Source organism: Mustelus asterias, chromosome 9 (genome assembly GCF_964213995.1).
Source record: "Mustelus asterias chromosome 9, sMusAst1.hap1.1, whole genome shotgun sequence".
NCBI classification, from domain to species: domain Eukaryota; kingdom Metazoa; phylum Chordata; class Chondrichthyes; order Carcharhiniformes; family Triakidae; genus Mustelus; species Mustelus asterias.
The window spans coordinates 70,706,734-70,778,421 of record NC_135809.1 but is presented as its reverse complement, the minus strand read 5'-3'; the positions used below and the strand labels follow the sequence as shown (position 1 = coordinate 70,778,421).

The 71,688-nt window shown below is 46.8% G+C and overlaps 1 protein-coding gene and 1 long non-coding RNA gene across 2 annotated transcripts in view; one reads left to right on the top strand and one right to left on the bottom strand.

Annotated features, from left to right (window-relative positions):
* The window catches only part of LOC144498743 (uncharacterized), a 689,113-nt gene extending 686,884 nt beyond the window's left edge, over window positions 1-2,229 (bottom strand). The window contains exon 1 of the long non-coding RNA XR_013498752.1: window positions 1-2,229. This exon is cut by the window's left edge and continues 3,831 nt beyond it. This is a non-coding gene — a long non-coding RNA (uncharacterized LOC144498743).
* Window positions 2,230-23,810: 21,581 nt separating this feature from the next.
* Window positions 23,811-69,661, top strand: LOC144498745 (carnitine O-palmitoyltransferase 1, liver isoform-like). Its single transcript, XM_078220362.1, has 12 exons — window positions 23,811-23,980; window positions 29,409-29,569; window positions 35,548-35,687; window positions 35,777-35,948; window positions 49,090-49,191; window positions 50,860-50,997; window positions 55,503-55,580; window positions 58,553-58,660; window positions 62,605-62,689; window positions 64,112-64,307; window positions 68,746-68,934; window positions 69,354-69,661. The coding sequence occupies exons 2-12, from the start codon at window positions 29,429-29,431 to the stop codon at window positions 69,466-69,468; spliced, it is 1,464 nt and encodes a 487-aa protein (XP_078076488.1). The 5' UTR covers window positions 23,811-23,980; window positions 29,409-29,428; the 3' UTR covers window positions 69,469-69,661.
* Window positions 69,662-71,688: the final 2,027 nt, after the last annotated feature.

Here is a 71,688-nt window from a genome sequence, read left to right as displayed (position 1 = left end):
CCAGATTCTCTATTTCATTCCTGTACTCTGTCTCGTCATTGTTTGAGATCCGACCCACTACGGTGGTGTCATCAGCAAACCTGAAAATCGAATTGGAGGGGAATTTGGCCACACAGTCATAGGTGTATAAGGAGTATAGCAGGGGGCTGAGAACACAGCCTTGTGGGGCACCGGTGTTGAGGATGATCGTGGAGGAGGTGTTGTTGCCTATCCTTACTGATTGTGGTCTGTGAGTTAGGAAGTTCAGGATCCAGTCGCAGAGGGAGGTGCCGAGGCCCAGGCCACGGAGTTTGGAGTTGAGTTTTGTGGGAATAATAGTGTTGAAGGCTGAGCTATAGTCAATAAATAGGAGTCTGACAGAGGTGTCCTTGTTATCTAGGTGTTCCAGAGTTGAGTGCAGGGCCAGGGAGATGGCGTCTGCTGTGGACCAATTGCAGTGGTAGACAAACTGTCGTGGATCCAAGTAGTCCGGATGGTCTGATTTACCAAAGTGTGGGCGAGGGATAGAGCGGTAGGCATTTTTGATATTTGTTTAGCAGTGGTCTCGATGTTTGGGCCTCTGGTGGAACAGGAGATGAGTTGGTGGTACCTTGGTAGAACGCTCTTGAGCTTGGTCTGATGGATGTTCCCAGCCATGATGAACAAGGCCTCGGGATGTTATGTTTCAAGACTATTTGTGGTGGTGTATATTTTGTCCAGTACGGTCTTCACATCCGCGTGGGATGGGATGTAAACTGCTGTCAGGATAACAGAGGTGAACTCCCGCGGAAGGTAGTAGGGGCAGCATTTTAGCAACAGGTATTCTAGGTCCGGGGAGCAGAAACTCACCAGTTCAGCTATGTCTAGGCACCATGAGGTGTTGATTAGAAGGCAGAACCCACCTCCCCAAGCCTTGCCTGAGGCAGCTGTGTGGTCCATTAGGTGGATTGAGAAGCCCTCTGTTGTAGGGCACAGTCTGATGAAGCAGGAGTGAGCCAGGTCTCTGTGAAACAGAGCACACAGCAGTCCCTCAGTTCTCTTTGGAAAGTGAGTCTGGCTTTAAGTTAATCGAGCTTGTTTTCCAGAGTTTGGACATTTGCAAGCAGTAAGCTGATAAGGGGGACCTTGGGACTGCATTGATTCACTCTCACCTGCAGGCCTGCACGTTTTCCACGCTTCCTGGAGTGACTGCTTCTTTTCGGGCTTGGGAGACGGTGAAAGTAGTTTGCGGTATTAAGGGTCCAACAAGGTTTTCGCTCTGGTCGGTTTGTGGTTAGAGAATCTGTTGCCTTGCTTGCGGCTCCTGCATCGGTAGATGGGTCTGTATGTCGGGCGTTCCAAATTGCTGTCGGGCTGCAGATGTCCAGACTGGGTGGATGGGTCGAGAGCCGTTAAGTCGATGACGTCTCTGGGGTTGCGGTCGCAGATATGCCAATGTCCGGGACCACATGTTGGGTCTTCAGGGTCACTGCCAGATTGGGGTCTTCCTTCGGAGATCGGAGGATCTCTCGACCAGCACGTAAATTTAAAAGAGCAGTATTAGTGATTTTTAGGCAGTGGGAGTTGATTTTTAGGTGTGTGGGTGACTGTAGAAGGGGGGAGTGGGGGGAGTGCTTGGAGCCTGCAGAAGGTCATAGCTCTCCGGATCAGAGAGGTTGGGGGCTGGTGGGGTAAAGACTCTGGCTCCAGACTTGATGGTCTGGCCATCGGGTTCAGTGAGAGTTGGTGGGGGGAAAAGAGCCTAGCCCCAGGGATGCAGGTCTGGCCAGTGGAGACCGGCAGAATGAAGGCCTTGGCTTCCGCAGTGATTTCCTGAGCTGTGGGGGGCTGAGGGAGTGCCAGCTGATGTCTGGAGAGTTATGGCTGCAGCTCTGGTGGCATTTTCCTGGTCACTGGGACTGGCAGATTGAAGGCCCTGGCTTCAAAGGCGTTTTCCTGGTCGCTGGGAGTCTTCAGAGTGAAGGCCCTGGCTTCTAGGGCGTTTTCCTGTGAAGAGGGAGCCGGTGTAGGGAAAGCAATCCCTGGGACTGCAACACCGGCTGCAGGGCTCACGTGGCCGGCTGGTCCAGGTCAGCTTCAGGTCAGGTGTTTCCAGGGTCCTAAGGATCGCCAAAGCTGCAGGAGATTCAATTCAAGCATTGTTAGAGAGTTTAAAAGCGTTAGAATAAAGTTTTAGAAGCGTACAACGAGAGTAAAAGATAGAATTAGAAGGAATGCTGGGCAAAGCTTACAAGAAGCTGCCTCACTCCGGCGCCATCTTGTGTCATGAGTGATGCAAACATCTCACTTTGTTTGAATCAGGAATACCCAAATGGTCTGTGGCCATTTCATTTGTTTAGCTACTTTCTCAAATGAAATGAAAAAGGCTTCTACATCCTTCTCATCTAACCTTGGCAACGCTTGGGCATATTTAAATGGATCCCCACCAGGCCTTTGACTATGATGCTGTTCTTCTTTATCACTGTCCTCATCGCTATTCTCAAATTGTACTCTTCCCTTTACCTCCGCCAATTTAAACTGATGCTCACTTTTTATTTCCAATTTCCAAAGTTCAAATTCTATCTCTTTTTCTTTTTTCCTTACCTGCAATTCCAGCAGTTTCATTACTTGTGCTTTCTGCTCCTCCCTTTCTCTGGCTTTCGCTACTCTCTCTTTCTTTTATTTCAAATTCAAGCTGCTTTAATTCTTTTTCATGTTCAAGCTGTTTCATTTGTAATTGAACTCTGGCCATTTCCAATGATTCTGACAGCTGTTTCTGGCTATTTTAAATGCTGAGCTATCACCACAATTATCTTCCCTTCCTTACACAGGTATTGCCAACTGTAATGTTTTTGTCTATTCCAAAAGCTTTGTTTTAGTCACCTTTTCTAAACCACCCTGCATGACTTCTTCGACCCCCAGGAACTTCTTAGCCTTTGAAAGAGCCATTATTCCACAAGGCATTCTCTATTTAAAACTGAATACAACACCTGAAAAGAAAACACAAATATGCTCACTATTCACTGTCCTCGAGTCCAATAATAATCCCAAATCAATCAAGGAATGGAGATTTTTATCCCACAAAGAGTCCCCAATTGTTAGAAACCAGGTCAGAAACTCCAAAGTGTTTTATGAAGTCCGCCTGGATCATAAGTTTTGCGCTTTGAATTTGGTTAGGATAAGCATGAGATGTTTCACTTCAGATATGATTCAAATGACCCACTAAGGAACTTTTATCAAACAAAGTTTATTTAAGAATACAATTAACAATAGAAAGTAAATTAGCAATAGTTTTTACCAATTACAAAGAAGGAAAAAAAACACCATCATATTATATAAGCTTTATCAACTAAATTTCCTGTTCCAATACAACAAATCTCCTTATAAAGATACACCTGCCACAGGTTTAGCACAGAAAATAAGAATGCTCATGTGATGCTGAAACTTAGTCCTTAGGTTGGAGAATTGATAGTCTGATTTCCCAGCCTTGTAACTTCCAGCAGACCTCGAGGTAGAGATAATGCCACTGCTGGCCTCTAGCTTTTAGCCAGCAAACCACTGCAAGAGACAGAGGCAATCCTTGCCTCCAGTTACTAGCTAGTAAACCACCAGCAGCAGGATTTTCACTCCAGAGAGAGAGGGAAGAAACACGCTTGTCAATCTGGATTCCACACAGCTTCTAACCAGCCAGCATCAAAAGCTGTAAGTGAAAGAACTCTTGGGAGAGAAAATAACTGTCCCACTTGAACTACCAATCATTCTTCCCCCTAACGATTCAAAATGTTATAAACTCCTAGAAAGTGCATTAGGCCCAGATTTAAAATAAACACAACCCCATTTAAGCCATCTAAGCAGCAATAAAAGGACATCTAATCAGGCAGCTAATGCCACAACAAAAACAAAAGGCTTGCTTACAAACTGCCGAGAACATGATTTAAAAATATATTTCTTAAAAGGCACAATACCGTCACACTTGAATGCCTGCCATTGCCTGTCCCCACTGTCCTTCCTTTCAGTAATGTTTCCTAGTCCATCATAGCCAACTTGTATATCATCATAGTTACCTTCATTGAGATTCAGGAGCCTGGTCTCAGAATCAACGACCTGACTATCCACCCTGACAAAGAATTCTATCGTATTATGGTCAGTCATCCCCAAGGGTCCTTTCACAACTAATATGCCAACTAATCCTTTCTCATTGCGCAATACCTAGTCCAAGATATTCCCTTGTTGTTTCCTCAACATGTTGGTCCAGAAAACCATCCTGTATACACTCCAGAAATTCCTCCTCTATTGTACTGTGACTAATTTGACTGACCCAATTTATATGCAGATTAAAGCCAACCATAGTCACAGATATTCCTTTATCACATGCATCTCTGATTTCCTGTCAAATGCTATTCCCAACATTACCACTACAGTTTGGTGGTCAGTATATCACCCCAGGAATGTTTTTTGCTCCTTGATGTTTCTTAACTCGATCCATTCAGATTCCACATTGTCTGTGCTAATATGTTTCCTCAATATTATATCAATATCTTATTTAATCAACAATGCAACTCCACCACCTTTTCCTTTCTGTCTATCCTTCCTAAACACTGAATAGCCCTCAATGTTTAGTTCCTGTCTTTAGTCATCTTGGAGCCGTGTCTCCACAATTCCAACTATATCACACCCCTTTACATCTATCTGTGCAACTAATTCACCCATTTTATTTTGAATGCTCCGAGCATTCAGTTACAAAACTTTAAGGCTAGTCCTTTTAATGTTCTTTGTCCTGTTCCTACTTTTTAAAAATCTTATCTGATTCTGGCCTTTGATTTCCCTGCCTATCCCTTTCCTTATCTCCTTACTGTCTTTTTCTATCGTTTTTGATTTCCTCCTGCTCTGAATCCTGACATAGATTCCCATTCCCCTCTCACATTAGTTTAAACTCTCCCCAACTATTCTAGCAAATACCCCCACAGGGACATCAGTCCCGGTCCTGCCCAGGTGCAACCTGTAATGACTTTAACCAGGCCCACGAGGTGGACCTTTTAGAATACAAACTCCCAGATTAAGGCAGTAATGGCTTGTCCAATCAGGGAGCCCGGCCTGTGTGCATAATATGGAGTGTCAGGGTTACTGGCATTCTGGGCTTATACTCTGTATGAGGAAGTACCTGTCTGAGTGTTGCTTACTATGTAAGTAAATCTAAATTTGGTGAAGGGACACCAGCCTCGGAGGAGTTATTTTATAACCTGTCCAGTTTGTACTGGTCCCACCTCCCCCAGAACCAGTCCCAATGCTCCAGGAATCTGAAACCCTCCCCCTCATACCAACCTTTCAGCCACATATTTATCCTATATATCTTGCTGTTTCGACTCTGACTAGCATGTGGCACTGGTAGTAATCCTGAGATAACTACCTTTGAGGTCCTACTTTTCAACTTGCTTCTTAAATTCTCCTTTTAGGATCTCGTCCCTTTTTTAAACCTATGTTGTTTATACAAAGGTGTACCACGACAACTGGATGTTCACACTAACCCTTCAGAAAGTTCTATATCCACTCTGAGACTCTAGCATCACAAGGCAACATACCATCCTGGGGTCTCTGTTGCAGCCACAGAAAAGTTTAAAGTTTATTTATTAGTGTCACAAGTAGGCTTACATTAACACTGCAATGAAGCTACTGTGAAAATCGCCTAGTCGCCACACTCCGGTGCCTGTTCGGGTAAACTGAGGGAGAATTTAGCATGGCCAATGCACCTAACCAGCACATCTTTCGGACTGTGGGAGGAAACCCACGCAGACACAGGGAGAACGTGCACACAGACAGTGACCCAAGCCGGGAATTGAACCCGATTCCTGGTGCCGTGCGGCAGCAGTGTTAACCACTGTGCCACCTTGCTGTCCCATGTCTATCTATTCCTCTCACAATTGAATCCCTTATGACTATTGCATTTCTACTCCTTTTGCTCCTCCCCTGTGCAGCTGAGCCAACCGTGGTGTTACGAATTGGCTGCTGCTGTTATTCACCGAGAGGCCATTCCCCTCAACAGTATCCAAAACGGTATAACTGTTTTGCAGGGGAAATGCCTCAGGAGATTCCTGCACTGCCTCTGAGCTCTCTTGCTCTGCCTGGTGGTCACCCAGTCCCTTTGTGACTGTGCAGTCTGAGCCTGAGGTGTGACCACCTCTCTATATGTGCTTTCACAATACTCTGCATCTCACAGATGCTTCAATGTCCCCAGATGATACTCCAGCTGCGAAACTCAGGCTTCCAGAAGCTGCAGTTGGAGACACTTCCTGCACACATGCTGGTCCTGGGATGTGCGGGTTAGGTGAATTGGCAATGCTAAATTGCCTCTTAAGGTCAGAAGGATTAGCAAGGTAAATATGTGGGGTTATGGAGATAGGGCCTGGGTGGGATTGTGGTCAGCGCAGGCTTGATAGGCTGAATGGCCTCCTTCTGCACTTAAGGATTCTATGAACTAGAAAAGTTCCTGGTCTCCCACATAGAGCAGGAAGAGCAGACAACTGCTTGGAGCTTTCCTGCCATCTCATACCCCTTTAAGTTAAATCAATCCTTTTAATTTCAAACAATATCAACTCAGGCCCTTCTACTCTGCTCTTTGTTATTATAGAATATATTTCTTACAATGAACCACAGAATGATATCTTAACCATTAGAACCAAGTAAGTACCCAACTGTACTCACCCAAAGACCTGTGTAGATTTCCTTTGGAGATGTAAATATACACATGAAACAAGCCCAGTCAGTGTGAGACCAGCAGAAACCACCCATAATAGTGTGAAAACAGCAGAAACAAGCCTGGAAAGTGTGAGACCAGCTCAGAGGGTGTGAGACCAGCAGACATAAGCCCAGAGAGTGTGAGACCAGCACAAAGGTGCCCAAAAAGTGTGAAACTAGCCCGAAAAGTGTGAGACCAGCAGACACAAGCCCAGAGAGTGTGAGACCAGCAGAAACCAGCCCAGAGAGTGTAAGACCAGCAGAAACCAGCCCAGAGTGTAAAATCAGCAGAAACCAGCCCAGAAAGTGTGAGACCAGCTCAGAGCATAAGACCAGCAGAAACCAGCCCAGAGATCGTGAGACCAGCAGAAACCAGTCCAGAGAGAGTGAAACTAGCAGAATAAAGCCCAGAGAATGTGAGACCACAGAAACCAGCCCAGAGAGTGTGAGACCAGCAGAAACCAGCCCAGAGATTGTGAGACCAACAGAAACCAGCCCAGAGATTGTGAGACCAACAGAAACCAGCCCAGAGATTGTGAGACCAGCAGAACCAAGCCCAGAGAATGTGAGACAACAGAAACCAACCCAGAGAATGTGAGACCAGCAGAAATCAGCCCAGCGAATGTGAGACCAGCAGGACCAAGCCCAATGAATGTGAGACCAGAGGAAACTAGCCCAGAGAGCTTGAGATCAGCAGAGTGGCACAGTGGTCCGCACTGCTGCCTCACAGCAGCAGGGACCAGCGGAAACCTGGGTTTTATTCTGACCTTGAGTGACTGTGTGGAGTTTGCATGCTCTCCACGTGTCTGCATGAGTTTCCTCTGGGTGCTCTGGGTTCCCCCCACAGTCTAAAGATGTGCAGGTTGGTGGATTGGCCATGCTGAATTGCCCCTTGGTGTGCCAAGAAGTATAGGTTAGATGGATTAGCCATGGGAAATGTGTGGAGTTACGGGTCTGGCTAAGGTACTCTGTCAGAGCGAATCGGTGAATACTCGGTGGGCTGAATGGCCTCCTCAAGCACTGTAGGGATTCAATGATTCATTGATTCTTCAATGAAACCAACACAGAGTTCGAGACCAAAGGGAACCAACCCAGAGAGCGTGAGACCAGCAGAAACTATCCCTGAGAATCTGAGACCAGCAGAAACAACCCAGTGAATGTGAGTCCAGCAGAGACTATCCCTGAGAGTCTGAGACCAGCAGAAACTATTCCTGAAAGTCTAAGACCAGCAGAAGCTATCTCTGACAGTCTGAGACCAGCAGAAACCGTCCCTGAGAGTCTGAGACCAGCAGAAACTATCCTTGAGATTCTGAGACCAGCAGAAACAACCCAGTGAATGTGAGACCAGCAGAAACCAGCCCAGAGGGTGTGAGACCAGCAGAAACCATGCCCACTCACACCTGCACACACCTCCATGCCTATTCACACCTGGACACCCCCCCATGTCCAATCACACCTGCAAACATCCCCATGCCCATTCATACCTGCACACACCTCCAAGCCAATTCACACCTGCACACAGCCCTATTGGTTTACACAGTGAGATTACACCCAGTGTAAGTGGGATTGGTTTACACAGTGAGATTGCACACGGTGTAACCGGGATTGGTTTACATGGTGAGATTACACATGATGTAACTGGGAATCATTTACACGGTGAAGTTTCCCTCAATGCAGGTGGGGGTGGGGTGTAGGGGGCAGTGAGATACCAAGTGTGGTAAAGTGGGGAGGTATGGGCATGGGGACATATATCCAGTGTTGTAGAGGCTCCTTCATGGCTGTTGGGGATGGGGTGGAAGGTTGGTGAGGGGGATGGGGTGGAAGGTTGGTGAGTGCACAGGGCAGTCCTGGTCACTGCTCATCTTGCTCATTACCAGTGTCAGAATTGGATATTTGATTTGAGCCTAAGGGCTACCAGTAGTGATCTCTAGCATATCCTCAAGACAGAATCTGTGATGAAGCCTGTGCAAAAGATACTCAGTGTGCACGATGGAACTCGGGCACTTCACCAGATGTGCTCTCAAGCATATTGTCCCCACCCACACTACCGCACAGACACAGGGTGCAGGTGGTATCTTTTGAAACAGTACTGAACTTTGTATATTTCTCAAGCTTGATCCAGCTCCCTTTGATCCTGTGTCACCTCAACACAGTCTGGTGAACTTCAGTTCCTTCTGGAGACCTCCCTCACCCCGTGACCTTCCCCTCACCCCGTGACCTTACACCCCCTCCCCCTCCTCCAGGCCAGCCCTCTATCCATCCATTTACTCTGCTAGCTACCCATTTGAAATGTACTTCTTCCCAATAAAGAACTGCTAGAACATACAAACTGTTTTTTAAATTGTCAGCTGGTCATGAGCTTTCTGTTTCATCTTCCACTTTCTTTCTTATAGACAATATCCTTTCAGTTGAGCTCATAAAGGGGGCGGAGCAGAAATGTGAGAAAATGCTGGAATGGGAGCGTGCAGCCAGCCGGATGTGTGAAAAGGCAGCTTGATGGGCAGGTGGAAGCGGTCAGCTGAAGCATTCTGCTAACCTGACTGCGCGTGTGTGTCACTGCTGTGAACAGGGAGAGGAGGCAGGTAAGTGCGATCCATGATTACTGTGTGTGACTGACAGCAGCCGACCCAGCAATTAACACTGATTCACAAATACTCCTGTCTCTGGGACTCTATTGCTTTCTGTGTCTGTCTGTCTTCCTCCTCCTGGCTTCTCACTCTCCCTGCCATCTCTTCCCCCTTTTTCTGGCCCTCGTTTCTCTTCACCCGCCACCCCACCGGCAATTCTCTGCCTGCCCCCTCTCTTTCCCACCTCTCTCTATTCCCTCCCTCTGCACCCCACCCCACCCTTCCTTCTGTCCCCCTGCCAAACCTTCCCTTTGCTCCCCACGCTCCTTCTGTTCCTCTCTCTGCTCCCCTCACTGCCAACCCCTCCTTTTTTCCCCTCTGTTTCTGCCCCACCCTCTCTCTCCGAGCACCCCCTCACCGTTGCTCCCAATGTGACTGGCTGGGTTATTTTCTGTGTGTCTTACTCTCTCTTTCTTTATTTCCACCGTATTTCAGTTGCTGTCATCTTTCTGAATTTGTCTGACTACGTTCAAGGCTGTGATGATTCAGTGAGAGCTGGAACTGGGCTCAGATGAAGCAAACCAATTCTGGTTGCCATGACATTCTTGTTCTCTTGGCAGGTCTCTGTATATTTTGAAGAAGCTGTGTGTTTTGGAATTTCCTGTTCTAGCTGCTGTGGAGCATTCTGTTGGTGAGCTCTCAGCTGACTCTCAACTGATTTCATTGCCAGGCCGAGAGCTGCGCATTCTTTGTTTCTTTGTTCTTAAATTCTGCATATGAAAGGAATGTTCTGTGTTCTTGAATTGCAGGAAGATCCGTCCAATTGTTTCCGAGAGAGAGGGAGAGAAAGAGGAAAAGAAAGCAGTGTGACAACGCGGTTCCTGTGTCCTAGTTCTCAGTAAATGTTCCAAGAAAGGTTCTGCAGAGTCTGACTTCCAAGCCCTTGGTAAGTGTGTGTGTATTCGCTGTCTGCTGTAACCACGGGCTTCACTCTGCTCGCCTGACTTTTCACCTACTTCTTCAAGCAATGATTAAACCATTGACAGGGAGGAGGGGCGAGAGATTGTTGTGTTCTGGGCCGAGTGTGGCAGAAAAGCAACAATGTCAAATTCACCCTCCACCTTCTGTATAAAAACTGGCCGACAGTGAAATGGAGTCTGCTTCTCCAGCTCCTGCTGCCTGCTTTCAATATGGCATTTATAACTGGCATAAAACCCAGAGGGGAAAATTATTTCATACAGCCAATTGCAATGATCTGGAATGCAGTGTCTTGAAGGGTGGAAGTAACAAATTCCTTGTAAATTTGAAAAATATATTGGATAAATACCCAAAAGACAAGGATTTCAGGTTTTTTGGACAGAGCAGAAGAGGGTATTGCTAAACTCTGACATAGCCACAATACAGTAAGAGTTTTAACAACACCAGGTTAAAGTCCAACAGGTTTATTTGGTAGCAAACGCCACTAGCTTTCGGAGCGCTGCTCCTTCGTCAGGTGAGTGGGAGATCTGTTCATAAACAGCAAACAGGGCATATAAAGAAACAAACTCAATCTTTTGTGTCTTTATATGCCCTGTTTGCTGTTTATGAGCAGATCTCCCACTCACCTGACGAAGGAGCAGCGCTCCGAAAGCTAGTGGCATTTGCTACCAAATAAACCTGTTGGACTTTAATCTGGTGTTGTTAGACTCCTTACTGTGTTTACCCCAGTCCAACGCCGGCATCTCCACATCATAGCCACAATAGGCAGGATGGTCTCTTTCTGTGCTCTATCCTACAATGACTCGAGAATGACACCAGGCTCCAAGTTCACTCAACCAGTTTGTGTGTAGTGAAACAAGAGGGCTGTTGCTTAAAGCTAGTGAAGCTACTCGAACGTACAGAGGCTCCCGAGCAGGTCGTTCTCAAAATAGATTATAGTTTAGGTCCAAATACTGAAGTTTCAGTGTGGAGCTACTGAATGATATTGTTTTTTTTTTACTGTCTTCATCATGCACGAAGCTACAGAATGAAGCTAAACCCGCTACACTGTCCCCATTAAACACAATGTGGAGATGCTGGCGTTGGACTGGGGTAAGCACAGTAAGAAGTCTCGCAACACCAGGTTAAAGTCCAACAGGTTTATTTGGCAGCACTAGCTTTCGGAGATTCGAGCTCCTTCATCAGGTGAGTGAGGACTTGTAAGGACAAGTGACTTGTCCATAAAAGTCCAGGTTGGACTTTAACCTGGTGTTGTGAGACTTCTTGCTGCCATTAAACACTCCCAGGATAGGTACAGCACGGGGTTGGGTACAGAGTAAAGCTCCCTCTACACTGTCCCCATCAAACACTTCCAGGACAGGTACAGCACGGGGTTAGATACAGAGTAAAACTCCCTCTACACTGTCCCGATCAGGCACTCCCAGTGTAATATATGTATATAATGTATCTTGGGGTTTGAGGTGCATACTGCCCCTTTTTAAGAGTGCAGGTCAGATGGTCCCTGGGGATTAGCACCTCCTCTGTCAAACCCATGACCAAAATATCATCTCGGTAACACTGGACTGCTGTCAATCCACTCAAGATTTGGTCCATGGCCCTCTGGAACAAAGCTGGAGCTGACATAATGCATAAAGCCACTTACAGCGGAATAGGCCCCTGTGTGTGACTATCATTAGCGGTGGTTGTAAATCCTGACTGAATTTTTTTCCCCCCTGCCAGGCCACTGAATAAGTCCTCTGAGAGGAAGCGGGTATTGGCCCGCACACAGGGCTGGGTTTACTGTCACTTCAAAATCCCCACAAATTCTCACCAATCCATCTGATTTCAAGACCGGAACAATTGGGGAGGCCCATTCACTGGGGATCACTGGTTCCAATGCTCCCAGATCCACCAGCTGTTCCAATTCAGCCTCCACCTTAGGCCTAATAGTGTACGGTACCAGACATGCCTTTAAACGTTTAAGACAAACATCCAGTTTTAACCGTAACTTTACCTTGATACTCTTCATCTTTCCAAGGGTTCCTTGAAAGACATCCTTAAATTTTTCCAAAATGTCTTGACACCTTGTGTTCAAGTCCGCCAGCCTATTTATCACGTCCAGTTCAATTTCAATTCTGTAACCAGGAGCGTCAAGGGAAGTTTTGGATTAAAAGGGGAGGGGTGTAATATATGTACATAATGTATGTTGGGGTTTAGAGTGCATATTGCCCCTTTAAGAGTGTAGGTAGATGACCCCTGGAGGATAAGGTCCTCCGACTGTGGGACCCGGTTGTGTAGTTTTAGATCTGACTGGAACAGTGAACACCTACAATAAAGAGCTCTCATTATTCAAGTTAGCAAGCCTACCTTGTGGTTCTTCAGGCACCAGAATTCGAGAGGGGCATACATAACACCCAGGCCGGGTACAGCACAGGGTTAGATACAGAGTAATGCTCCATCTACACTGTCCCCATCAAACACAGTAAGAAGTCTCACAACACTAGGTTAAAGTCCAGCAGGTTTATTTGGTCGCAAAAGCCACTAGCTTTCGGAGCGCTGCCCCTTCAAACACTCCCAGGGCAGGTGCACCACGGGATTAGATGCAGAGTAAAGATCACTCTGCACCATGAGACATTGGTCTGATGCATTTTGTGTCCAAGTATAAACATCAAAATATATTTTGAATCTGATTTGACTATTTTCATTGCTCTCTGTTTTGTATTGAGGTGGCCGAGCTCCTTTTTAATGATTTTGTTTTGGTGAGCTTTAGATTATTCCCGATCCTCCTCCTTTACTTAAAGGATGGGAATGATCTTTGATCGGGAGGGTGTTGCTCTGTTGTTTACCAGCTCTGAGCTGCAGTTTGTTGAACCTGGAGTTGTTTGAATCTGGATTAAGCTTTTAGCTCCATTCATTGGTGTTGTTTTTTTTTGTGCACGGTCTGTTTAAACCAGTTAACATGTTGAAGTGGAGGCTGGGAAATGTCATCCTGAAATTGTTGAGCATTAAAAACACCAAGACCTGAATCTACTGGGCAGTGGCAATGCTGGACAAATTGATTTTTTTCACTCATTCTTGGGACATGGGTGTCGCTGGCTGGTCAGCATATATTGCCCATCTCTAGTTGCCTTTGAGAAGATGGTGGTGAACTGTCTTCTTGAATCATTGCAGTCTACGTGGATTGACCGACAATGCCATTAGGGAGGGAATTTCAGGATTTTGACCCAGTGACAGTGAAGGAACCGTGATATATTTCCAAGTCAGGATGGTGATTGACTTGGAGGGGAATTAGCAGGTGATGGCTTTCCCATATACCTGCTACCCTTGTCCTTCTAGTTGGAAGTGTTTGTGGGTTTGAAAGGTGCTGTCCAAGGATCTTTAGTGAATTGCTGCAGTGCATCTTGTAGATAGTAGCAGCAGTGTGTACTGAGTGTCAGTGGTGGAGGGAGTGAATGCTTGTGGATGTGGTGCCAATCAAGCGGGCTGCTTTGTCCTGGATGGTGTCGAGCTTAAGTGTTGTTGGAGCTGTACCCATCCACGTAACTGGGGAGTATTCTATCACACTCCTGATTTGTGCCTTTATAGATGGTAGATAGACTTTGGGAAATCAGGAAGTGAGTTACTCTCTGCGGTATTCCTAGTCTTTGACCTGCTCTTGTGTTTGTGTGGTGAGTCCAGTTGAGTTTCTGGTCAATGGTAAGCCCAAGAATGTTGACAGTGGGTGATTCAGTGATGGTCACACCATTGAATGTCAAGGAGTGGTGGTTAGGATGTCACTTATTGGTGATAGTCATTGCCTGGCATTTGTGTGGCGCGAATGATACTTGTCAGCCCAGGTCTAGATATTATCCACATCTGGGCACAGTGATCTTCCTGATGAACTTCCACCCCAAATCTGCTGTAAATTACTTTCAGGGTCTTCTGATCCTGACTGTCGGGGATCTGCACCCTCTTCTCCCCAGGAATTCCCTCAGAGCAGAGTAGAGTTGGGGGAAGACAGGACAGGCCCTTTTTTTTATTAAAATAACTGCTGTATGATAAGCTTAAAGGTCCAATCTTTGGGTTTGTGAATAGATGGTTGAGGTGGGCTGTCGGATGGTCCTGAGGTTCGGAGGTAGTTGTGGGGAGCTTCAGGTTGTAGCTGGGGCCTCTGCGGGGTGAGTTAGCTCGGGTTGGGGGAAGGGTAATTGGGTGGTCTCAGGGATAGTCTGACCCATTCCAAGGAACTACAGGGCTGGTTGGATTTAGTCACGTGATCAGTTGTGTAGACATGTCAGGCGGGATTTTACAACCTGAATCGTGCGAGACAGGAAATTCCCGCCCGAAGTCGATGGACGTTTCCGTTGTTCATCCCTCGCCTGCTCCAATTCCGTGGCGGGCGGTAGAATTCATCATCATGTCATTCGCGAGCTTCACATCTAATCGTCCCAGCTCACCTACGTTTACAACCTCCTTTGCCGCAGCCGAATGGCACCTCTATTAAAGTCGGATTCTGGCGCTTAATCAGTTGGGGTGAGCAAGAAGGTAAGTATTTATGTTCAAACCCTCTGTGCTGCTCAGAGGGGGTTGTTTCATGGCGGACATGTTGCATTTCGGGACAGGAGGGGCCTGCGAGTGTGTGTGGGGCTTTTGTTGATCACTGAGTTCAACATCGGACTCTCAGCAAAGACCTGCGTCTGAGCACTGACCTCGGGTCTCAGGGATGCTTCTGGGTCCTAGTGCAGGCAGCAGCAAGCACAGTTGCAGGTAGGGGATGTGCTGGAACCTCTTTGAAGTGGTAGTGCTGCAGCCTCAGGACTTGTCAAGCAGCAGTGTCTGTGGTCACTCAAGTCATAGAGGTTTACAGCATGGAAACAGGCCCTTCAGCCCAACTTGTCCATGCCGCCCTTTTTTTTTAAACCCCTAAGCTAATCCCAATTGCCTGCATTTGGCCCATATCCCTCTTTACCCATCTTATCCATGTAACTATCTAAATGCTTTTTAAAAGACAAAATTGTACCCACCTCTACTACTGCCTCTGGCAGTTTGTTCCAGACACTCACCACCCTGTGTATGAAAAAATTGCCCCTTTGGCCACTTTTGTATCTCTCCCCTCTCACCTTAACCCTATGCCCTCTCGTTTTAGACTCCCCTACCTTTGGGAAAATATATTGACTATCTACCTTATCTATGCCCCTCATTATTTTATAGACCTCTAAGGTCACCCCTCCGCCTCCTACGCGCCAGAGAAAAAAGTCCCAGTCTATCCAGCCTCTCCTTATAACTCAAACCATCAAGTCCCGGTAGCATCCGAGTAAATCTCTTCTGCACTCTTTCTAGTTTAATAATATCCTTTCTATAATAGGATGACCAGAACTGCACACAGTATTCCAAGTGTGGCCTTACCAATGTCTTGTACAACTTCAAGACATTCCAACTCCCGTATTCGATGTTCTGACCAATGAAACCAAGCATGCTGAATGCCTTCTTCACCACCTATTCACCTGTGACTCCACTTTCAAGGAGCTATGAACATGTACCCCTAGATTTCATTGTTCTGTAACTCCCCCCAATGCCCTACCATTAACTGAGTAAGTCCTGCCCTGGTTCAATCTACCAAAATGCATCACCTCGCATTTGTCTAAATTAAACTCCATCTGCCATTCGTCAGCTCATTGGCCCAATTGATCAAGATCCCGTTGCAATCGGAGACAACTTTCTTCACTGTCCACTATGCCACCAATCTTGGTGTCATCTGCAAACTTACTAACCATGCCTCCTATATTCTCACCCAAATCATTAATATAAATGACAAATAACAGTGGACCCAGCACTGATCCCTGAGGCACACCGCTGGTCACAGGCCTACAGTTTGTCAGGGTAACTATGTTCCTGTTACAGGCAAATCTGAGACAAATTAGTCACAGGTGGGTGGTGAAATAACATTTATTGGTGCCAATAAAAGTGCCTTAATGCTCAGTGATAACATAAAAACATGAACAGGAGACATTAAAGTGCCTAACTATTCTTTCTACCTAGTGCTGCCTTTCACCCGTGCTATCTTACTGTCACTACAACTTCTTAACTTTACGTGGCCTCCCACGACGTCTGTGTCTCCCCAGGATGTACATCGGTGGTGGAGGTGACCAGCTGCCTGCCACGCCTCGTGGCCTGTGATGCCCTTGCTGATCGACCTTTGGAGGGCCTGGACCTTGAGAGCCCTGGCCAGCTTCCAGGTGTCTGGGATGTATCCATGACACCCTCTTCATCCTGCTGCTCCTGAGATGCCCCAGTGTCAGGAAAGGGGGGGGGAGTGAGAAGGTGTAGCTACCACTCCTGGGTGGAAGGCCCCAGCACGGGCTTGAGCCCCTCCTCCTCCTCTCGAGGTTCCTGTGGGCCCCTGGGCCACTCCATGGGACAGCGATGTTTCTGCAGTGAGCTCCAGAAGCTCCGGCGTCACCTTGCCCTGCCAATCCTGGAGGACCACCTGCGTTCTACCCATGGTGGTCAAGCCCTCTGCGATGGCTACCTGAGTCAGGGGCCACCTGCCAATGGCATCTGCAAGTGCCCTCTGAGATTCGGCCACACTCTGCAGCCTCTCGGCTATGACCCTCTGTGACTGGGCCACATTCTCAAGGGCTGCTGTCATAGCCCGCTCTGTCTCAGCGCTGTCCCGCTCTGTCTCCTGCAAGCTCTCGAGCCTCTCAGCCATGGGCTGCAGAATCTCAAGAAGCCTGTTGAGGCCCTCCGCTATGGCCTGTCGTGACTCAGCCACGGCCTCTGGGACTCTGCTATGGCCTGCTGTGACTTGGCCATCACTTGGAGCCTGCCAGTCATGGTGAGGATCTCCTGCCCCAGGCTTTCCACTGCGGATGCCATCCTTGGAGTATTGGTCTGGGAACCACACAAGACAGGCAATAGCTGATCCTCCTGAAAGTTTTGGGACTCCTCCCAACAGTCTCTCAGACGGTCCAGTGTGGCCGTCAACCCTTCCTGCATTCCCTGGTTCTGTTGCTGCATCTCCAGCAACCTGAGGGAGAAGTGATCGCAGAGGTCCAGCATGTAGCCTGGGGCCAGGTTAGTCTTCGCCTCCGACAGGCCCTCACGTGCCAGAGGCCTCAGATGTTCCCTCTCCACCTGATGTACATCAGCAGATGCGTTGTGCGCACCAGAGAGTGACCCAGATGGCAGCCTGCTGCGGGAGGGGGGGTGGGGGGGGGGGTGGTTTGGAACTGCGGGTGGGGAGGTGAGGGGAATCGGGGGTGGGGCAAGAGATTGAGGCAGGCCACCGGGGTGGGGGGGGGGGGGCGGCGCCATGGCTGGCCGAGACACCAGTAAGAGTTTTAACAACACCAGGTTGAAGTCCAACAGGTTTATTTGATAGCAAATGCCATTAGCTTTCGGAGCACTGCTCCTTCGTCAGATGGAGTGGATATCTGCTCTCAAACAGGGCACAGAGACACAAAATCAAGTTACGGAATACTGATTAGAATGCGAATCTCTACAGCCGACCTGGTGAAGATTTCACTCCAGGTGTGATTCTACTGACATACTGGGAAGCTTTTATCAAAATAAATTTTATTTAACAATACAGTTTAACTATAACAAATGTATTAGGTGAACTTTTAAGAATTGAAGAATACGTAAACAAGATAAGACAGAATTCTTAACTGTTAACCTCTCATTATTAGTTCCAATTCAAGCAATATTCCTCTTATAGACTTGAACCCCTGTTTAAAATTAGTCAGCAAAATGTAGTCTTACTTGCTTATACTTAACAGCTCTAGATCTTTCAGAACACTTCTGGACAGAGAAAGAGAGAGAGAGATACGCCTTGTTTCTTTCAGAACCAGGCAGTAACTGCTTATATTTTTTAAATGAAACAAACAGTATTTTTCCCTGCAAGATTAGCTCCCCCCATTAAGTACGCAATTCTGTCCTTGTCAATCAACCTAATCAAAACTCTGCTCTAAACCACAAGGGAACCCTAAGTAAACACAAATGCATTAGTTTAACTTAAAACAAACACTCTAAGTCTAAAATGAGTACTCATCCTGTGCTCCCAGCTATTTAATTTACAAGATTTCTTCGACAAATCAGCACCTTGCAAAACAGATCTGAATTCTAAACATGCCCCTTACAAGAAACATGGCATACATGTATTTCTTAAAGGCACAGTATTATCACAGTACTTTGCTTCTGTCACCACAAAGGAATACATGAATAATGTATTGGAAGTTTTGAGAAACATAAATTTTAGCAAGCAGCTGAAGAAAATCAGTCTTAGTAGAAAAATGTTTTGGGGAAATTAATGGGATTGAAGGTGGATAAGTCTCCAAGGTCTGAGAATCTTCATCCCAGAGTACTTAAGGAAGTGGCCCTGGAAATAGTAGATCCATTGGTGGTCATTTTCCAAAATTCTTTGCTAATGTAAGCGGCTATTCAAAAAAGGAGATGGAGAGAAAACAGGGAACTATAAACCAGTGTGCCTAATGCCGGTAGTAGGGAAGTTGCTACAGTCCCTTATCAAGAATTTCATAACTCAGCATTTGGAAAGCAGTGGTATAATCAGACTAAGTCAGCATGGATTTACGAAAGGGAAATCATGTTTGACAAATCAATTGGAATTCTTTGAAGATATAACTAGTTGACTAAGGAGAATAAGTGGATGAGGTTTATTTAGACTTTCCGAAGGCTTTCGACAAGGTCTCACAGAGCAGATTACTATGTAAAGTTCAAGCACACAGGATTGCGTGTAGTGTCTTGAGATGGATAGAAAACTGGTTATCAGACAGAAAACAAAGTGTTGGAATAAATGGGTCCTTTACCGATTGGCAGGCTGTGATTAGTGGGGTACCGCAGGGATCTGTGGTAGGACCCCAACTGTTCACATTATATATTAATGATTTGGACTACAGAACCAAATGTATTATCTCCAAATTTTCCAATGATACAAAGTTGGGTGGAAGGGTGAGTTGTGAGGAGGATGCAGAGATGCTGCAGTATGATTTTGACAGGCTAAGTGAGTGGGCATTTTTATGGCAGGTGCAGTATAATGTGGATATATGTGAGAATATCCACTCCGGTAGCACAAATAGGAAGGCAGATTATTATTTGAATGGGTGTAAATTGAGAGAGGTGGATACTCGGCGAGACCTTGGTGTCCTCATGCATCAGTCATTGTAAGTACGTGCGCAATTACAGCAGGCAGTAAAGGCAAATGGCATGTTGGCCTTCATAGCAAAAGGATTTGAGTATAGGAATAGTAATGTTTTACTGCAATACGGTCTTATGGTCTGGAATCATTCCCTCAAATATCCCTCTGTCTGGAATCATTCCCCCAAATAACCCTCTGTCTGAAATCACTCCTTCAAACCCACACCCCTGTGCAAGGCCCCTCGGGTATGTCCCAGACTGCGATTAGTTTGTTGAAAGTCCTCTCCCTCTGTCTGTGACAGGACCCTTGGATTAACTCCAGGTGGTGAATAGCCATCTCTTGTTGGTCTTCCCCTGCATCTAATAGGTCCTTTTGAAGACGTCACTATCATGACAGGCTCCTTAAAGATTGATAGCACCCCCCTCCTATTCTGTGATAGGTCTCTCAAAGGGACCCTCTGTATTGTGTCTGCCTATCTCAGGTTTTCTCGTTAAGATAGCTATGGAGAATGATAGATCTGGCCCAAAAGTTAAAATTCTAAATTGGGGCAAGGCCAATTTTGATGGTCAGGAACTTTCAAAAGTTAATTGGGGGAGTCTGTGGGAAGGCAAAGGGACGTCTGGTAAGTGGCATGCTTTCAAAAGTGTGTTAACCAGGGTTCAGGGTAAACACATTCCTCTTGGAATGAAGGGCAAGGCTGGCAGAAGTAGGGAACTCTGGATGACTTGGGATATTGAGGCCCTGGTCAAGAAGAAGAAAGAGGCACATGACATGCATAGGTAGCTGGGATCAAGTGAATCCCTTGAAGAGTATAGGGGATGTAAGAGTAAAGTTGAGAGAAATCGGGATGGCAAAAAGGGGACATGAGATTGCTTTGGCAGGTAAGGCAAAGGAGAACCCAAAGAGTTTCTACAAATGCATAAAGGGCAAAAGAGTAACTAGGGAGAGAGTAGGGCCTCTTAAGGATCAACAAGGTTACCCACAAGAGATGGGTGAGATCAGTATTTACTGTTGAGAAAAGCATGGATGTCAGGGAACTTAGGGAAATAAATAGGGATGTCTTGAGGAGTGTACATATAACAGAGAAGGAGGTGCTGGAAGTCTTAAAGCGCATCAAGGTAGATAAATCCCCAGGACCTGATGAAGTGTATCCCAGGACATTGTGGGAGGCGAGGGTGGAAATTGCGGGTCCCCTAGCCGAGATATTTGAATCATTGATAGTCACGGGTGAGGTGCCTGAAGATTGGAGAGTGGCAAATGTTGTGCCTTTGTTTAAAAAGGGCTGCAGGGAAAAGCCTGGGAACTACAGGCCAGTGAGCCTCACATCTGTGGTGGGTAAATTGTTGGAAGGTATTTTGAGAGACAGGATCTACAGGTATTTAGAGATGCAAGTACTGATTAGGGACAGTCAGCATGGCTTTGAGTGGAAAATCATGTCTCACAAAGTTAATTGAGTTTTTTGAAGGGGTAACCAAGAAGGTAGATGAGGGCAGTGCAGTTGATGTTGTCTACATGGACTTTAGCAAGGCCTTTGACAAGGTACCGCATGGTAGGTTGTTGCATAAGGTTAAATCTCACGGGATCCAGGGTGAGGTATCTAAATGGATACAAAATTGGCTTCTTGACAGAAGCCAGGGGGTGGTTGCGGAGAGTTGTTTTTCAAACTGGAGGCCTGTGACCAGAGGTGTGCCATGATGTGGAGATGCCGGCGTTGGACTAGGGTGAACACAGTAAGAAGTCTCACAACACCAGGTTAAAGCCCAACAGGTTTATTTGGTAGCAAATACCATAAGCTTTCGGAGCACTGCTCCTTCGTCAGATGGAGTGGAAATGTGCTCTCAAACAGTGCACAGAGACACAAAATCAAGTTACAGAATACTGATTAGAATGCGAATCCCTAAAGCCAGCCAGGTCTTAAAGGTACAGACAATGTGGGTGGAGGGAGCATTAAACACAGGTTAAAGAGATGTGTATTGTCTCCAGACAGAACAGCCAGTGAGATTCTGCAAGCCCAGGAGGCAAGCTGTGGGGGTTACTGATAATGTGACATAAATCCAACATCCCTGTTTAGGCCATCCTCATGTGTGCGGAACTTGGCTATCAGTTTCTGCTCAGCGACTCTGCGCTGTCATGTGTCGTGAAGGCCGCCTTGGAGAACGCTTACCTGAAGATCCAAGGCTGAATGCCCGTGACTGCTGAAGTGCTCCCCCACAGGAAGAGAACAGTCTTGCCTGGTGATTGTCGAGCGGTGTTCATTCATCCGTTGTCGTAGCGTCTGCATGGTTTCCCCAATGTACCATGCCTCGGGACATCCTTTCCTGCAGCGTATCAGGTAGACAATGTTGGCCGAGTTGCAAGAGTAGGTATCGTGTACCTGGTAGATGGTGTTCTCACTTGAGATGGTGGCATCAGTGTCGATGATCTGGCACGTCTTGCAGAGGTTGCTGTGGCAGGGTTATGTGGTGTCGTGGTCACTGTTCTCCTAAAAGCTGGGTAGTTTGCTGCGGACAATGGTCTGTTTGAGGTTGCGTGGTTGTTTGAAGGCAAGAAGTGGGGTTGTGGGGATGGCCTTGGCAAGATGTTCGTCTTCATCAATGACATGTTGAACGCTCCGGAGGAGATGCCGTAGCTTCTCCGCTCCGGGGAAGTACTGGACGACGAAGGGTACTCTGTCCACCGTGTCCCGTGTTCCTCTTCTGAGGAGGTCGGTGCGGTTTTTCACTGTGGCGCGTCGGAACTGTCGATCGATGAGTCGAGCGCCATATCCTGTTCTTATGAAGGCATCTTTCAGCGTCTGGAGGTGTCTGTTGCGATCCTCCTCATCCGAGCAGATCCTGTGTATTCGGAGGGCTCGTCCATAAGTGATGGCTTCTTTAACGTGTTTCAGGTGGAAGCTAGAGAAGTGGAGCATCATGAGGTTATCCGTGGGCTTGCGGTACAGTGAGGTGCTGAGGTGACCGTCCTTAATGGAGATGCGTGTGTCCAAGAATGCAACCGATTCCAGAGAGTAGTCCATGGTGTGTCTGATGGTGGGATGGAACTTGTTGATGTCGTCATATAGTTGTTTGCTCACCATGACTCCAAAGGAAGAAAATATCATCGATGTCTCTAGTGTATAGCATCGGTTGAAGGTCCTGTGCGGTGAAGAAGTCTTGTTCGAACCAGTGCATGAAGATGTTGGCATATTGAGGTGTGAATTTGGTCCCCATGGCTGTTCCGTGTGTCTGGATGAAGAACTGGTTGTTGAAGGTGAAGACATTGTGGTCCAGGATGAAGCGGATGAGTTGTAAAATTGCATCTGGAAACTGGCAGTTGACAGCATTGAGTACTGAGGCCGTTGCAGCAATGCCATCATCGTGGGGGATGCTGGTGTAGAGTGCCGAGACATCCATTGTGACGAGGAGTGCTCCTGGTTCAACTGCTCCATGTGTGCCGAGTTTCTGTAGGAAGTCTGTAGTGTCGCGACAAAAGCTGGGGGTTGTTTGTACAATGGGTTTCAAGATGCCCTCAACATAGCCGGAGAGGTTCTCGCACAGGGTTCCATTGCCTGAAACGATGGGACGGCCGGGTGTGTTTTCCTTGTGTATCTTTGGGAGACAGTAGAGATCTCCAACGCGTGGAGTACATGGGATGAGAGCACGGAGGGTGCTCTGAAGCTCCGGATCAAAGGTCTTGATCAGAGTGTTGAGTTGACGGGTGTGTCGTATGAGGAAAGGCTGAGGGGCTTGAGGTTCTTTTTGTTGGAGAGAAGAAGGTTCAGAGGTGACTTAATAGAGGCATACAAGATGATCAGAGGATTAGATAGGGTGGATAGTGAGAGCCTTTTTCCTCGGATGGTGATAGCTAGCACGAGGAGACATGGCTTTAAATTGAGGGGTGAGAGATATAGGACAGATGTTAGAGGTAGGTTCTTTACTCAGAGAGTAGTAAGGGTGTGGAATGCCCTGCCTGCAGCAGTAGTGGACTCATCAACATCAAGAGCATTCAAACGGTTATTGGATAAACATATGGATGATATTGGAATAATGTAGATTAGAGGGGCTTTAGATTGGTTCCACTGGTCGGCGCAACATCGAGGGCCGAAGGGCCTGTACTGCGCTGTAATGTTCTATGACAGTAAGAGTTCAAGCTTGTGGTTTTGTTGAGCTCAAACACAAGGATCTGAATATTTCCCACAGTGCGAGAAGGAAAAGTGTTGAAAAACTTTTCCTCCTCCCTCTGTGCCATGGATTGAATGACCATGAACGTTTGTTCATTTGCTCTTTGCCCGAATGTTATTGGCCCTCTTATGAGCAGGAAACAGAGATAATGATATGTGGTGGCTGCACGTGAGCTATTGGCTGCCTGGAGCGACCTTGTTATACGATCTGAACTTCCTCCATGTAAATAAGAGCTGCTGCTCGAATCTTCACTACCTGATTGGTAGGAAGTGACATAAAGTTGGGGTGAGTGAGTGTACAGGGAGATTGCAATGAAATATCCGAAAGACAGCAGACTTTGGAACCATTAACCTACAGGAAAGACAGTGTGAGCAGTGTATTAGAAGTTGGTGAGAGAGTGGAGTTTATTCTCCGAATTCCTGGACCAAGGCAGCTATTAATTTCAGGAGGACTCGAGGGCAGAAGGAAAGGTTAGATTTGAACTTGTTGAATTTATGATTTTCTGTGATTTGATTTTTTGACAACCTAATGAGAAAATAAAATCCTGAAAGCTGGTTCTGTTTGGCTGGGGTTGGTTCTTAAATTGGGCAGTGCATCCCACTGCAGAGGAGGTGCAACTGAACGAGGCAGTACTGGTCCCATCACCAAAACAATCAGAGCTTCTTTGTGTACTGAAACTTGTCAAGATGTTGTGTAAATTCACACTGCGGCAGAAGATGTATCAGCTTGATACTAGTGAAAGAGAGAGATTGGGGGTAAGGAGCTTGCCTGATATTGCTAAACAACTGAAATGACATTTTTCGAAGGTTCTAAATCCATCTGGGGTTAACAGTTTCTGGATTTTATTAAGCATTGATCATGTATTCTGTGGTTAACAGATTCTGTGGCACCTTGAGGAGTTCACCATATTGTCCTTTATGAATGTATTCAGATTAGCTGTCCCATTTATAAATTGTAACTTGCCTCTGTCCCTTTCTCCTTCACCTGATGGTTTTCAACGCCTGGTACGAAGAAACTGTCAAATCTAAATAAATGGCTGGATCATGCCCACAGCAGAGCAAAGTGTATACGTACTGAATGACTCTTGGGATCAGTGTGTTCTGCACCCATTTCATTTTGTTCCTTTTCCTGAACAAAACTACAGAACTAAATTTAATGCAAATGGTTTAATCATTCGGGACCATGTGATACCGGGGAGGTTAGATGCAGCTACTCTGAATATTCAATTCAGGTTCTGTGGGGAAATGGTCTACTTCACACACTGTCTACTTGTGTGGCTATCTTAACAGCAAAATACTGTGGATGCTGAAATCTGAAACAAAAACACAAAATGCTGGAAAATTTCAGCAGGCCTGACAGCATCTGACAAAGGGTCATCTAGATTCAAAACATTGGCTCTTTTCTCTCCCCACAGATGCTGTCAGACCTGCTGAGATTTTCCAGCATTTTGTGTGTTTGTGTGGCTATCTTGTTTATTCTCGGGGTCTAAGCAATATTGACATGGCTACAAATTTAGACTCTTAGAATCTCTACAGTGCAGAAGGAGGCCAATCGGCCCACCAAGTCTACAGTGACTCTGACAAAGCATCTTACCCAGGCGCCGCCACATCCCCTATCACTGTAATTACTTTGCTTAAACCCCCCCCCCCCCCCCAACCTACACCTCTTTGGACACCTAAGGGGCAATTTAGCATTTCCAATCCACCTAACCTGCACATCTTTGGACTGTAGGAGGAAACTGGACCACCCAGAGAAAACTCTCTCAGACACAGGGAGAATGTACAAACTCCACATGGACAGTCATCCAAGGCCAGAGTTGAACCCAGGTCCTGGAGCTGTGAGACAGCAGTGCTAACCACTGTGCTGCCCATATTTCTATTCCTTGTTACTCTGAGTGGGTGGTGAATGGTTGCCTTGAACGGTTGCAGTCATTGTGGTAATGACATTCCCATTGGAGAATCCCAGGATATTGAACTATTCAGAGTTGGAATAACTGTCCAGGCAGGATGGTGTGTGACTTGGACAGGAACTTAGTTAATTAAGGTTTCTGCTTTTGTTTATCTCAGTGGTAGAGGGTGCAAGAGAGAGAGATACTGTCAAAGTGACTCTGGTTGCTTCTTGCATTGTCTCCTGTATATGGTACATGCTGCAGTCACAGTGTACTGGTGAAGGAGAAGCTGTTGATTGAGTACGAACAAACTGCTCTGTTAAAGCTTCCTGAGGATGCAAACATTCTGGTAAATGGTGAGCATTCTCTCATGCTCTGAATATAACCCTTGGAGATAGAGGAAAAGGCTTTGAGGGGTCAAGTGGTGAACTATTTGTTGGAGTGTGTCTGATCTTTCTCTCATTCTGGTAATGTCTCGTTCAGCTTCTGGTCAATTGTGAACTGGTGGTTTTGATCAAGATGTTACTGTTGAATGCCAGTGGAGTTTTCTGGGCTTTCCCGTTTTTATGGCTCAATATTTACTGTACATGTTAGCCTGAGAGAGGGGGGTCTGGGGGCAGAGTCCTGGACAACATTGGGGTTGATGGGGAATCAATGTTACCATCCGCAGAATAACCAACTTTATCAAACAAGCCCAAATGAAGAAATTACCAACAAAATTTCACTTTATTGAACCAGTGCAAGTTAAATATAAATTACCAGGTAAATTTATATTGAAATATAAAGGGAAATTTTACTTTAAATAGTTGATGCTACAAAGATATGTCTTACACATCCAAATGCACCTGAATCGTTTCCCTCAGACATGTAGCACAATGGGTTCTTCCAAATTTCTCTCACTTGGCCTCTGGTATGTGGGATCATTCATTTTCCCACTCGCATTCACTGGAAGCCATATCCCTTCCTAGATTCCCAGAAGTTGTCGTCATCAAACCACATTGAACAGTGGTAGAACGGTTCTGGTAGAACTGAAGACCTATTTTCTGTATTACACACAGGCTTTCTGTCCTATTTAACTGTAATGTCTGCGCACACCTGGTGAAATCATAGAATCCCTACAGTACAGAAAGAAGCCATTCGGCCCATTGAGTCTGCACCGACCACAATCCTACCCAAGCCCTACCCCCATCCCTACATATTTACCCACTAATCCCTCTAACCTACACATCTCGGGACACTAAGGACAATTTTAGCATGGCCAATCAACCTAACCAGCACATCTTTGGACTGTGGGAGGAAACCGGAGCATCCAGAGGAAACCCACGTAGACACGAGGAGAAAGTGCAAACTCCACACAGACAGTGGCCCAAGCCGGGAATCGAACCCAGGTCCCTGGAGCTGTGAAGCAGCAGTGCTAACCACTGTGCTACCGTGCTGCCCTTGCGGTGACAATAATCTCTTTCTCAATGTCATCGACTTCAGAAAGCGTAGAGGAGAACCTGCCCCTGTCTACATCAACGGAGAAGTAGTAGAAAGGGTTAAGAGCTTCAAGTTTTTAGGTGTCCAGATCACCACCAACCTGTCCTGGTCCCCCCATGTTGACACTAGTTAAGAAAACCCCCCAATGCCTCTACTTTCTCAGGAGACTAAGGAAATTTGGCATGTCTGCTACAACACTCGCCAACGTTTACAGATGCACCATAGAAAGCGTTCTTTCTGGTTGTATCACAGCTTGGTATGGCTCCTGCTCTGCCCAAGAAACTTCAGTCGTGAATGTAGCCCAATCCATCACGCAAACCAGTCTCCCATCCATTGACTCTGTATGCACTTCCCGCTGCCTCAGCAAAGCAGCCAGCATAATTAAGGACCCCACGCACCCCGGACATTTTCTCTTCCACCTTCTTCCGTCAGGAAAAAGATACAAAAGTCTGAGGACACATACCAACCGACTCAGAGAACAGCTTCTTCCCTGCTGCCATCAGACTTTTGAATGGACCTACCTTGCATTAAGTTGATCTTTCTCTTCACCCTAGCTGTGACTGTAACATTACCTTCTGCACTCTCTCCTTTCCTTCTCTATGAACGGTATGCTTTGTATAGAACATAGAACAGTACAGCACAGAACAGGCCCTTCGGCCCACGATGTTGTGCCGAGCTTTATCTGAAACCAAGATCAAGCTATCCCACTCCCTATCATCCTGGTGTGCTCCATGTGCCTATCCAATAACCGCTTAAATGTTCCTAAAGTGTCTGACTCCACTATCACTGCAGGCAGTCCATTCCACACCCCAACCACTCTCTGCATAAAGAACCTACCTCTGATATCCTTCCTGTATCTCCCACCACGAACCCTATAGTTATGCCCCCTTGTAATAGTTCCATCCACCCGACGAAATAGTCTTTGAACGTTCACTCTATCTATCCCCTTCATCATTTTATGAACCTCTATTAAGTCTCCCCTCAGCCTCCTCCGCTCCAGAGAGAACAGCCCTAGCTCCCTCAACCTTTCCTCATGAGACCTACCCTCCAAACCAGGCAGCATCCTGGTAAATCTCCTCTGCACTCTTTCCAGCGCCTCCACATCCTTCTTATAGTGAGGTGACCAGAACTGCACACAATATTCCAAATGTGATCTCACCAAGGTCCTGTACAGTTGCAGCATAACCCCACGGCTCTTAAACTCCAACCCCCTGTTAATAAAAGCTAACACACTATAGGCCTTCTTCACAGCTCTATCCACTTGAGTGGCAACCTTTAGAGATCTGTGGATATGGACCCCAAGATCTCTCTGTTCCTCCACAGTCTTCAGAACCCTATGTATAGCACGCAAGAAGCAATACTTTTCATTGTATGCTAGTACATGTGACAATAATAAATCAAAACCTCCTTGTAAATGTGCCTTCTCTGATCTCCGTTCTGTTGCAGCTGTCTTTTGTGTCTGGCCACACAACTTTCATATCATAACTCCCTGTTCTTACTGTTTCCAGGTCAAAAGTCACCAGGTCACAAGTTTTAATATGAGTCAAGGAAAATACAATTGGTCTGTTTACAATTGATGCAACCTCTTAAAGGTCCTTTTCAAACATTTAAAAAAAATAATTATAGATTCCACAGACATTTTGAAGAAATTACAAATGCTCCTGACTCCTTCTGGGTCAAAGGTTGTCACAGTCAGGCACAATCAGTCAGATTGGATGGAGGCAGTTGGGGTCAGACATGGGGCTAATATTCTAAACAGCTTGAGAGGCTGTCAGACACCTGGGTGTTCTGGGAGTGAGCCTACGCTGTAGGACACTGTCAACTTAGAATAAATCACTGATTTTTTTAAAAAAAACTCTGATTTAAAACAGTCAAATGTTTGTGTTAAAGTGACAGAGTGAGAGGAAGTGTGAAGAGAGGAGGGAGTGCAGTGCTTTTCATGAACATGGTGGCGATGATGGTGAGTTATACATGTTATGTGAGTGGACAGCTGTTAATGGATTTTGCATAGTTGTCCAGTCCATAAGCAGATTTCATAAACCTCCATAAGCCACAATAGCAGTTTCTCACCAGGTTAAGTGAATACATTTGGAGACTGAGCAAAGTGAGACATGCTGTTTCAGCTCATTGTGCTTTGAAGTGACATTCAGTTGATTTTGTGGCGTTGCTGTTCTAGTTTCCATGTTGTAATGAATGACACCTAGGAATTTGATACAAGAAATGGCAGTACCCTGTGTTCTGCTGTGTTTCCGTATCTCCCTCTACTTGTGTAACTGGAGCAGGAACAGGTTCACATCACTCCTACCCATCTCCTCGCTCTGTCTTCTCTTCCCTCCATGGCAGCTCAGTCTCTTCTGTGTCCTACTCACTATCCCCTAACCCTCAATTTGTCTCTCCCCATTCCTACTTGTACCAAGCACCAGTGTGTGTGTTTACCTGAGGCGTGCCGGCTGATTGCTATTTATTGATTGACAATGGATCAGAGTTCATGGATTGCGCATCGAGACTGTTAACTCTGTGTTTCTCTTTAGGCCAGATTTAATCGCCGGAGATGGCAGAAGCCCACCAGGCCGTGGCCTTTCAGTTCACAGTCACCCCAGATGGGATCGATTTGCACTTGAGCCATGAAGCCCTGAAGCAAGTCTACCTGTCCGGCCTGCGTTCATGGAAGAAGAGAATCCGCCGGTACAGGGTGAGCTCCAGGGTACTCAGTATTCACAAGGGTTGCCTATGATGAGTCGGGTCCATTCCTGTGAGCTTCCAGTCACTGTGACCCAGATCAGAGCCATTGTTCACTGCCACCCGCCTGCTCCCCTAGGGATGCAAAAACCTTAATTAAAATATTCAGTGGCCCACAAAGCATACTCCTTGAATCTTTCCTCCTCCAGCCTTCACATAACCTCCAGTTTCAGAACTAGCACTTGAAGCTGTGACTGGATGATATTGGGTGAGAATGTTCCTCAGTGATGCAAGCAAGACAGAATAGAACCAAGCACGGGGAATATTTTGGGAAGGGAATTGGGACTGACAGGAGCTAATGATTCCGGTCTTTGCAAGGTCAGTTTGAAGATTCAGATAGAGAACACAACCTCCAGGGTGGTATTGTCAGGATAATGTCTCAAATGGATCTGGAATAGCATGTTGTGAGTGGGTTGCCATGGCAAGCTGCCATGAGGGTGTGAGTAATATGACGTTGATGTCTTGTTTGACTCAGCAAAACTCAGCTTGGAATTCAAAGATTTCAGCTCAAATCCCTTGGAGAAACTGAAGCATACAGGCAGGGCTAAAGACCCTAGGCAATAGTGAGGGAGCACTTGCACTGTCAGAGAGTCAGCATTGAAGGAGTGCTGCACTGTCACAGGGTCAGCACTGAGGGAGTGCTGCACTGTCACAGGGTCAGTACTGAAGGAGTGCTGCACTGTCACAGGGTCAGTACTGAATGAGTGCTGCACTGTCACAGGGTCAGTGCTGAGGGAGTGCTGCACTGTCACAGGGTCAGTGCTGAGGGAGTGCTGCACTGTCACAGGGTCAGTGCTGAGGGAGTGCTGCACTGTCACAGGGTCAGTGCTGAGGGAGTGCTGCACTGTCACAGGGTCAGTGCTGAGGGAGTGCTGCACTGTCACAGGGTCAGTGCTGAGGGAGTGCTGCACTGTCACAGGGTCAGTGCTGAGGGAGTGCTGCACTGTCACAGGGTCAGTGCTGAGGGAGTGCTGCACTGTCACAGGGTCAGTGCTGAGGGAGTGCTGCACTGTCACAGGGTCAGTGCTGAGGGAGTGCTGCACTGTCACAGGGTCAGTGCTGAGGGAGTGCTGCACTGTCACAGGGTCAGTGCTGAGGGAGTGCTGCACTGTCACAGGGTCAGTGCTGAGGGAGTGCTGCACTGTCACAGGGTCAGTGCTGAGGGAGTGCTGCACTGTCACAGGGTCAGTGCTGAGGGAGTGCTGCACTGTCACAGGGTCAGTGCTGAGGGAGTGCTGCACTGTCACAGGGTCAGTGCTGAGGGAGTGCTGCACTGTCACAGGGTCAGTGCTGAGGGAGTGCTGCACTGTCACAGGGTCAGTACTGAAGGAGTGCTGCACTGTCACAGGGTCAGTACTGAAGGAGTGCTGCACTGTCAGAGGGTCAGTACTGAAGGAGTGCTGCACTGTCACAGGGTCAGTACTGAAGGAGTGCTGCACTGTCACAGGGTCAGTACTGAAGGAGTGCTGCACTGTCAGAGGGTCAGTACTGAAGGAGTGCTGCACTGTCACAGGGTCAGTACTGAGGGAGTGCTGCACTATCTGAGGTGTCAGTTTTCAGATCTCCATTCTGCCGTCTAAGGTGGACAGAACAGAGTCACTGTTTTGGTGTAGAGCTGGTGGGAATGGGGGGGTTCTCTTTTGTGTCCCTGTCAACACAGGTCAGTAAAACTGATTATTTGATTAGTGATTTTATTGTATACAAATTGCAGTCCACAGTGACTAAGGGCCTGATTTTACCATTTTTATTCTAAGTGCTGAATCTGGGCGCAATTCAGATCCGACTTTGAAATCTGCTTTCAGGCACCCCCATATGCACTCAGCCTGAAAAAAAAATCACGGGTCTGAAATGTACTGTGGGCGGGGCTTAACGCACCCAAACCGATCGGAGCTCTGAACTGCGGCATGCGCAGTTAGAAAGAAATTCAAAAAAGCGCATCATTCCAGGGCCGCAAAAAGCAGAGAAAGCGGCTCGGGAGCGAAAAGCGGGAGCGATGTTCCCCACAGACATCACAGTCCCCCTTGTCCACACCCCCCCCCCCCCCCATCCAGGCCGATCATGACTCCCTGCCCCCTCCCTCACCCCACCAATCGCTCACAGAATGGCAGTGGACCCCCCCTGCCCCCCTCTCCACCCCTCCCCCACTCCCACACCACTGATCTAAGTCAGAGCCGTTGGAAGCTCTGAACTTACCTGTTCAGCAGCTGGAGCGCCCGAAAGAGACTTTTATTCAGCATGTCTATTTTGGCGCGATTCCAGATTGGCGAATGCGGTGGTAAAGGGGGAAATGCTGATAAAGTTGGGCGGGCAGTTCATTAATTCAATTGAAATGCATGCAAATGCATTTAAATCGCCGTTGCGCCCATTTCAGGCGCGAATCGAATCGCAGCCATTCCTGGGCCTCGGTGAAATGGCCATGGGCGCGGGTCACGTTAATGGTCTCACACCCGACTTTACCACATTTACGCACCCAAAAACGAGCACGACGCAATGGTAAAATCGGGCCCTAAATGTCAGAAGTACTTCCAAAAGAGAAAACGCTGGAAAATCTCAGCAGGTCCGACAGCATCTGGAAGGAGAAAAAAGAGCTGACGTTTCGAATCCAGATGACCCTTTTGTCAAAGCTAAAAGGCATAGAAAGTGGGAGTTATTTATACTGCTGGGTGAGGAAATGAAAGATGAGTCATAGCCACAGAAATCGGGGGTAAAGACTGCCAATTGCTGTCCACAGAGAGAATAATGGCCAAATGGCAGAGAAACTGGAAGCTGTGACAGATGAAAATGTTGGGGGGAGGGGGAAGGAAGATGGGACAGAGGTAGAGTTTAGAAAAGGGGGGGGGGGGGGAAAGAAAAATGAAGAAAGACTATAAAGAAATAAAAGGTAGAGAACAGTAAAAAAATTAAATAAAATAGAATGAAAACGAAGGGGGCCAAGGTGGGGTAGAGCAAATCATCTGAAGTTGTTGAATTTGATGTTGAGACCAGAAGGCTGTAAAGTGCCTAGCCGGAAGATGAGACGCTGTTCCTCCAGTTTGCGTTGAGCTTCACTGGAACATTGCAGTAAGCCAAGGACAGACATGTGGGCATGGGAGCAGGATCGTGTTAAAATAGCAAGCAACCGGAAGGTCAGGGTGCTGATTGCGCACAGACCGAAGGTGCTCAGCAAAGCGATCACCCAGTCTACATTTGGTCTCTCCGATATAGAGGAGACCACATTGGGAGCAGCGAATGCAATAGACCAAATTGAAAGAGGTGCAAGTGAAACGCTGCTTAACCTGGAATGAATGTTTTAAACCTTGGATGGTGAGCATAGAAGAGGTAAAGGGACAGGTGTTACACCTTCTGCGATTTCATGGGAAGGTGCCATGAGTGACGGGAGAGGTGTTGGGTATAGTGGAGGAGTGGACTAGGTTATCCCGGAGGGAACGGTCTCTGCGGAATGCTGACAGAGGGAGTGAAGGGAAGGTGTGTTTAGTGGTGGCATCATGCTGGAGTTGGCGAAAATGGCGGAGGATTATGCTTTGCATGTGGAGGCTGGTGGGGTGAAATGTCAGAACAAGGGGACTCTATCCTTGTTCTGGGAGGAAGGGGAGAGGGTGAGGGTCATGGCACGGGAGATTGACTGCAGGCTGTTGAGGGCCCTGCCGACAACTGTAGATGGGAATCCACGGTTGAGAAAAAAGGAGCACCACTTTGGAAAGTGGCATCATCAGAACAAATGCGACGGAGGCGAAGAAGCTGAGAGAAAGGGATGGAGTCCTTGCATGATGTGGGGTGAGTCCAGATGTAGTCCAGATAGTTGTGGGAGTCAGTGGGCTTGTAATGGAGGTTGGTTGATAGTCTATTGCCGGAAATGGAGACAGAAAGGTCGAGGAAAGGAAGGGAAGCGTCTGAGATGGACCAGATGAAGGCGATGGAGGGGTGGAAGCGAAGTTGATAAATTTTTCGAAGTCTGGACGAGAGCATGAATCGGCACAAAAATAGTCATCGATGTACCGGTAAAGGAGTTGTGGGTGGGGACCTGGGTAGGCTTGGAACAAGGAATGTTCCACATACCCCATAAAAAGATGAGCGTAGCTAGGACCCATGTAGGTACCCATTGCTACTCCTTTAATTTGGAATATTTCAATTGCTGTAAAGAAAGACTTGCTTTTATATCGCACATTTCATGAAAATCGTGCTTCTCCAAGAAGTCATTCCTTATTTTATAGAATGTGGTCAGTCGAATTTCTCTTCCCTCCTTTACTGCACAGATTACATAAGAATTAGGAACAGAAGTAGGCATTTCAGCCCTTCGAGCCTGCTCCGCCATTTAATCAGATTATGGCTGATCACTCCTGGTCTCAAATCCACCTACCTACCTGTTCCCTATATCCCTTTGACTCATTTCTTTATCAGAAATATATCTTATCTCCTCCTTGAAATCATTTAATGATTCAAACTCCACCACGCTATGGGGCAGCGAGTTCCACAAATTCACCACCCTCTGCGAGAAGCAGTTCCTCCTCATCTCAGTTTTAAATCTACCACCTCTCGACCTATACCTATGACCTCTTGTTCCAGATTGCCCCATATGAGGAAACATTTGGTCTACATTTACTCCATCAATCCCTTTTTAATATTTGATATACGTCGATCAGATTCCCTCTCATCCTTCTAAACTCCAGCGAGCATAAAACCAAACTATTTAATCTCTCCTCATTCATCAACCCTTTCATCCCCGGAATCAATCTGGTGAACCTCCTCTGAATTGTCTCCAATGCCATCACATCCTTCCTCAAATTAGGAGACCAAAACTGGACACAATACTCCAGATGTGGTCTCACCAACATCCTACACAATTGCAACAACATTTCTCTACTTTTATACACCAGTCCCTTTGCGATAAATGCTAACATCCCATTTGTCTTTTTTATTACATGCTGCACCTGCATACCGACTTTGTGATTCATGGACAAAGGCACCCTCTGCTCGGATGCATTTTGAATCTGCTTTCCATTTATATAATTTGCCTTTCTATTTTTTTCAGCCAGAATGACACCTGACTAAATAAACCACAATAAACTCCATCTGTCAAATTTTGGCCCTTTTTTTTTTAGCCTATCTATATCATCTGTAAAATCTTTATCTCCTTTTCACAGCCTGCTTTCCCACCTATTTTAGTATCATCTGCAAATTTTACTATGTTGCACTGTGTTCCTGCTTGCAGATCATTCATCTGGGTTGTAAACAGTAAATAATTCGACTGACCCAGGCGGCACTCCATTAGTCACAATTCACCAGCTAGAGAAGGGCCCATTTATCCCAACACTCTGTTTTCTGTCAGTCAGACAATCCTAAATTGAATCTAGTACTCTATCCTTAATCCCATGCGATCTCATCTTCTTTTATGTGGCACCTTGTCAAATGCCTTCTGGAAGGCTTGATATACCACATCCACAGGTCCTCCATTATCCACCTTGCTGGTTATATCCTCAATGAACTCCAACAAAGGATTGACCTTTGTCTTTCCAAATGTTCAGTCATTTCCTCAATGATTGATTCCAGCAACTTCCGCACCACAGAAGTCAAGCTAACCATCTTAAAGTTTCTTACTTTTTGCCTCTCTCCCTTTTGGAATAGAGGTGTCACATTAGCATGTCTCCAATCCATCAGGCCATTCCAGAATCCAAGACATTTTGAAATATCAGAGCCAAAGCATCCACTATCTCTGCTGCCACCACCTCGGATGTAGGCCATCAGACCCTGGGGACTTATCTGCCTTTAATCCCATGAATTTATTCAATACCTTCTTCCATTCCAAATCTATGATGGTGGACACAGAGTCAGAGGTTATAAAACAGAGTATAGAAATACAGCCTTTTGCGGGAAAGGGATTATTTGAAGTGTTGTTAATCTCTATTGAGTTCTGTCTCATCTCTCTCTATCCAGAATGGCATCTTAACCGGGGTTTACCCAGCCAGCCCCTCCAGCTGGCTCTTTGTGGTTGTAGCAGTGATTGCCACAATGTACGCAAGGGTCGACCCCTCACTAGGGATGATTGAGAGAATCAGGGATCATCTGCCCACCAAGTAAGTGATTACAAATTCCAGCTTGCCTCATCAAAATAACGCATTGAATGTCATTTTGGTGCATTCAATCTATCTCTGTCTTCTGGCAGCGGATACCTGTCCAATCAAAGCCAGAGCATTCTCAGTGGCCTGCTCTTTAGCACTGGGCTGTGGGTTGCCCTCGTCTTCACAATGCGTCAGACCCTCAAGCTGCTCCTGTCCTACCATGGCTGGATGTTCATTGAACATGGAAAACCTCCTTCAAGTGTGAAAATCTGGATGGTGAGTCAAATTCCTCAAGGCCAGAGATATCAAGGGAGGGGAGGGGCTTTTTCTGTGTCTGAACAATAACTGGTTTGATCTGTTTAAGTGTTTATCATTCCTCCATAGCAGCCTTCTGCCCCCACTCTCTGAGCCTCTTGTACGCGTAGTTACTGGACTGTGGTGACTCTTCCTTTCCTGAAAACATTCCCAGGGCTGAAATCAGCCAGCGGCGAAGAATTCGGGATCTGATCTTGGAATAGGAGGCTACGGGCTTCAAGACTTGGTTGGAAAAGCTACAGTCACGAAGCAAATGCTCGGGGGGAATCAAGAGCACGATCACTTTCAGAAAAGCAAAATACTGCGCACATTGGAAATTGGAAACCGAAAAGCTGGAAAAGCTCAACAGGTCTGGCAGCACCTGTGGAGGGAGAAATGGAGCTCATGTTTTAATTCCATAAACCCTTTTAGGACTGCCTGACAGCTGAGCTTTTCCAACATTTTCTGTTCTTATCTTGTTTCATAACTTCCACAATCCTCAAACAAACTTTTAATTTAAGCACTTCGAGAGATTCCGAAGATCAGAAACAAATCTTTATTAAATACCTCCTCAGAGGCCAGCGTCCCTCACCAGATTCCCTTTATTTACAAACTCCGTTCCACTCCTAAAGAGTGCTTCTGGTACAAAGTCAGAATCGAAGTGTCAGTATCCCTGACACTCCTCAATAGTAGCTATGATGTGGAGATGCCAGCGTTGGACTGGGATAAGCACAGTAAGAAGTCTGAACCACAACCTGGTGTTGAGACTTACTGTACTCAATATATCCATATATACACAGGTGAGACTCCTGATTGGGCATGCAATCATTACCTCAACCTCGGAGCTCATACTCCAAGAGGCCATGCTCATGGGCCGGGTACCCCGCCCAGTTCAAGGAACCTCAGCAGTTCACACACCTCATGGGTCTCTTGCGGCGTTTCAGTGCTGGGTCCGGTTCCTCCAACTCGGTGCCCAACGTAGGCAGGGTGTATCGAGCAGGCACCAGTCTCTTATGACTTGAGCGCCGGAGTTCTGGTTTGTTTCATTCCTCAGGAGGCAAAGGAGTAGTTACGGCAACATCAACAGTGTCCATTTTGGACTCTGAAGTCCTAACTACGAGCAACGGAGAGCTGGGGGAGGCTGGTCCGGGGAACGCTCCTTGATTCTCGGCCCACAGGGCACAGTTGGCTCCTGCAATTTCCAGGCCGCACCTGGTCCAGATGTTTTTTTTTAATGCCCCCCTCCCCACTTCCACCACGTTTGGGAAAATCAAACTCCATCTAGTTCGGAGTCATCTGCCCATGAGTAGTTCTGCGGGCGCTATTACCGTAGTGGCATGGGGTGGTTGGCCCATAGTTAGATAACCAACGTGAGAACTTGGTGTCCATTGAGGCTGCCAGTTTTTTAAAACCAGCTTTTAAAGTCTAGCCGCTCTCACCGCAAGGCCGTTCGACGATGAATGGTATGGTGCCATCCTGATATGTCGAATCCCATTTGACTTTGGGACATTTTTTGCCAGCCAGGTGTTCACATTGTCAGAGAGCAGCAATTCTGGGATCCCATGTGTCGAAACTGAGGCGCAAAGTTTCTTTGCCTTTAGTATTGTGGTTGCCCAATGCACCTTATGGACGTCCATCCACTTGGAATGGGTACTCATTATGACTAGGAACATCAAATCCATGAATTGGCCTGCATAATCCACGTGCAGCCGAGTGCATGGTCTACCTGACCATTCCGACGGGTGTAGGGGAGCTGCTAGAACCATAGAACCATAGAACATTACAGCACAGAAACAGAACTTTTGGCCCTTCTTGGCTGTGCCGAACCATTTTTCTGCCTAGTCCCACTGACCTGCACCTGGACCATATCCCTCCACACCCCTCTCATCCATGAACCTGTCCATGTTTTTCTTAAATGTTAAAAGTGAGCCCGCGTTCACCACCTCATCTGGCAGCTCATTCCACACTCCCACCACTCTCTGCATGAAGAAGCCCCCCCTAATATTCCCTTTAAACTTTTCACCCTTAACCCAAGTCCTCTAGTTTTTTTCTCCCCTAGTCTCAGTGGAAAAAGCCTGCTTGCATTCACTCTATCTATACCCATCATAATCTTATACACCTCTATCAAATCTCCCCTCATTCTTCTACGCTCCAGGGAATAAAGTCCCAACCTATTCAACCTTTCTCTGTAACTCAGTTTCTCAAGTCCCGGCAACATCCTTGTAAACCTTCTCTGCACTCTTTCAACCTTATTAATATCCTTCCTGTAATTAGGTGACCAAAACTGCACACAATACTCTAAATTCGGCCTCACCAATGTCTTATACAACCTCACCATAACATTCCAACTCTTATACTCAATACTTTGATTTATAAAAGCTAATGTACCAAAAGCACTCTTTATGACCCTATCTACCGGTGATGCTACTTTTAGGGAATTATATATCTGTATTCCCAGATCCCTCTGTTCTACTGCACTCTTCAGTGTCCTACCATTTACCTTGTATGTTCTACCTTGGTTTGTCCTTCCAAAGTGCAATACCTCACACTTGTCTGCATTAAACTCCATCTGCCATTTTTCAGCCCATTTTTCAAGCTTATCCAAATCCCTCTGCAAGCTTTGAAAACCTTCCTCACTGTCCACTACACCTCCAATCTTTGTATCATCAGCAAATTTGCTGATCCACTTTACCACATTATCATCCAGATCATTGATATAGATGACAAACAACAATGAACGCAGCACTGATCCCTGTGGCACACCACTAGTCACAGGCCTCCACTCGGAGAAACAATCCTCCACTAGCACTCTCTGGCTTCTTCCATTTGATGTGGAGATGCTGGCATTGGACTGGGGTAAACACAGTAAGAGTTTTAACAACACCAGGTTAGAGTCCAACAGGTTTATTTGGTAGCAAATGCCATTCGCTTTCGGAGCACTGCTCCTTCGTCAGATGGAGTGCATATCTGCTCTCAAACAGGGCATACAGAGACACAAAATCAAGTTACAGAATACTGATTAGAATGCGAATCTCTACAGCCAACCAGGTCTCAAAGATACAGACAATGTGAGTGGAGGGAGCATTAAGCACAGGTTCAAGAGATGTGTATTGTCTCCAGACAGGACAGCCAGTGAGATTCTGCAAGTCCAGGAGGCAAGCTGTGGGGGTTACTGATAGTGTGACATGAACCCAAGATCCCAGTTCAGGCCGTCCTCATGTGTGCGGAACTTGGCTATCAGTTTCTGCTCAGCGACTCTGCGCTGTCGTGTGCTGTGAAGGCCGCCTTGGAGAATGCTTACCCGAAGATCAGAGGCTGAATGCCCGTGACCGCTGAAGTGCTCCCCCACAGGAAGAGAACAGTCTTGCCTGGTGATTGTCGAGCGGTGTTCATTCATCCGTTGTCGTAGCGTCTGCATGGTTTCCCCCATGTACCATGCCTCAGGACATCCCCGATGTCCCGAGGCATGGTACGTTGGGGAAACCATGCAGGACTGGGTTCATTGCAAGGACTGGGTTCTTTTGCATCCAAAGATGTACATTAAGTGTGGCCACTGGAAGGGTATCCAGAAAAGTCATGGTCATTACTGTCCCTTCTACCTATGGTTCCCTCGGTGGGGTGTCTGCCAAAGACAGCCTCCTCAGGCATCTGCGTTTGCCACGCGGCCTCCCAGCTGGTGTTCCAAGTGATAGTTGTCCATCTCTGGATAAGGGCCAGTGCTATCGATGGCACCGCTTTGTGCTCTCTTAGTAGCTCCAGTAGCAGCTTAGAATCATGTAATCATAGAATCCCTACAGTTCAGAGGAGGCCATTTGGCCCATCGAGTCTGCACTGACCACAATCCCACCCAGGCACTATTCCCATAACCCACATATTTACCCTGCTAATCCCCTGACACAATTTAGCATGTCCAATCAACCTAACATCTTTGGACTGTGGGAGGAAACCGGAGCACCCGGAGGAAACTCACGCAGACATGGGGAGAATGTGCAAATTCCACACACAGGTGGCACGGTAGCACAGTGGTTAGCACTGCTGCTTCACAGCTCCAGGGACCTGGGTTCGATTCCTGGCTTGGGTCACTGTCTGTGTGGAGTTTGCACATTCTCCTCGTGTCTGCGTGGGTTTCCTCCGGGTGCTCCGGTTTCCTCCCACAGTCCAAAGATGTGCGGGTTAGGTTGATTGGCCATGCTAAAATTGCCCCTTAGTGTCCTGGGATGTGTAGATTAGAGGGATTAGCGGGTAAAATATGTAGGGATATGGGGGTAGGGTCTGGGTGGGATTGTGGTCGGTGCAGACTCGATGGGCCGAATGGCCTCTTTCTGTACTGTAGGGATTCTATGACAGTGATCCGAGGCCAGAATTGAACCCCCGGGTCCCTGGCACTGTGAGGCAGCAGTGCTAACCACTGTGCCACCGTGCCGATTGGTGACAATCACAGATCTCCGTCCATGAAGGTATTGATGGAATTATTTTACTCCAAATATTACCACCAACCCTTCTTTTTCAATATGGGCATTCTTTTTTTCTGCTATAGCCAGGGTCCTGGAGGCATATGCTATTGGGTGTTTTTCTCCATTTGGCCATCTATGTGCTAATACCGCCCCGATGCCATATAGAGACGCATCGCAGGTTAGCACTAACTCTTTTCTAGGATCATAACCTACTAAAATATTTGACAATGACAGCTGTTGGTTTATTCTTTTAAAAGCCAGGTCTTCTCAGGTGAACCATTCCCAAGCTTGATGTAGGGCAACCAAGATGGAGGCTTGGTTTGGTCTAAATTTTCTGTCGTGCGTCACCAGCCCTAGAAATGACTATCTCCTGGATGGGCGTGGGAGGTGGGGCATCATTTATCGCCTGCACTCAGTCTTTCAAAGGATGTAGAACCGACTTGTCCACTTAGTAGCCCAGATAGATCACTTGAGGTACCAGGGATACTCACAATCAGTAAGGATAGGCATCAACACCTCCACGATAATCCTCAGCCCCCTACTATACTCCTTGTGCACCTATGACTGTGCGGCCAAATTCCCCTCCCATTCGGTTTTCAAGTTTGCTGATGACACCACCGTAGTGGGTCGGATCTCAAACAATGACGAGACAGAGTACAGGAATGGGATAGAGAATCTGGTGAACTGGTGTGGCAACAATAATATCTCCCTCAATGTCAACAAAACGACAGAGATTGTCATCGACTTCAGGTAGCGTAAAGGAGAGCATGTTCCTGTCTTCATCAATGGGGACGAAGTAGAAAGGGTCGAGAGCTTCAAGTTTTTAGGTGTCCAGATAACCAACAACCTGTCCTGGTCCCCCAAAGCTAACACTGTAGTTAAGAAAGCCCACCAACGCCTCTACTTTCTCAGAAGCTTAAAGAAATTTGGCATGTCAGCTATGACTCTCTCCAGCTTTTACAGATGTACCATAGAAAGCAATCTTTCTGGTTGTATCACAGCTTGATATGGCTCCTGCTCTGCCCAAGACCGCAAGAAACTACAAAAGGTCGTGAATGTAGCCCAATCCATCACGCAAACCAGCCTCCCATCCATTGACTCTGTCTACACTTCCTGCTGCCTCGGCAAAGCAGCCAGCATAATTAAGGACCCCACACACGCCGGACATTCTCTCTTCCACCTTTTTCCTTCGGGAAAAAGATACAAAAGTCTGAGGTCACGTACCAACCGATTCAAGAACAGCTTCTTCCCTGCTGCTGTCAGACTTTTGAATGGACTTACCTTGCATTAAGTTGATCTTTCTCTACACCCTAGCCATGACTGTAACACTATATTCTGCACTCTCTCGTTTCCTTCTCTATGAACGGTATGTTTTGTCTGTGTAGCGCGCATGAAACAATACTTTTCACTTTATGTTAATACATGTGACAATAATAAATCAAATCAAACTCATTTCTCCCTTCTTAGGCACATGCCAGTCCTTGAAAAATAACTAAGGGCTTCCTCCCGGTTCTGTAGGTGTTCTGCCTTTGTTTTACCTGTAATGAGAACATCATCCAGATAAACCTTTAATATGTTCTCTATTGTCCTCTGGTAGATTGAGTAGACCAACGATACCCCAAAGGTAACCTTGTGTATTGATAGAGGCCCTTTAGAGTATTGATGGTGAAATATTTCTGCGAATCCTCATCCAGCTGTAACTGCAGATAAGCATGACTCGTATCTAATTTTGAGAATATGAGTCCCCTTGCCAACTTTGCATTTAATCCTAAATCCGGGGAATCGGGTACTTGTCCAGCTGTGAATAGTGGTTTATTTATTGTTCAAGTTCCCGCAAAGACAGACTGAACCATCAAGCTTCAAAATAGCCAACACCAGTGCTGCCCATTCTGTGAACTGGACAGGTTTTTGATACCTTTTTGTTCCAATCTTCTAATTTCTGTTTCCACTTTTCGCCTTTTTAAAAAAAAAGGTACCGGGCCTTCCAAAATCACGGGACTGATCAATAAGAAGGGTGAAATCACAATGTTGGGAGCATACTATAGATCTCCCAACAGTCCGCAGGGGACGGAGGAGCAGTTAGAACATAGAAAAAATACAGCACAAACAGGCCCTTCGGCCCACAAGTTGCGCCGGTCATATCCCTACCTACCTAGGCTTATATATAGGTTTACCTATAACCCTCAATCCTATTCAGTCCCATGTACTCATCCAGAAGTCTCTTAAAAGACCCTATCGAGTTTGCCTCCACCACCACTGACGGCAGCCGATTCCACTCACCCACCACCCTCTGAGTGAAAAACTTACCCCTGACATCTCCTCTGTACCTACTCCCCAGCACCTGAAACCTGTGTCCTCTTGTAGCAGCCATTTCAGCCCTGGGAAAAAGCCTCCGAGAATCCACCCGATCTATACCTCTCAACATCTTGTACACCTCTATCAGGTCACCTCTCATCCTTCGTCTCTCCAAGGGGAAAAGACCGAGCTCCCTCAACCTATCCTCATAAGGCATGCCAACCAATCCAGGCAACATCCTTGTAAATCTTCTCTGCACCCTTTCAATCATTTACACATCCCTCCTGTAATGAGGTGACCAGAACTGAGCACAGTACTCCAAGTGGGGTCTGATGAGGGTCTTGTAAAGCTGCATCATTATCTCCCGACTCCTAAACTCAATCCCTCGATTGATGAAGGCCAGCACACCATACACCTTCTTAACCACCACCTCTACCTGCGAGGCCGATTTTAGAATCCTATGGACCCAGACCCCAAGGTCCTCTACACTACTAAGAGTCTTACCCTTGATATTATACTCCTTCATCCCATTTGACCTGCCAAAATGGACCACTACACATTTATCCGGGTTGAAGTCCATCTGCCACTTCTCCGCCCAGTCTTGCATCCTATCTATGTCACGCTGCAGCTTCTGACATCCCTCCAACCTATCCACAACACCACCAACCTTCGTGTCGTCGGGAAACTTACCAACCCATCCCTCCCCTTCCTCATCCAGGTCATTTATGAAAATGACAAACAGCAAGGGTCCCAGAACAGATCCCTGGGGCACTCCACTGGTGACTGACCTCCATTCAGAAAGACCCATCTACAGCCACACTCTGCCTTCTGCAGGCAAGCCAGTTCTGAATCCACAAGGCAACAGCCCCTTGGATCCCATGCCCTCTCACTTTCTCGAGAAGTCTTGCATGGGGGACCTTATCGAACACCTTGTTGAAGTCCATGTAAACCACATCTACCGCTTTTCCTTCGTCAATATGTTTAGTCACATTTTCAAAGAACTCCACCAGGCTTGTAAGGCATGATTTGCCTTTGACAAAGCCATGCTGACTACTTTTGAGCATACTAAACTTCTCTAAATGTTCATAAATCCTGTCCCTCAGGATCTTCTCCATCAACTTACCAACCACTGAGGTTAGACTCACCGGTCGGTAATTTCCTGGGCTATCCCTATTCCCTTTCTTGAATATAGGAACCACATCCACAATCCTTCAATCTTCCAGAACCTCTCCCGTCTCCATCGACGATGCAAAGATCATCGCCAGAGGCTCTGCAATCTCTTCCCTCGCCTCCCACAGTAACCTGGGGTACATCCCATCCAGTCCCGGCGACTTATCTATCTTGATGCTATTCAAAATTTCCAACACATCCTCTTTCTTAATGTCCACATACTCAATCTTTTCAGTCCGCCTCAATCCTGCAGTACAACCACCCAGGTCTTTTTCCACCGTGAATACCGAGGTAAAATATTCATTAAGCCCCTCTGCTATTTCTTCCGGTTCTGTACAGACTTTCTCACCTTCACCTTTTTATAGGACCTATTCCTTCACATCGCATCCTTTTATTCTTCACATATTTATAGAACGCCTTGGGGTTCTCAATCTTGCCTGCCAAGGCCTTCTCGTGACTCCTTCTGGTTCTCCTAATTTCTTTCTTAAGTCCCTTGCTACAAGCCGTATACTCATCTAGATCCCTATCATCGCCTAGCTCTCTGAACCTTTTGTACGCTTTCCTTTTCTTTTTGACTAGGATCAGCGCAGCTTTCGTACACCATAGTTTCCGTAACCTACGAACACCTCCCTGTCTCATCGGAACGTTGTCATGCAGAACTCCAGACAAACATTCCTTGAAAATCTGCCACCTTACTTCAGTACTTTTCCTCGAGAATGCCTCCTTCCAATTTACGCCTCTAATCTCCTGCCTGATGGCTTCATATTTCCCCTTACTCCAGATAAACACTTTCCTAGCTTGCCTGATCCTATCTCTTTCCAATGCTAGCATAAAGGAGATAGAGTTATGATCACTATCCCCAAGATGCTCTCCCACTGAGAGATCCGACACCTGTCCAGGCTCATTAGCCAGTACCAGATCGAGTACAGCCTCTCTTGTAGGCTTGTCCACATGCTGTGTCAGGAAACCCTCCTGAACACACCTAACAAACTCCTCCCCATCCAAACTCCTTACCCTATTACTGCATCTCTCCAGGATCTGTTTCCCTATCTGCTCCTCAACATCCCTGTTACTATTGGGCGGCCTATAGAAAACACCCAGCAAAGTTATCGACCCCCTTCCTGCTCATCCACTTTATTCACTACACTCCTGGTGTTAAAATAGACACATCTCAAACCTTTGGTCTGAGCTCTCCCCTTCTCCATCACCCGTCTATTCTCCTTCTTACACTGTCTACAATCCTTCTCTATTTGCGGGCTAACCTCCTCGCTCTCAGTCCCCTCATCACGATTCCCTCCCCCCAACCTTTCTAGTTTAAAGTCTCCCCAGTAGTCTTAGCCAACCTTCCTGCCAGGATATTGGTCCCCCTGGGATTCATGTGCCTCCCGTCTTTTTTGTACAGGTCACACCTGCCCCTAAAGAGGTCCCAATGATCCAGGAACCTGAATCCCTGCCCCCTGCTCCAGTCCCTCAGCCACGCTTTCATCCTCCACCTCACTCCATTCCTGCTCTCACTTTCCCGTGGCACAGGCAGCAATCCTGAGATTACTACCTTTGCGTTCCTCCTTCCCAACTGTCTACCTAACTCCCTATATTCTCTTTTCATGACCCCTTCCCTCTTCCTACCTATGTCCGCGGTACCAATATGTACCACGACCTCTGGATCCTCTCCCTCCCACCTCAGGATATCTGGGACGCGATCAGAGACATCCCGGATCCCGGCACCAGGGAGGCAGACCACCATCCGAGACTCCCGTCTGCCTCCGCAAAAACGCCTGTCTGACCCCCTTACTGTTGAGTCCCCGATTTAATACTGCCTTCCTCCTCCTCTCCTTAGCCCTCTCCAGAGACACAGCCACTGCTGCTTCCCCCAGGTGGGCTGTACTCGGGAGTACTTATTGTGAAGGGGCACATCCACCGGGGTGCTCTCTATCACCTGAGCTTTCCCCTTCCTGGATGTTACCCACTTGTCCGCCTCCCGTGGCCCTGGTGTGACCACCTGCTGATAGCTCCTGTCTATCGCCTCCTCATTTTCCCTAACCAGACGAAGATCCTCGAGCTGCAGTTCCAGTTCTCTAACACGGTCCCTTAGGAACCGCAGCTTGACACACCCATCACAGATATGGACGTCCGGGAGGCCAGGAGCCTCCAGGACCTCCCACATCCTACATTGGGAACAACAGACTGGCCTCACATTCATAATTTCCCTTCTTATTTCAAGGAACACAGAGAAACGTACTTAAGAATTAAACTTACCCCGCCTCGCCCTTTCCACCTAAGCCCTTAGAGCCAAAGCCCTTCAGCTCTCACTCTGCTCCCTTCTCACTCCGCTGCCCGCTCTCAACGCTGCCCGCTGGATACTGCGGCCTGCTTTTTAAACCTCCCGCGCGCTTAAAAAAAAACTAAATGTCGCCCCGTGGGCGGCCTACTTCTGCTTTTCAAATTTAAACTACTACAACAAGAAACCCCACGAAAAAGTAAGTAAAAATAATCAATTTCTTACCCCTTTAGCTGAACTCACAAATCGCTCCTCTCTCCTTTGCTCCGGTGGAACAATGAAGTTGTGTAGTCAGACACTGAAAAGGTGTGAAAAAAGCAGAATAGTTGTGGTGGGTGACTTTAACTTCCCCCATATCGACTGGGACTCCCTTACAGCCAGGGGCTCAGGTGGAGAGCAGTTTGTTAGATGTGTCCAGGAGGGCTTTTTGATGCAGTATGTTGACTATCCAACCAGGAATGGGGCCAAACGAGACTTGGTATTGAAGAATGAGACAGGCCAAGTGATCGACGTTTCGGTGGGGGAGCATTTTGGGCTTAGTGGCCATAATTCCATAAGATTTCGGGTAGCCATGGATAAAAACAAGAGTGGCTCTCTGGTGAGAGTGCTTAATTGGGCAAGGGCCAATTGCATCTAAGTTAGACAGAAACTTGGGAGCAGCAATTTGAGGGCAAATCCACGCGTGGCATGTGGGAGACTTCTAAAGGCCAGTTGATTGAAGTGCAGGACAGGCATGTCCCTGCAAAGATGAAGGATAGAAATGGCAGGATTCAGGAACCGTGGATGAAAGGGAAATAGTAAGCTTAGTCAAAAGGAAAAGGGATGCATACGATGGGACTAGGCATTTAAAAACTGACAAAGCCCTTGAGGAGTACAGTGAAAGTAGGAGGGAACTTAAACATGTACTTAGGAGGGCTGAAAGGGGCCATGAAATGTCTTTAGAAAACAGGGTCAAGGAGAATCCTAAGGCTTTTAATGCATATATTAGGAGCAAGAAGGTAGCAAGAGAAAGAGAAGGCCCATTCAAGGACAACGGAGGGAAGTTATGCGTGAAGCCACAAAGTGGGTGAGATCCTTAATGAGTACTTTGTATCGGTATTCATCAAGGAAAAGGACGTGACGAATGTTGAGCTCGGGGATAGGCATCTGAACGCTCTACAGAATGTCAATATATTGAAGGGAAAGTGTTGTTTGTAGTGTATATAAATGATCTGGAGGAAAATGTAGGGGTTCTGATTAGTAACTTTGCGGATGACCCAAAGATTGGTGGAGTTGCTGATAGTGCCAGGGATTGTCAGAGGATACAATAGGATATTGATAGTTTGGAGATTTGGGCACAGAAATGGCAGATGGAGTTTAATCTGGACAAATGTGAGGTGATGCATTTGGAGGATCAAATTTAGGTGTGAATTATATTGTAAATGGCAGAATCCTTAAGAACATTAACATACAGAGGTATCTGGATGTACAAGTCCATAGTTCCCTAAAAGTCGCAACATAGGTGGCCAAGGTGATGAAGAAAGTATATGGCATGCTTGTCTTCATCAGCCAGGGCATTGAGTACAAGAGTTGGGAAATCATGTTGCAGCTATATAAAACCTTGATAAGGCCACATTTGGAGTATTGTGTGCAGTTCTAGTCACCACACTACCAGAAGGACGTGGATGTTTTGGAGACTGTGCAAAGAAGGTTCACCAGGATGTTGCCTGGTCTCTAGGGTGTTGACTATGAGGAGAGGTTGAGTAAACAAAAATTGTTTTCACTGGAAAGACGGAGGCTGAGTGGAGACCTGATCTGTGTTGGGTTGGTTTGGGTGAGGGCGCTGGTCTTTATGTTGTGTTGGGTTGCCTTTAGGTGCTGATCTCTGTGTTGGGTTTGGGTTTGAGCGCTGCTCTGTGTGTTGGGTTTGGGTGTTGGTCTCTGGTTTCAACTTGGGTGCTGGTCTTTGTGCTGCTTTGAATTGGATGCTGGTCTCTGTGTTGGGTTGGATTGGTTTTGGGCACTGGTCTCTCTATTGGGTTGTGTTGGGTTTGGGCGCTGGTTTCTGTGTTGGGTGGGTTGGTTTGGGTGCTGATCTCTGTTAGGTTGGGTTTGGTTTGGTTTGAGCGCTGGTCTCTATTTTAGGTTGGGTTGGGTTTGTGTGCTGGTCTCTGTGTTGGGTGGATTTGGTTTGGGTGCTGGTCTCTGTTGCATTGGGTTTGGGATGTGCGCTGATCTCGGTTGGGTTTCAGCACTGGTCTCTGTGTTGGTTTTGGTTTGGCTGCTGGTCTCTGTTGGGTTTGGTTTGGGTGCTGGTCTCTGTGTTAGGTTGGGTTTGGTTTGGTTTGAGCGCTGGTCTCTATTTTAGGTTGGGTTGGGTTTGTGTGCTGTCTCTGTGTTGGGTGGATTTGGTTTGGGTGCTGGTCTCTGTTGCATTGGGTTTGGGATGTGCGCTGATCTCGGTTGGGTTTCAGCACTGGTCTCTGTGTTGGTTTTGGTTTGGCTGCTGGTCTCTGTTGGGTTTGGTTTGGGTGCTGATCTCTGTGTTAGGTAGGTTTGGTTTGGACCCTGGTGTCTGATGGGTTGGATTTGGGTGCTAGTCTCTGTTTTGGGTTGGGTTTGGTTTGGGCGCTGGTCTCTAGTTTGGATCCGGTTGGGTTTGGGCTGTGGGTTCGGTTTGGGCACTGGTTTCTGTTTCGGGTTGGGTTGAGTTTGGGTGCTGGTTTGGGTTGTGCGCTGATCTCTCTGTTGGGTTTGGGCACTGGTCTCTGTGTTGGGTGGGTTTGGTTTGGGCGACGGTCTCTGTTGGGTTGAGTTTGGGTGCTGGTCTCTGTTGGGTTTGGGCGCTGGTCTCTGTGTTGGGGCATGGTTGTTTTTGTTTGCTTGGCTTCAGGTGTTTGTCTTTCCTTGTGCTCATTTCTGAGTTTCATTGCTCTTGTCCCCACAGTTGTTGGTGAGGATATTTTCTGGCCGCAAGCCGCTGACATACAGCTTCCAGACCTCACTCCCTCGATTGCCAGTTCCTGCCATGAAGGACACCATGAGGCGGGTATGTGGGATCCTGAGGATCATCCAATCCTTCAACATTCATTTCTATCCCTAGCACTGCAGCAGTGCTGTGGAGGGAGAGGCTGCTTTGCGGAATAGTTTCTCAGCTTGTGTTCAACTGTTTGTAGGCTGACATACTGGACATGTATATGTGACTCAACCTTCATATTCCCAGAAAAGTACTGGCAGGATCAGCATTCCAGTGACTTGAGTCCGAGCTCACAATTTTATCACTGAAACTCAATTTCAAAGCTGCGTTAAAAATAACAGCACCAAGGGAACTTTACTCTGTATCAAACCCTGTGCTGTACCTGTCCTGGGACTGTTTGATGGGGCAGTGTAGGGGGAGCTTTATTCTATATCTAACCCCGTGCTAGAACATAAACAGTACAGCACAGAACAGGCTCTTCGGCCCACGATGTTGTGCCGAGCTTTATCTGAAACCAAGATCAAGTTACCCCACTCCCTATCATCCTGGTGTGCTCCATGTGCCTATCCAATAACCGCTTAAATGTTCCTAAAGTGTCTGACTCCACTATCACTGCAGGCAGTCCATTCCACACCCCAACCACTCTCTGCGTAAAGAACCTACCTCTGATATCCTTCCTATATCTCCCACCATGAACCCTATAGTTAAGCCCCCTTGTAATAGCTCCATCCACCTGAGGAAATAGTCTTTGAACGTTCACTCTATCTATCCCCTTCATCATTTTATAAACCTCTATTAAGTCTCCCCTCAGCCTCCTCCGCTCCAGAGAGAACAGCCCTAGCTCCCTCAACCTTTCCTCATAAGACCTACCCTCCAAACCAGGCAGCATCCTGGTAAATCTCCTTTGCACTCTTTCCAGCGCTTCCACGTCCTTCTTATAGTGAGGTGACCAGAACTGCACACAATATTCCAAACGTGGTCTCACCAAGGTCCTGTACAGTTGCAGCATAACCCCACAGCTCTTAAACTCCAACCCCCTGTTAATAAAAGCTAACACACTATAGGCCTTCTTCACAGCTCTATCCACTTGAGTGGCAACCTTCAGAGATCTATGGATATGGACCCCAAGATCTCTCTGTTCCTCCACAGTCTTCAGAACCCTACCTTTGACCCTGTAATCCACATTTGTGAACTGAAATCCCACTCACCTGATGAAGGAGCAGGGCTTCGAAAGCTAGTGGCTTTTGCTACCAAATAAACCTGTTGGACTTCAACCTGGTGTTGAGAGACTTCTTACAGTGTTTACCCCAGTCCAACGCTGGCATCTCCACATCATTGTTTGGGGACAGTGTAGAGGGAGCTTTACTCTGTATCTAACCCCGTGCTGTACCTGTCCTGGGAGTGTTTGATGGGGACAGTGTTGGGGGAGCTTTACTCTATCTAACCCCATACTGTATCTGTATTTTTGAGCTGCTCTTTGGCTGTCGGAAATTAATTTTCCTTGTGGGGAAGTAATGTCCCATAGGAGTTATCACCTGAACAGTGGGACAGCCAAACTGCTGACTGCCAGTAGTCATCACAAATGTTAAAGCACACTTTGGTCTGTTCCAGATGAGTACAACGCTGATCACTTTGCCATGTTATTGTTATATCACAAATATTCCTTGGAATCTGATTGTGTGGCAGCATTGCGAATGGACCTTGCTGAAATTCCCTTGTTTATATTTCTGCTCCCTCTAGTATCTGGAGTCAGTGCAGCCACTACTGGATGCTGAGCAGTTCAAACGAATGCAGGCTCTGGCTCGAGACTTTGAGCTGAAAGTGGGACCAAGACTTCAGTGGTATCTAAAGCTGAAATCCTGGTGGGCCACCAACTATGTAAGTAAATATTTGTCAGTGATTCTATAGGTGAGGGTCAGATTTCCTCCCTTCATATTCAGCCTGGTGCCCGAATATAGGAATGTGGGAACTGAAGTAGGCCACAAGCCTGTTCTGCCATTGAATGAGATCATGGCTGATCTTTGGCCCGTCTCCTTTAATATCTTTGCTTCACAAAAATTATTTATCTCTGATTTAAATATAGCAACTGATCTAGCATCAACTGCCATTTGTGGAACAGAGTTTCAAACCTCTACCATTCTGTGCGTGTGTGCAGAATGGTCTGACCTTCGTCGTTGGACTATGCCCCCCCCCCCCCCCAGTTCTAGACACCCCGTCCAATAGCAATGGTTTATCCGTATCTATCCTGTCTTTTATGTTCATATCTTGAGGACTTCGATCAGATCACCCCTTAACCTCCTAAATTCTAGAGAAAACAGGTCTACTTAGTATAATCCCCCCTCATCATTTAAACCCCTGAAGTCCAGGTATCATTCTTGTAAACCTACACTGCAATCCCTCCAAGGCCAATATATCCTTCCTTGGGTGTGGTGCCCGGATCTGCTCACAGTACTCCAGGTGGTGTCTATCCAGGGTTTTGTATAGCTGTGTCCTTATACTCCAGTCCTCAAGATATAAAGGCCAGCATTCCATTAGTCTTGATTATTTTCTGCACCTGTATGTGAAATTTTAAAGTTCTATGCACCTGAACGCCCAAGTCTTTGGACATCTCCTGAATTTAACTTCATACCATCTAGAAAGTACTCTGATCTATCCTTTTTCAATCAAAAATGGACAACCCGACACTTGCTTGGATTGAAATACATCTGCCACTGTTTTGCCCATTCACCTAGACTATCAATATCCCTTTGGAATTTTATGCCATTGTTGTGAAGTTGAGTTTGTAAAGATTTTAAGAATTGTAAAAACTGTTGGAGGGAAAAACAGTGCATGGTCCCTTTAAAAGCTGTTGTGTTCAATGCTAGAATGTTTAAAATGCAGGCATACAGAGTACACAAATGGCAACATTTGTTGCAGAGACCAAAAAATCAGGGTTGCCTTGGCAACAGGATTTGCAGGCAGTTGCATTTTGATAGCCTATAAGTTTAAAGAAGACACTCAGCAATCAGGACCCTTTTAAATTTGAATTTTCTGTTGTTGACACCATCAGACCAATCATGGTCTAGGGGAATGCAGAGGTCATCAGGAATATAAAAATAGGAATTCAACTGCCTGCTTTCAGTGACTCCAGTTCTGTTCAGTGAGTTCAGTTGAATTCAACTGTCAGCCATCCAGAACAGCAGGTCAACTCTAGAGTGGTTCTCTACCGTGCCAGCTGAAGAACTACCTATCTAACACAGGATATCGAGTCAGAAAGCTTTACAGACAGAGAAATCACCAGAAAAACTCCAAAGGTTCTGAAAGCCATCAGACCAGGTTGTATATATATTTTTTGAGAGTGACTAAAATTCTGTTATTACTGTTTTGGTTCTGAATGGTCCTTGTATTTATTTGAACAGCATTTCAGTCGAACTTTCATAGAAACATAGAAACCTACAGTGCAGAAGGAGGCCATTCGGCCCATCGAGTCTGCACCGACCACAATCCCACCCAGGCCCTACCCCCATATATTTTACCCGCTAATCCCTCTAACCTACACATCCCAGGACTCTAAGGGGCAATTTTTAACCTGGCCAATCAACCTAACCCGCACATCTTTGGACTATATTACTTGTTTAGTTAAAGTTCCGGTTCGTTAAATAAAATAACTTGTTAATTATTCACTTAAAGCGAGTGTCAGGTCTTTATATTAATGAACCTCTAAACGTTAATGTAGAACAGATAACATCTTCCCAAACATTTTTACCAGATTACGAAGCAAGGTCAAGGGGATTAACCTCCGTATCATAACACTATCATCTAGGCTGTCTACAGTACCACTTAACTTTTTGTCATCAGCAAATTTGGATAGATGACTTTGTATGCCATTTTAATGCCCCAACACAGATCCTTGTGGATGTGACCACTAGTCACATCTCGTCAATTTGAGTACCTACCCATATCCTTACTTTCTGTCACCAGCCACTCGACCAATTTCCCAGCTATGTCAGTAATTTTCCCTCAATTCCGTGGGCCTCTATCATGGTTAACCATCTCCTATATGGAACTTTATCAAAAGGCCTTCTGGAAGTCCATATAAACAACATCCAAAGACATTCACCTGCCCACGATCTTAGTCACTTCTTCAAAAAATTCAATGAAGTTTGTTAGGAATGACCTACCTGTCATGAATCCATGCTGGCTCTCCCCAATTAACTGAAAAATGTCAAGGTGTTCAGTTACCCCATCCTTGATTATAAACTCCAATAATTTCCCCATCACAGATGTTAAGCTAACAGATCCGTAATTCCCTGGTTTTCCTCTTTCGCCCTTCTTAAAAAGCGGAGTGACATTAACAATTTTCCAATCCAGAAGGATGACTCCTGAACGTAGGGAACTCTGAAAGATTATAGTTAGGGCATCTACAATGTGCTCCCCTACCTCTTTTAACACACTTGACGGAAACCTTTAGGTCATGGGGATTTGTCACTCTTTAGTTCCATTAATTTCCTCATTATCAATGTATCACTTGCATTAATTTTATTTAGACCATGTCATCTTTCCTATTGTAAATACTGAGGAAAAGTAATTATTCAACATGTCTGTCGTTTCCCTATACCCACTGACAATACCTTTTGGTCTTTAGTAGACCAACATTGCTCCTAACCACCCACTTTCCCTTTACGTAACTATAATATTACTACTTCTTTGATGGCCCTTGCAAGTTTCTTTCATAATCCCTTTAATAGCTCTTTTAAGCTGCTTTGTGGCCCTTTGCTGGTCTTTATATCTTTCCCATTTGACAGAATCTGTACTGTTTTTGCATTATTGTAAACCCTTTCTTTTAGTTTTATGCTGTTCCTTATCTCTTCAGTTGTTCATGGCTGTTGTTTCTGAAGTTGTGCTTTTCCTTCTCGGGTATAAACTGGTTCTGTACTGCATCAAATGTTTCTTTAAACATCCTCCACTGTTCTTCAGTTGGTTTACCCATGAGCAGAAAAGTACAGCACAGGCACAAGCCCTTTGGCCCTCCAAGCCTTTGCCGATCATGATGCTCTAACTAAACTAAAAAAACCTTCTGGCCTTACTCAATCCGTATCCCTCTATTCCCTCCTTATTCATGTACCCATCCAGATGCCTCTTAAATGTTAATAATAAAGTGGGCATAACTGTGGACAGTCTCTGTCATCTCATTAGTCGGCCTCATCTAAATCTAAAATTCTACAGCTGATTCATGCTTTTCACTTTCAAGCGTTACATTAAACTCGACTATGTTATGATCACGATTTGATAAATGTTCCCGCGCAATGAGGTTACTAATTAAATCCGGTTCATTACTCCATCCAATATTACTTGTCCCCTTGTTGCATCCAGGAGATATTGCTGGACAAAATGTTCCGGCCACGCTCAAAAAGTTAAAATCCTCCATTGATACCACACTGCATTTGCCTAATTTCTGCATTTATACAATCTAGCACTTCAGAGCTGCTACCAGGGGGGGTCTGTAGACAACACTTATTACAGTTTTAGATCCTTTACCATTCCTCAGTTCCACCCATAAGGGCTTTATAATAAATCAACTGTAAAGGAACAGTAATTTATTGCACAAAAGATAGTAAAGCAAAACCACAAGAACATAGAACAGTACAGCACAGAACAGGCCCTTCGGCCCACGATGTTGTGCCGAGCTTTATCTGAAACCAAGATCAAGCTATCCCACTCCCTATCATCCTGGTGTGCTCCATGTGCCTATCCAATAACCGCTTAAATGTTCCGAAAGTGTCTGACTCCACTATCACTGCAGGCAGTCCATTCCACACCCCAACCACTCTCTGCGTAAAGAACCTACCTCTGATATCCTTCCTATATCTCCCACCATGAACCCTATAGTTATGCCCCCTTGTAATAGCTCCATCCACCCGAGGAAATAGTCTTTGAACGTTCACTCTATCTATCCCCTTCATCATTTTATAAACCTCTATTAAGTCTCCCCTCAGCCTCCTCCACTCCAGAGAGAACAGCCCTAGCTCCCTCAACCTTTCCTCATAAGACCTACCCTCCAAACCAGGCAGCATCCTGGTAAATCTCCTGCACTCTTTCCAGCGCTTCCACATCCTTCTTATAGTGAGGTGACCAGAACTGCACACAATATTCCAAATAATAATATTACACTAGTAATATTTTTGCTGGGAAACCAGAGTGGCTATTTGTGAACTGGTTCCACCTCGCTCCTATGTTTGCTAGCCTCACTCGTATTACCCCTCCAGATCTAAAGAGTATCAGTTTGGGTTTCCTGAGTGTTAATCCCTATCAGTCAGCAACCTCTGGGTTTAGAGACGAGGTATCTGATGCTGTGGAGTTTCACTATTTAAAATTTTCTGCTTTGACTCTGCTCTGACACCCAGGTTAGTGATTGGTGGGAGGAGTATGTCTACTTGCGAGGCCGTGGTCCCATCATGGTGAACAGCAATTACTACGCAATGGTGAGTTGGCCACTTCCACCCTCCAAAATTTAGACTTCATCACTCTGCTGGGTAGGGCAGCACGGTAAGAGTTTTAACAACACCAGGTTAAAGTCCAATAGGTTTATTTGGTAGCAAATGCCATTAGCTTTCGGAGCGCTGCTCCTTTGTCAGATGGAGTGGAAATCTGCTCTCAAACAGGGCATAAAGAGACACAAAATCAAGTGACAGAATATTGATTAGAATGCGAATCTCTACAGCCAACCAGGTCTTAAAGATACAGACAATGTGAGTGGAGGGAGAATTAAGCACAGGTTAAAGAGATGTGTATTGTCTCCAGACAGGACAGCCAGTGAGATTCTGCAAGTCCAGGAGGCAAGCTGTGGGGGTTACTGATAGTGTGACATGAACCCAAGTTCCCGGTTTAGGCCGTCCTCATGTGTGCGGAACTTGGCTATCAGTTTCTGCTCAGTGACTCTGCGCTGTCGTGTGTCGTGAAGGCTGCCTTGGAGAACGCTTACCCGAAGATCAGAGGCTGAATCAGCTGGGCAGCAGCAGCTTGTGCTCCTTGTCCAGCCCTTGAGAAGGTTAGATTTCCTGGGAGCAGGGGCATGCCTGAGGGTGGGAGACAGAGATTTTAGACTATGTCGGTTCAGGTGGTGGGGTGCTGGGAGGATTGTGTCCAGATTGGGCTAGAGGTTGGGAATGATGGTGCCTGAGATGGGGGGGGGGTTGGAACGAGGGGATTGCTGTTGTCCAGGCTGGGATTTGGGACTGATGGTGTCCAGGATGGAATTTGGGATTATGCCATAAAAAATGTCTGGGAAAGCCACGACTGGCTGGACGTTGGTCACGATTCCTGTTTCAGCATCATCCGCTGGTATTTCCCGGCCCGCTGCGCTGCTCACCAGGAAAATCATGTCCATCTTGTTCAGGATATTAGGATTGATGTTGTCCAGCTGTGAATAGTGGTTTATTGTTTGTTTAAGGTCTCCACAGAGACAACTGACTTTAAAACAGGCACAACCAGTGCTGCCTATTCTGTGAACTGGACAGGTTTTTGATGCCTTCTCATTCTGGTTTTCTAATTTCTGTTTCCACTTTTTCCCTTTAAAGCAAACTCGCGGGACTGTTCGACATGTAATGTCACATTGGCTCCTTTTATAGTTCTTAACCCTTCTTGGAAAACATCTGGGTATTTGAGCAGACTTCACTCAAGTGACCATTTTCTAACTGGAAGATGTTTTCCCAATCCAGGTGGATTCCCTCAATCTGTTTCATCCCACTAAGCTCAGGCCCAAACCTTCTACTACCATTAAGGGTAACCAAACCTTTTGTAAGAGACAGGAATAAAGTTTGTACCCACGATCCTCAGAGGTTCCCCTGTATAGGTTCTCAAACTTTCCGAAATCTTGACTAAAGTTAAGGGTTGGAAAATGCAAATTTTACTGAACACTGATTCTCCAACCATCGATACGGCCACGCCTGTATCGACCTCCATTAATACTGAATGTCCATTTAATCTTAGTTATCTTAATTGGATCCAATTTTGACATTGCTATTCAGTTTAATTTTTCCATATCGGATGTAGGTGGACTTTCCAGGGTGTGCACTCGTCAGGACACTGACCTACGTGTCGTTTTCCTATATCTAGGTCTTGAAGCCTGCTCCAACTCCTCATACCGGCATCAGTTACAATGTCTTGCCAGGCGGAATTCTGAAGGGACTGTTGAAGTCTGGTCAGAACTTGGCTTTGCTTTGGGGCTGAACTGCGAGCAGACCTGGGTTTACTTGTATCTGGATACTTCCTGAGGAAGGCTATGAAATTGCTGTGCTCAGGCGGTGGTCTCCAAACTCAGTTGAACTGGTATGAGTGTCCACTTCCATCGGGATACATTGCAACTCATATGCTCTACTTGCAGTATTTTCCAATGATGAGGTCAGCTGTAGTGCCTGTTTGCAGTCCAGTCAGGCTTCAGCCAACAGGCGTTTTTGGATGATTACATTTTGTCCTGCATACCAAAAGTTCCAGACAAATAAACCTGTATGTAAACCTGCATGCAGGGTGTAATGTCTTCAATGAGGTCCATGAGGTTGGCCTTTTGGAGTATGAGCTCCCTGATTAAGGCCATAGTTACCTGCCCAATCAGGGAGCCTCACCTGCATATAAAAATGGGAGTGTCAGGTCCACTTAAGTCCAATCCTAAGAGCAACGTCAAACTGAATTTGCATGCTTCCGCCAGTCGTCTCAACCTAGTTAAGAAACTTGTGACAGACTCCCTTGTCTCCCAGATTGCTGAGTAAAACCGGTAACTTCTCAGGATCAGAGGTGGCTTAGGGTCATAATATTCCCTCACTTGATCTGCCAATTCCTGGAAGGTTTTGGTATCTGGTGCCTCCAGGAAAGTTAAGCTATGAATAATAGCAAATGCCGTCGGTCCACAAGTGGTCAGAAGAATGATCTGTTGCTTTTCATCTGCCACAATATCATTAGTCCTAAAAAAGTAATGCATGCGTTCCACATATTGGGCCCAGTCCTCCACAGCTGGGTCAAAAAAGTTCAGTTTCCCAAACAGAGGCATGATGCCTGAAAATGGCTTGCCCCAAACGAAGCCAGCTGTTGCAAGCAAGTTCCTTAGGGTTGTTCTTTATCGTCGTCGCCACTTCAGTAACTCCTCAGAGGCTGGCGACCCTTCACCAGATTCCCTTTATTTATAAGCTCTGTACCTGAAGCATTCTGAGGAGTGGAATAAAGTCAGAATCAAGAGTGTCAGTGGAACTGACACTCCCATTTTTATATACAGGTGAGGCTCCCTGATTGGGCAGGCAACTATGACCTCAGAGAGCTCATACTCCAAGAGGCCAACCTCATGGGCCTCATTGAAGTCATTACACCTTACATGCAGGTTTGCCTGTGTGTGGGTTTGCATACAGGTTTATTTGTCTGTAACTTCGTCTATATTAAACAGGTAATGTTGGTGATTATTTTTCAGGATTATCTATACATTATTCCAACACGGAAGCAGGCGGCTCGAGCTGGGAATACCATCCATGCTATGTTATTGTACCGACGTAAACTTGATCGAGAGGAAATTCGTCCTGTATGTATCCTCTACCTTTTCTCCACTCCCCCCATTTCCATCATCCACCGCCTTTATCCTTTCACACTTCTATCACTTTCCCTCATTGCCCCCTCTCTATCCCCCTACAAAGTTCCTCTACTTTACTTCCTCCCTCTTGTGTTCCCTCTCCCTCCTAGGGTCACCTCTTCCATAGCCCCAAGTCACCCCTCCCACTCCCTTGCATCCTGATCCTCTCTACCCACTGCGTTGCCTCCACCCACTCAACTCCCCTCTCCCCCTGGGGTTGCCTCCTTCCTCCCTCCCAGACTGGCCTCTCATTCAGTTCTCCTCCTGCTTCCCCCTTTGCCTAGCTATCTCTTGTTTGTCCCCATTCCCACTCTCTCTGTCTCTTTTGTTTTCCCCTCTCTCTTATTCCTTCCCTGTCTGTCTTGTTTTCTCTGTGTTGTATATTTTATACCTGGGAGCTATGCAGAGATGAGACAGGTTTCTATATGTGGATCAGGTTTATTCACAGTACTTTAAAATGTCTGCTCCATGCTTTGGCTCTGGCTTCCAACAACCTCTGGAGGACTGGGCCCAGTATGTGGAATGCATGCAACCTCTACAGTTTGTTTTCTTTTCTTCAAGCACAGTGAGCATCAATAGTAAGCAGACTCTCATAATCAAATAGAACAATTGAACATGACACCCTGCATCCTCTCTCATTCTTCCTCTCACATTTCCCTCAGCAATTCCTGTTTTATCTCTATATCTAGTTTCTCTCATACCCACCTTTCTTTCCCTGCCTCTCTTTGGCTAATCATTCCATTCCTCTTCCAAGTGTTTGTATGAACCTGGAGTTCGTTGTTATATTCAAATGAGTGCTGATGAAGTTGATAGAGCTGGAGATTCCAAGTGACTTTACTTAAAGAGGCAGGAGAAGCTCAGCCTGTAGGCAAGGAGAATACACAGCTGGGAAAGAAGGTGTGATATTTTTACTGTTACGAACAGGAGGGGGCTTAATTTGACAGACCAATTTCTCCTTTTACTACTCATCCGTAAACAGAATGGTGTTTGGATTATTTTCCCCTTTACTAGCAGTAGTGCATTTGCTGTTTTGGTGTAATCCAATTTTCTATTAATAAGCCCACAACAAACTCGAGATCGGATGAATTCAAAGTGTTGGTTTGTTTGCACACTCAAAACAGAAGAAGAGACTTCACAATGCCCCCCTCTTATCTTTCTTTAGTGAAACGAGGGATAGAGAAAAGAAAGATTTCCAGTACAGAGACCACAGAGGAAAGTGTAATGACCCGGTTGGGAGGAGTGCGTAGTTTATCTGGCCCCATTATGCTGCAGGTTTTAAAGTTCAATTCACTCACCAAAATCGCCAATTATTTACCTTCACCACTGTTGGATCCAGAATAAAAAAGAGTTTAATGAGGCTTCTTTCAATGAACTCTAAATGACTGATTTATAATACAATAAAACTTATTTTTTAAAACAAATGGCAAAAACTGTTAACACAAGTTTGTACCCTGGAAGTATAACTATCTATCCCTTTTTTAGAATACTCTAGCACACAGCCCCCAACACGCATTCTATACAAACCTTACAGGGTTTGGAGAGATTGCCTTTGGAGGATAGAGATAATAAAATAAAGGATAAAGTTTGCTGTTGATCTGGAGCTCCCTTATGAAGATGGCTGCTGAACTCAGTAGGCATCTGGAAGTTCTTACCCATGAAGCTTCAACATGAAGGAGAATATAGAGATGGATCAGTTGTCCTTATCTTAGCTTTTCAGGATTTTAGATGCAGACACATGGCACTCAGATGAGGATTCGCTAGCTTCAGGTTGATAACCACGCATAGAATTTCAGGCAAGGCAGTGGAGAGCAAATTAGGCCAGTTTGCTTCTTAGCTTATTCCCCAAGACATACTGATCAAGGTAACTGGTGGGATGTTCTGGCCACACGTATCCCAAGACAGGAAATTCCAGCCCAAGTTCAACAGTCCGTTAAATGGTCTGCCAAATTTTCTGTCTCGCCCACTACGATTCCCACAGCGGGGGGACTGGGAAATTTTCAGCAACAGGTACAAAACTGAAAGCTTGTTTCTGCCATGTGATTTCCTGTACATCACTAGGTTTTGCCAGTTTTCTCCATGTCAATTAAAGTGATTACAGTTCAAATCAAACAAACCAGCTCTTTCCTCTCCTGTACCAGGCTGGTCAGCTAAATTCTTGTCTTTCTCTCTGTCCAAATGTGAACTGATGGCCTTTTAAAATATGAAAAGTCATTGCATTATCTAAACATTGGACTGCTGACTTCGATTTTTTGAAAGAGGCCCATCAGTTCCTTTTTGGGCAAGTCTGCCTTTTTCCAAGAAACCATCTGATCAACACAGTACTTGAGGGGCAAGAGAATCATGTCTTTCAAAACTATATTTTTGTTGCATTATTTAGACATTTGGATTCTGATCATCTGCAGAATTTTAAGAAAAAATATAGGGGGCGATTCTCCAAGCCCACTGCGCTGCCCGAGCTGCCGGGGGTGTTGGGGGAGGGGGGGTGTGGGGGCAGGTTGGGGAGGTCGAAGCAGGCCAGGAGAGGAGAGTTCGAGGCTGGCCCAAAGATATCCAGGAGGCCAGTGATCAGGGTGGGTGTGTTCTGGCGGGCAGCGATGGGGGGGTCACTGGGCTGCCCAGTGATTGAGCTGTCCAGCGATCGGGATGCCAGCAGTGCGGACGGGGTTACTGCACATGCGCTGATCTTGGTGCTGACAGATCGGCACATGTGCAGTGGCGGGCTCAGCGCTCTGCTGCCAGCCTCTCCAGCAGGAATAGACACCGCCCACTGATTTTCAGCGTGAATCTCCCTGAGGCACAGAGTTTGGGAGATTCATTTTGAAAATCGTGCTAAAAAATCAGCGGGAATTACACTCATTTTTATGCGAATTCGGCACTTACAAAAAAATTCTAAGAAACCGGCCGTAGTTTTGAAAGATTATCCCCATCAAACACTCCCAGGACAGTTACAGCACAAGGTTAGATACAGAGTAAAAGTCTCTCTACACTGTCCCCTTCAAACACTCCCAGGACAAGTACAGCATAGGGTTAAATACAGAGTAAAGCTCCCTCTACACTGTCAGCATCAAATATTCCCAGGACCGGTACAGTACGGGGTTAGATACAGAGTAAAGGCAGAATGTGAACTGCGTGTGAAAGTGTTTAACTCTCTACAATTTTGACAATTTTTAAAATGCTGGCTGATTTTGCTATCTCCTCTTTCTGTGTTTCTTCCTCTTCGTCCTTTTCCCTGGCCTCCCTTTGTCAAATTGGAACCATCCGGCCCTCCCCCTTTCCTGATTTCCCCTGACATGGCTGTGTGAGTTTTGGGGCACTCTGCTGACCGGACACAGGTTTACCTCACCGGATCGACAGTTCCTCTCTGCTCCTCGCAGTTTGAGTGGCTGTTTAATACAGCCCGCATTCCCGGCCTGTACTCAGGTAAGAGGCTCATGGAGAGGGAGGGGAGAGGGGGTAGGGATGTCAACATTAACACCAAGCAACTGCAGTGAGGGTAAGGGGGTCTTTGACCAGCTCACTGATACCCTCCCAGCCTTGCAATGCACTCTCAGCTTGTTTCAATGGTTTATATTATTTGAGAAAGCTCTGCACACACCCATGTGGACGGTTGTATATGAATGGATGCCCCTGTGAGGTCACCTCAAATCCAGGTCCTGTCAAGGCATTAGTGTAAATGTCTATTTCCAAAGCTGCTTTCTGTTTCATTGTCTTTGTGTCTGTCGCTGTGATGTATTGAATCTGTCTGTCTGTCTCTCTCTTTCTCTCTGGTGTGAACTTTGTGACAGGTGTGCTCCCTGCATTTCACTCCTCTCCTCTCCTCACTGCCTGCCACCACCACACCCACCTCCATTACAGGTTTTTTTATTTACTCTGTGTGTTTTCACTCTTCCTTTCAGCTTATGGGTCAAAGTGCAATCCCCATGTGCTCCTATCAGTACGAACGTATGTTCAATTCCAATCGTATTCCGGGTTTAGAGACAGGTACAGTTACATCCTGAGCAATCTCTCTGCCTCTATCATAATGCCCTTTAAATGCTTGCTGCCAATTGCTTCATTGTAGAAATGTGAAAGGAAACAGGTCATCGAACAAACATACGGGTGAGACAATGTGAGTGAATGAGTGTGTGAATGGCTGCAGTGTGAGGGGCTGTAGTGTGAGTGAGTGAGATTGTGAGGGACTGCAGTGAGTGAGTGTCTCTTCGCTGTGAGTGAGTGTCTCTTCGCTGTGAGTGAGCGAGCGTCTCTTCGCTGTGAGTGAGCGAGCGTCTCTTCGCTGTGAGTGAGCGAGCGTCTCTTCGCTGTGAGTGAGCGAGCGTCTCTTCGCTGTGAGTGAGCGAGCGTCTCTTCGCTGTGAGTGAGCGAGCGTCTCTTCGCTGTGAGTGAGCGAGCGTCTCTTCGCTGTGAGTGAGCGAGCGTCTCTTCGCTGTGAGTGAGCGAGCGTCTCTTCGCTGTGAGTGAGCGAGCGTCTCTTCGCTGTGAGTGAGCGAGCGTCTCTTCGCTGTGAGTGAGCGAGCGTCTCTTCGCTGTGAGTGAGCGAGCGTCTCTTCGCTGTGAGTGAGCGAGCGTCTCTTCGCTGTGAGTGAGCGAGCGAGTGTCCAGTGCATGTGTGTTGAGTTATCTTGTGGTGTTCATCTCTCTGGATTTCTGCCTGAAGTGGATTTGCCGCTGGGGTGGGTGAACTCCAACCGACTCACCCAATTGTTTGTCCCTGTTCGCCCCATTCATTGGGTGGTGTGCCAGTGGTGAGGAACCCTTGTGAATTGTCTTTTGGTTCAGCGATTACTGGGTTGGGGTTGTGACTGTTACAACATGGCCCACGCTCCTGACCGTCCATTTCCTTTCCCTCAGCATTTCATTGGCAGCCCCTGCCCCGTGCAAGGAGCAAGGGCGCTGTCCACTGTGAAAGTATTTTGGGATGGAGCATTCTCCAGTCAGATTTTGCTGTGAATGTGCACTGGGTGACATACATTTGAGTAAATGAATTCTCCTAGAAGGCTGCAGAAATCTAATACCCAACTCATCATGAGGGGAGGAATCACTTTGCAGACGTTGTTCGTCCTGAGTTTCTCACTGGTCACATCTTCATTTGTGTCTGGATGTCACCTTTCCTCATGTCCCACTCTCAGTTCCTTCTTTATTAGAAAGCCGAGCTTTGCATCGAGTCCAGTAACTGCCTGGCTCCTGTTCAATTTGCTAATGCAGCTTCTGACTGTCTGCTTCTCTGTTTAACATTTCTCTGGCTTTGCTCAAACACAGGGGCAGGAGCTTCGTGCTACTTGCCCGATGTACTTTTGTCTGATTTACCTCAACACTGTCAATAAATTCTTGTCATGTTTTCTTGTTGGCCATTTTGTGTGCCTCGCTCCCTCGCTATCTCTCTGACACACCCCTTCTCTCACTCAGACACCCTCCAGCACCTCAAGGACAGCAAGCATATTGCCGTTTACCACAGAGGTCGTTACTTCAAGGTCTGGCTCTACCACAGTGGCAGGCTGCTCAAACCCTGTGAGATTCAACTTCAGATGCAAAAGATCTTGGATGACCAGTCACTGCCCCAGCCTGGAGAGGAGAAACTGGCGGCTCTGACTGCCGGTGACAGGTGAGAACTCGAGGAGAGGCCTGGCTAACCCTGTGGCTGCTACTATTCCTGGGCGGAGGGCTGAATGCAGGCACAGGTACCAAGAGAACAGAACCACTGACACAGCAGTACTACTTCAGGAATGTACAGGTGTGGCGAATGGAAATCTGGAATCTCCAGCCTACAAGTGAGGGATGCGTGGGGTCCACTGAAATTGGGTCAATTTGATGAGGTGATGATATCACGGGATATGGTCAATGAAGTAGCAACAGAGATCAGCCATGAAGGAACTGAATGGTGGCACAGACCTGAGGGGCTGAATGGCTTCCTCCTGATCCTATGAAGGATTGCCTTTGTGTTCTTGGGATTTAGTCATACATAGGCCACACCAGGGAGGGCTGTCAGCTCCTGCCTCTTCAGGTGGTTTGTGACCCAATGGATTTTTAAAGAATCTGCTATGTTTTCTGATCATTGGTGACCAAATTTATTGCATTTCATAATTTCACTTGATGGAAATTATTCAAACTCTTCAGGTGTTGCCCCAATAATTAACCACTGCATCAAAGAAAGGAATCGCTGTTGTACTGAGCAGAAGGCAAAGGAACAAATACTGGGTGTCCTTGATAGGTATGTCCCTGTCAGGCAGGGAGGAAATGGCCGAGTGAGGGAACCATGGTTCACGAAAGAGGTGGAATGTCTTGTGAAAAGGAAGTGGGAAGCTTATGTAGGGATGAGGAAACAAGGTTCAGATGGCTCGATTGAGGGTTACAAGTTAGCAAGGAATGAGCTGAAAAAGGGGCTTAGGAGACCGAGAAGGGGACATGAGAAGTCCTTGGCGGGTCGGATCAAGGAAAACCCCAAGGCTTTTTACTCTTATGTGAGGAATAAAAGAATGACCAGGGTGAGGTTAGGGCCGGTCAAGGACAGTAGTGGGAACTTGAGTATGGAGTCAGTAGAGATAGGTGAGGTGATGAATGAATACTTTTCTTCAGTGTTCACCAAGGAGAGGGGCCATGTTTTTGAGGAAGAGAAGGTGTTACAGGCTAATAGGCTAGAGGAAATAGATGTTCGGAGGGAGGATGTACTGGCAGTTTTGAATAAACTGAAGGTCGATAAGTCCCCTGGGCCTGATGAAATGTATCCTAGGATTCTTTGGGAGGCAAGGGATGAGATTGCAGAGCCTTTGGCTTTGATCTTTGGGTCCTTACTGTCCTCGGGGATGGTGCCAGAGGACTGGAAAGTGGCGAATGTTGTTCCTCTGTTTAAGAAAGGGAATAGAAATGACCCTGGTAATTATAGACCGGTTAGTCTTACTTCAGTGGTTGGTAAATTGATGGAAAAGGTCCTCGGGGATGGGATTTACGACCATTTAGAAAGATGCGGATTAATCCGGGATAGTCAGCACGGATTCGTGAAGGGCAAGTCGCGCCTCACAAATTTGATTGAATTTTTTGAGGAGGTAACTAAGTGTGCTGATGAAGGTAGGGCAGTTGATGTCATATACATGGATTTTAGTAAGGCGTTTGATAAGGTCCCCCATGGTCGGCTTATGATGAAAGTAAGGAGGTGTGGGATAGAGGGAAAGTTGGCCGATTGGATAGGTAACTGGCTATCTGATCGAAGACAGAGGGTGGTGGTGGATGGAAAATTTTCGGACTGGAGGCAGGTTGCTAGCAGAGTGCCACAGGGATCAGTGCTTGGTCCTCAGCTCTTTGTGATTTTTATTAATGACTTAGAGGAGGGGGCTGAAGGGTGAATCAGTAAATTTGCTGATGACACCAAGATTGGTGGAGTAGTGGATGAGGTGGAGGGCTGTTGTAGGCTGCAAAGAGACATAGATAGGATGCAAAGCTGGGCTGAAAAATGGCAAATGGAGTTTAACCCTGATAAATGTGAGGTGATTCAATTTGGTAGGACTAATTTAAATGTGGATTACAGGGTCAAAGGTAGGGTTCTGAAGACTGGAGGAACAGAGAGATCTTGGGGTCCATATCCACAGATCTCTGAAGGTTGCCACTCAAGTGGATAGAGCTGTGAAGAAGGCCTATAGTGTGTTAGCTTTTATTAACAGGGGGTTGGAGTTTAAGAGCCGTGGGGTTATGCTGCAACTGTACAGGACCTTGGTGAGACCACATTTGGAATATTGTGTGCAGTTCTGGTCACCTCACTATAAGAAGGATGTGGAAGCGCTGGAAAGAGTGCAGAGGAGATTTACCAGGACGCTGCCTGGTTTGGAGGGTAGGTCTTATGAGGAAAGGTTGAGGGAGCTAGGGCTGTTCTCTCTGGAGCGGAGGAGGCTGAGGGGAGACTTAATAGAGGTTTATAAAATGATGAAGGGGATAGATAGAGTGAACGTTCAAAGACTATTTCCTCGGGTGGATGGAGCTATTACAAGGGGGCATAACTATAGGGTTCATGGTGGGAGATATAGGAAGGATATCAGAGGTAGGTTCTTTACGCAGAGAGTGGTTGGGGTGTGGAATGGACTGGTTGCAGTGATAGTGGAGTCAGACACTTAGGAACATTTAAGCGGTTATTGGATAGGCACATGGAGCACACCAGGATGATAGGGAGTGGGATAGCTTGATCTTGGTTTTAGATAAAGCTCGGCACAACATTGTGGGCCAAAGGGCCTGTTCTGTGCTGTACTGTTCTATGTTCTATGCTCCTCCTCTTCACCAGCTGAAAGGATCAGATTGAGTCCTAGTGAGGAGGCCATTCAGCCCCTTGAACCCTGTTCCACCATTCAATGAGAACAAGGCTGATTTTTTACCCAGTCCCCCCCCCCCCCCCCCTTGATTCCATCTCTTTTTATCCTGTTGGCTTGCTAGAACCTGCTTATCCAATTTAAAATGCTGAATCGAGTTTCCAATGGGAGACAATCCCACACTTTGATCTTCCTTTACATGAAGGCTTGGTAACCTTGTCCTAAACTCCCCCATCAGTGGAAAACATCCTCTTTATCTAACCAAAATCCTACAAACCCATTGAAACACCCCTTAATCCCTCATATTCCAGGAAACTCGAGCCGAGATGTAATTTATCCTCATAATCTAACCATTGTAGCCCTGGTAACATTCTGGTCATTTTGCACTGCACACCTTCTACTGTCTGTGTGGAGTTTGCATGTTCTCCCGTGTCTGCGTGAGTTTCCTCTGGGTACTCTGGTTTCCTCCCACAATCCGAAAGACATGCTGGTTAGGTGCATTGGCCATGATAAATTCTCCCTCGGTGTACCCAAACATTCAGTCCTCAGTGCTCCAGGATGCAGTCTAACCAGTCCTTTGTCCATTTGTAACAAAATCTCCTCACTTTATACTCTCTGCTTTGAGTTATAAAGGTTTCTAATCCTTTAGCCCTTTTAATTTGGAAGCTGTTCTGTGGACGTGGATCCCTGAATCTCTTGGGAGCTCCAGTGTTTCTAGTATTTCACCATTTAAATAATACTTGCATCTATCTTTCTTTGTCAAATATACCAGTTTTTCCCAATTCCTTCATCTGTCAATGTCTGTTTACAATTCAGTAAATATAGATATATGGCTCTTTGTCATGCGATCTAAGTCATTGATAAATGTGGTGAATATAGTTCCTTGTGGACAACACACATCATTTTCTACCATGATTACTACAATGTCTTCTAACACCAAGCCAATCTAATCAACAGGCTTCCCTCAATTCTGTCAGCTTTCATTTTAGCTGACAAGTCTCCTTCTCGAATACCTTCTGGAAGTCCATGGAAATTACATCCACTCCTTGAGTTAGCTTCTCAAAGAATTCAATATGATTTATTAAATACGACTTCTCCTTTATCCATAACTGTTCATGTTCCAATCTGACCACTCAGTAATGATCAGGTAATGATTGGTTCTACGCTTCCTAAACTGTGGCTAGGAAATGCTTTGGGATCATAAAGACCCTGTCAAAATACCAGCTCACTCTTTCATTCTGAATAGAAAAGGTTTTGTTGTGTTGATGTTTTCTTCCTCACCCCCATACCTACACCACACATTACTGCCTCCCAGTTCATTCACTCTCTGAGCTCTGTTGTCGGTCCTGGACTATCTCCCAAAAAGACCACAGAAAGCTGTATCACTGCCACACTTTGCTCAGTGTAACCAGACTCTGTATGACCACCACTCGCTGATTTGTGGGGCCGGTTTATCAGGTGGACTGGATCCTGTTTGGAGTTAAGTTGGTTAACTTGATGGTTGAGCTGGTAAGCAGGAGGATCGCCTGGGGTTCTACAAGAGAGTTTTCGATACCTTAAATTATTTCCAGTAGCCATGATGTTTTACTGTAAGATCAACTCTACCTGCTGCTGTTCAGTGCTATTAACGTGCAGCATGCTTAGATTACCGCAGCATCAAGGACATAGAAGTACACTTTTGTTGAATGTCTATATTTGCCTTGTCTGTTCCTGTTAAGTCTCCACTGTGTGTTTTACATCCTCTCATTCTAGGATACCCTGGGCTAAAGCTCGTAACTCCTTCTTCAGCCAGGGAAGGAACAAGCTGTCATTGGACACCATTGAGAAGGCAGCTTTCTTTGTAACCCTGGATGATACAGAGCAGGGATTCCGCAAAGACGATCCAGTGTCTTCACTCGATAATTATGCTAAGTCTTTGCTACATGGCAAATGCTATGACAGGTAGGTGACTGACCTGGGTACAGGTGGGTGACTGACCTGGACCAATGACTGAGCAAGTTGAGCAGTGTCTGTTTGAGGGTGACCTGGTTAAGTCTGTTGGGGAGGACCTGGTCAGGGGTGTGGGGGAGGTGAGTAGGGTTGTGTGGGGGGAGAGTAGTGGTGGGGGGAGAGTAGGAGTGTAGGGAGCTGAGTAGGGATGTGCGGGGTCAGGGGTGTGGGGGAGGTGAGTAGGGATGTGGGGGGTCAGGGGTGTAGGGGAGGTCGGTAAGGGAGTGTTTGAGAGCGGGAGGCTCAGTCTGGGGGAAGGGGAGGTTCTGTGAGTGGGAGCGTCCCTCTGGGGGAGAGTTACTCAGGGAGGGGTTTCTGAGCAGAAGGTGAACCTTGGACACTGTTTGTAATACACATCTCCTTTTTTACAGGTGGTTTGATAAATCTTTAAGTTTTATTGTCTTTAAGAACGGTAAAATTGGTCTTAATGCTGAACACTCGTGGGCAGACGCACCCATCATTGGCCATTTGTGGGAGGTAGGATAATCCTATCAATATTCGAATTGTCTGAGCTTCATATTGCAATAAAGGAACTTGTACACGACAAACCGTGGCAGCTGCTATTCTGTACCAAAAGTGATCAATTCAAAATAGTCCCAAAGGATCTGAGGAGACTGAGAAGGTTCTCTTCACACTATTTCTGCATTGCTTTAGCAGAATGGTTGGGATATAGACCATTGTACGTCGACAAGGAAATCTGAGACAAATGCACAACTGGTGATAGGAAGCAGAGAAAGGGTCATAGAATCATCAAATAGAATGCAGAAGAAGGCCATCCTATCCCTTGTGAATCTGCTGCTCTCACCTTATCAGCAATTCACCAAGTGTCAGTTTCCTGCCTTCACTCTGTATACATGCACATTCCTCTTTTCAGATAATAATCCATTTCCCTTTTAAATATCTCGACTGACCCTGTCTCCACCGCACTCTCAACTCTGACCCTGTCTCCACCGCACTCTCAACTCTGACCCTGTCTCCACTGCACTCTCAACTCTGACCCTGTCTCCACCGCACTCTCAGCACTGACCCTGTCTCCACGGCACTCTCAGCATTGACCCTGTCTCCACTGCACTCTCAGCATTGACCCTGTCTCCACTGCACTCTCAGCATTGACCCTGTCTCCACCGCACTCTCAACACTGACCGTGTCTCCACCGCACTCTCAACACTGACCGTGTCTCCACCGCACTCTCAGCACTGACCGTGTCTCCACCGCACTCTCAGCACTGACCGTGTCTCCACCGCACTCTCAGCACTGACCGTGTCTCCACCGCACTCTCAGCACTGACCCTGTCTCCACCGCACTCTCAGCACTGACCCTGTCTCCACCGCACTCTCAGCACTGACCCTGTCTCCACCGCACTCTCAGCACTGACCGTGTCTCCACCGCACTCTCAGCACTGACCGTGTCTCCACCGCACTCTCAGCACTGACCGTGTCTCCACCGCACTCTCAGCACTGACCGTGTCTCCACCGCACTCTCAGCACTGACCGTGTCTCCACCGCACTCTCAGCACTGACCGTGTCTCCACCGCACTCTCAGCACTGACCGTGTCTCCACCGCACTCTCAGCACTGACCGTGTCTCCACCGCACTCTCAGCACTGACCGTGTCTCCACCGCACTCTCAGCACTGACCGTGTCTCCACCGCACTCTCAGCACTGACCGTGTCTCCACCGCACTCTCAGCACTGACCGTGTCTCCACCGCACTCTCAGCACTGACCGTGTCTCCACCGCACTCTCAGCACTGACCGTGTCTCCACCGCACTCTCAGCACTGACCGTGTCTCCACCGCACTCTCAGCACTGACCGTGTCTCCACCGCACTCTCAGCACTGACCGTGTCTCCACCGCACTCTCAGCACTGACCGTGTCTCCACCGCACTCTCAGCACTGACCGTGTCTCCACCGCACTCTCAGCACTGACCGTGTCTCCACCGCACTCTCAGCACTGACCGTGTCTCCACCGCACTCTCAGCACTGACCGTGTCTCCACCGCACTCTCAGCACTGACCGTGTCTCCACCGCACTCTCAGCACTGACCGTGTCTCCACCGCACTCTCAGCACTGACCGTGTCTCCACCGCACTCTCAGCACTGACCGTGTCTCCACCGCACTCTCAGCACTGACCGTGTCTCCACCGCACTCTCAGCACTGACCGTGTCTCCACCGCACTCTCAGCACTGACCGTGTCTCCACCGCACTCTCAGCACTGACCGTGTCTCCACCGCACTCTCAGCACTGACCGTGTCTCCACCGCACTCTCAGCACTGACCGTGTCTCCACCGCACTCTCAGCACTGACCGTGTCTCCACCGCACTCTCAGCACTGACCGTGTCTCCACCGCACTCTCAGCACTGACCGTGTCTCCACCGCACTCTCAGCACTGACCGTGTCTCCACCGCACTCTCAGCACTGACCGTGTCTCCACCGCACTCTCAGCACTGACCGTGTCTCCACCGCACTCTCAGCACTGACCGTGTCTCCACCGCACTCTCAGCACTGACCGTGTCTCCACCGCACTCTCAGCACTGACCGTGTCTCCACCGCACTCTCAGCACTGACCGTGTCTCCACCGCACTCTCAGCACTGACCGTGTCTCCACCGCACTCTCAGCACTGACCGTGTCTCCACCGCACTCTCAGCACTGACCGTGTCTCCACCGCACTCTCAGCACTGACCGTGTCTCCACCGCACTCTCAGCACT

What these genes read in the sequence shown, in the direction of transcription:
- LOC144498745 (XM_078220362.1), top strand. Translation starts at nt 29,429, where the DNA reads ATGGCAGAAGCCCACCAGGCCGTGGCCTTTCAGTTCACAGTCACCCCA. An exon ending in TGAAGGACACCATGAGGCGG is followed by an intron (nt 49,192 to 50,859) that starts GTATGTGGGATC and finishes TGCTCCCTCTAG; the next exon opens with TATCTGGAGTCAGTGCAGCC. An exon ending in ACAGCAATTACTACGCAATG is followed by an intron (nt 55,581 to 58,552) that starts GTGAGTTGGCCA and finishes ATTATTTTTCAG; the next exon opens with GATTATCTATACATTATTCC.